The sequence below is a fragment of the Xenopus laevis genome, chromosome 5L, assembly GCF_017654675.1.
Source record: "Xenopus laevis strain J_2021 chromosome 5L, Xenopus_laevis_v10.1, whole genome shotgun sequence".
NCBI classification, from domain to species: Eukaryota; Metazoa; Chordata; class Amphibia; order Anura; family Pipidae; genus Xenopus; species Xenopus laevis.
Genome location: NC_054379.1, coordinates 133,730,816 through 133,791,763, shown reverse-complemented (window position 1 = coordinate 133,791,763; position 60,948 = coordinate 133,730,816). Strand labels below are relative to the sequence as shown.

General features: G+C 38.3%; 1 protein-coding gene across 5 annotated transcripts; it reads left to right on the top strand.

Moving 5' to 3' along the window:
- Positions 1 to 3,222: 3,222 nt before the first annotated feature.
- Positions 3,223 to 50,212, top strand: pax3.L (paired box 3 L homeolog). Of its 5 annotated transcripts, none has more exons than XM_018262074.2 (9): positions 3,223 to 3,852; positions 6,295 to 6,530; positions 8,089 to 8,143; positions 9,055 to 9,189; positions 40,340 to 40,548; positions 42,042 to 42,207; positions 42,490 to 42,701; positions 47,628 to 47,874; positions 48,661 to 50,212. In XM_018262074.2, exons 1-9 carry the CDS (start codon positions 3,765 to 3,767, stop codon positions 48,693 to 48,695), a joined length of 1,383 nt encoding a protein of 460 aa, XP_018117563.1. In that variant the 5' UTR covers positions 3,223 to 3,764; the 3' UTR covers positions 48,696 to 50,212.
- The last annotated feature ends 10,736 nt before the right edge of the window (positions 50,213 to 60,948 follow it).

Sequence of the window (60,948 nt, the reverse complement as noted above, 5' to 3'; positions counted from 1 at the left end):
CTAGATTGTAGGCTCTGCTGGGAAAGAACTGACAGTTCCTGAAATATGTTGGATACACACAGATAGAAAAAGCATAATTACATAATCAAGTCCTAGTTTTCCCCATTCTAGTTTGGGGAGTAGCTATGAGTAAGCTAAGTGGGAACAATTGTTCTCCTTTGAGTTATCTTTCAGTGTGATGCAGAGAGTGGTTTTCCTAAGAAAATGTACAGCTGATTTTCATTTTTTATTATTTGTGTGTTTTGAGTTATCCAGCAGCTCTCCAGTTTGCAATGTCAGCAAATGTTGTTAGGGTCAAGATTACTCTAGCAACCATGTATTGATTTGAATAAGAGACTAGTATATGAATAGGAGAGGCCTGAATAGAAAGATAAGCAATAAAAAGTAGCAATAACAATAAATGTGTAGATTTAAAGAGCATTTGTTTTTCAATGGTGTCTGAAGCCAGAGTGGAGTCAGAGGAAAATGGTAAATAAGTAAAAAAAAAAAACTCTAACAAATAAATAATGATTGAAAAGTTTTGAAAGTGAACCACCACTTTAATTTATATTAGGTTATTCGTTTTGTTTAAGGGGCAGAACATGACGGAAAATGTGGTGGTATCACTAGAAAAAAAGAGCAGAGGGGTTGTCTGTATTTCATTTGTATTAGATTATTAATTGTGTTAAAGGGGCAGAACATAACCGAAAATGTAGTGCTGGTATCACTAGAAAAAAAGAGCAGAGGGGTTGTCTGAATCCTCCTGGTGCCCCCACGTGCCCCCAACCCCTGCATTCCTTGTCCCCTCAGCCTTTCTCGAGTTACCTGCCGCTGTAATGAGATGAATGCAGGGGAAATGGGGCAATAAAGGCACTTAGGTTGGGAAACATTCCTCACAGCCCTGGGCTCATCACGTTACCTCCGAATTTCTACTATTAAGAACACAAATACAAGGTAATGGGATTCAGACTATGGAAAGTGAGCGCCATGCTGCTCAGTCATCCAAAAGAAACCAACTAGTTGTCCAACCTGAATAATACGCGTAATGCGCCCTTGTATTTCTCATTATTGTTAGTATTGTGAACCTCCAATGACAGTGGCAACTGGCAATTTAAAGGGACTAAAATGCTTATATAGTATCTGTCGGATTTTGTTGAATATATGTGTACTAAACAAAACCCACCCCCCAAAAATATTCTGATTTCTTTTTCAAAGGTAGTTTCCATGGGGGAAAAAATAATTTTCAAAATAACTAGAACATAACTTAATTCTTCCTTTTCAGTGTGATGTAATAGTTTATTATTCATAGTATATATCAATATATTAAACATAAATCGTGCAGGGGGTGAAGCAGGAGAGTGGGGGTTGCTGGAAGTTGTATTTTAGCCCCCCCTTTTGGGAGAACTGTCAGCTTGCTGGGACTCACAACGGGAGATGGGAAATATTGAGTCCGTGACTAAACTGATCTCATGGTTTATCTCATAAAAATCCCGTTGTACTCTAAAAACTGGAACTTGGCTGGAGAGGTTTGTATCCCCCTGGCTCTGCCATTGGAAGGAGAACTGAAACCAACTGGGCACCCATGGACTCAAGCACAAGAAACTTCATCCATAGGGCATTGCTCCCAGATTCCATGAAAATAACTAAGTACCTTAGTGGTGTAACTTGTGGCACAAGGAGAATACGTTGAAATCTTGAGATTTATGAGAGGAGGGAGAGACTGACTACTGGGCGACACGTCTCCATTCTGTAGGGAGCAGTTTTAAGCTTAGTCCCCAATTCTCCATGCCCTGTCACCACCCTCACACATCTATCATTTCCAGCTACTATTTGCTTTTCCGTAGCTTTTTAAACGAAACTTTCACACGAGGGGGCCGCTTGGCACTGGATACACTTACATGGGTGAGAATTATTTGCTGCAACTCAGTGCGCCTCAAACTAAAACACTGGGATCCTACAACAAAGTCCAGTAACTGGAGGCTGAAAACACCAATTGCAATAATATTGATATTAAAAACAACGACAGCAATACTACTAATCATTTAATCAACAGCAACAATGATATCAATAACAAGAAGAAGAATATCAGTAGCAGTAATATAATGAAGGACAATGTCAATTCTGTATTCTTATTCTCATTCCAGTGATGAGGTGAATATAAAATGAGTACAGGACAAGGCAGGGAAAACGGCTACACGTGGATTTACTGCAAAGTGACTTATTTGATCCAAATAATAGAGCAAAGAATGCAGCGCAAAGTGCGCAATCCCCGGGCGGGTAAAACTCCGCGCAAAATGAGCAGCGCGATCCTGGGTGATATTTAATTTGATATTCCCTGTACCCAGCAGTAAAAGTCAAAATCCAGAAGCACGCCAAAAAATAACTGCTCCGTGAAAATAGGTGATTTATTTATCCCATAAGCATTTCACAAACAAGGCAACGTTTCGGGCCCTTTATCAAGCCTGTAGCCAGCAGTAACACATAGGCTTCCCAAACTAGGATAATGAAGAAAACGGAGGGGGGATCCCTGACCCTAGTCGCTTTGTAGATGTGACAAGGGGAGGAAAAATTGTGATTCAAATGGTGGGGTTGTTTGTGTTTTTCCCCTCTCTTGATTTTGTAGAGGGAACAGCGGGATTTGACCCCTTGAGTGCCGGATAAGGCGCAGCTCTGCAAGTAGCGGGGGTCTCCGTGCCCTGCCTAAAGGGTTAAAGACAGAAGTCATTGTTTCTTTTATTTCAAAGGCCAAAGCTGCCTGTGTCCCATCCCTTTGATTGATGAAGGCAGAGAATGAGTTCAGTGGCAGGAGTGACAGTCACTTGAATGGCCCATTGCAAATAAAGGGATCTGCTCCAGTGTATCTGCTGCCTGGCATTAACCATGTTATAAATAAATGGGGTCGGACAATGGCACCTTATGGAAAGGAGAGACAGGCTTTATAGCCTTCCTGGCGTCATCTCCTGCTGGGGATCCTCCATCCACTGCTTCAACTGCTCTCCCTCTATTTATCCAGCTCTCTGGCCACTGCTATAAATTCCTTTCAACAAATGCTGCCCCCAGTCCGCCCACTCTAAGCTGGGAATCACACAAGTGCGCCTGGCTGCTACATTACTGTGTGTGTGTGTGTGTGTATGTGTGTGTATGTGTGTATGTATGTGTAGGGAGAGAATTGGGGTAGGGGAGGGGAGAATAAATAAAATATAAATAAAATATGGAGGCATATTTACAAAGTGTTCCCTGCTCTGTGGCAATCCTGTATTTGCAAGGATTTATGCAGAAAAAAAGTGTCAACGTCAACCCCAACAGGGATTGGAATCAATGGGTTAAAAAGACTGGCATCCCCCAAGTAAAACTGCACTTTAAATCCATGCCCTGTACTGCTATGCTGAGTGGAGACACTTGATGATGATGATGATGATGATGAAGGGGAGGAGTTAGCAAGTCCCCTCTCTGGGATGGCAGGGATTCTGACCAATTAGAATTGACTTCCCTAGACGGGACAGCAGTCCGATTGGCCAATAGCAGAGGAGAAGTCCTAGTGCAGCCTCAGCTGAAAGAACTAATAAATACTTCCAGGCAGACTCGCACCTCACTCTCAGCAAACAGTCAGGAACTCTCTGGGTCCACACGGGCCCCCGGCAATTCCCCCTCACACAGTGTCACTAGTTACCCTCCGAGGCAGGACGAGGCTCTGCTACCTTCTCTGGCATCTCAGCACAGGGTGCCACCGACTCTCACTCTCTCTTTACAGGGGGACTTGGATTTAGTTCTTTGTAAGGGAACTGATGATGACCAGCTTGGCTGGAGCTGTGCCAAGAATGATGAGACCATGCCCAGGACAGAACTATCCCCGGACTGGATTCCCCCTGGAAGGTGGGTCCTGTGTTGTCTGTCTAACTAGCACTACCCATATTGGCGATCTATCTGCCTTGTATGTAATCTATATAACTAGCCATCTATGGGTATTAAGTATCTATCTATCTATCTATCTATCTATCTATCTATCTATCTATCTATCTATCTATCTATCTATCTATCTATCTATCATCTATCTATCTATCTCATCTATCTATTTATAATATATCTATCTATCTATCATCTATCTATCTATCTATCTATCTATCTATCTATCTATCTATCTATCTATCTATCTATCCATCTATCTATCTAGCGATCTGTCAATCTATTTATTATCTATCTATCTATTTATGTATTTATTTATTTATCTATTATCTATCTATCTATTTATCTATTTATTATTTGTCTATCTATCTATCTGTTTATCTATCTATCTATCTATCTATCTATCTATCTATCTATCTATTTATCTATGTATTATTTGTCTGTCTATCTATTTATCTATTTATTATTTGTCTGTCTATCTATCTAGCTAGCTATCTGTCAATCTATTTATTATCTATCTATTTATTTATTTATTTATTTATTTATCTATTCTCTCTCTCTCTCTCTCTCTCTCTCTCTCTCTCTCTCTCTCTCTCTCTCTCTAATTAATCTGTCCGTGTAATTATGATTATCTTTAACTGTGTTGGACCAGGATATCTATAGGTATATACATCCGTATACCTTTTTCCATTTGTCTATTTATAAGTCTGATGAGCGATGTTTACCTTTTTTTTGTATCTATCGATCTGTCTGTCTGGCCTTATCACGTGAAACTATATCTGTCTGTCTATAGATTCTGTTTTATTTTGTCTGTATGTCATGTGAGATGATTCTGTCCACTAAAATATCTTATCGTGTATCTCTTTTCTGCCTTTGCCTAAACTATCTTTATTATATCACCAATATATATAATATAACCTTTCCCTGTACCTTATAACTGTGTGTCTGTCTCTAAGGCTGTCATGTATGCATTGGTGATAGAATATCTATCTATCTATCTATCTATCTATCTATCTATCTATCTATCTATCTATCTATCTATCTATCTATCTATCTATCTATTCTATCTATTCTATCTAATAATGTATATAATTATTCGAATCTATCTATCTATCTATCTATCTATCTATCTATCTATCTCTCTCTCTCTCTCTCTCTCTCTCTCTCTCTCTCTCTCTCTCTCTCTCTCTCTCTCTCTCTCTCTCTCTCTCTCTCTCTCTCTCTCTCTCTCTCTCTCTCTATCAGCTATCATCTATTTATCTAGTCCTTTTCTCGTTTTTAAATTAACGGGCGCATCTGACTAATGAATCAGCTGTTTCGAAGTACATACAGAAATAATGATAATACATATGCATCTATTATGTATTTATATATTGCTGGGGTGGACACTAAATAGTTTGTTTAAAATGCACAGTAGCAGAAAGTTCAGTTTAGTTACATATGTTAATGTAATACTGACAATGCTTAGAGCTCATTAATTACTTAATTTATTTTGCTGTTTAGCGCTGTACACATCTATATATATATATATATATATATATATATATATATATATATATATATATATATATATATATATATATATATATATATATATATATATATATATATACAATATACACACACATATATATATTCAGGTGTGTGCTACAGCTTTGTGAGTGTTTGTTTATATATATGATATTTATGCATTTATGTAAGCGCTTGGCTTTTTATTACACATAGGCAATGTGTGTGTACATGAGATATGAGATTGTTTGCCCAAGCCCGGGCAGATGGCTCTCAGTTCTCAGTGAATAACGGAGGGAGAGGAAAGTCTGTACACTCCACACTTAACTGGCAGACACGGTGCAGAAGGGCCTTTTAATAAATCCCTGGGGCTGTCCTATCCCTGTCCATTTTGGATGAGGTTATGATTATTTTATGAAATAGCAAAGACAGCGGCGGAACTCTGTCTCCTCCAACCCACCCAAAGTTTCTCCCTCTCAGCAACTTCTGCTACAGATACACACCCACATATAAAGCGTAATTACCAACATGTCTGGTACACAGGATGAAAATAAGGTGAGGAAGGAAATAATGCTCAATCATGTATGCAAATACATGCAATAGCTGGCAGGGCCCATACATGCAACACGGATCCTATGCCATGAATTGAGAGCTATTTCTAATTTTGGAAAAATGTAATGTGCTTTTGATCCCTTATCAGAAACACTGTGTGTAAGTAAAAACCAGTGCCAGGGATGCATGCATGAGCCATGTACATTCAACAACAGTGTGAAGCCTGTAGGAAGGGACAGAGGAGTTTGTGATCCCACAGTATAGCCGTTGGCATTGCAATTTTTGTGATTTAATCCAATATAAAATATATGAGATTAACTGTTCATTTGGTGTCTTTTTTTTAACATGCAGTGTCCACTCCTTTAGGACAAGGCAGGGTGAACCAGCTGGGTGGAGTATTTATCAATGGAAGGCCCCTGCCCAACCACATAAGGCACAAGATAGTTGAGATGGCACACCATGGCATCCGACCCTGCGTCATCTCGCGCCAGCTCAGAGTGTCGCACGGCTGCGTCTCCAAGATCCTGTGTCGCTACCAGGAGACTGGATCCATCAGACCTGGAGCCATCGGGGGCAGCAAACCCAAGGTGAGCGAGTGCAATGCCTGCAGGGGGCGATACTTTCACCTGCAAGTATCTTGCGAATCATACACATTCTCATACTCACCCACAGGTCGTATACACTTTTCTAAATGTCGCAAACAGTCGCCTCCAAGACATACTCACTCATTCTGACCTGCAAGTCATAAATTGCGGGTGTCACACTCATCTGCATGTCAGACACAATCTCTCACTCACCTGTATCAGCGACACACACCAAAACCAACATTCCATCAATGAGAAGTGCACAATAAAACCCATAGTCAGCTATAAACTCACCTGTACACTATACCCATGCACTCCTGCAACTAATAAACATGCAAGCCAATAATTTACCTGCAAAGGGCAAACTCCCACTTATTAAACTCAGTGGTATTTATATATTGACAAACACTGGCCTAAATACATGAGCAACCCCCTCCTTCCCTACAAACACGCACACAAAAACGCAAAAGCTGATACCTTGCATCAGAGGTGCCCAAAAAGTAGATCCGAATCTACCAATAGACCTTTGGTGATCAGTAGATCTCAAGACACTGTCAACAATCAGCTCAACTAAATTACCCTCCTGTTTCATGCTTTCCATTCAGATATTTAAATCAATATAATCATTCAGATATTTAATAAATCAGTTTAATACATTCAATAAATAATTCAGATATTTAAATCACTATAATATTTAAGTTATATTTTCAATAGAGCAGAATGCCAACAATGCTTTTATGGATGTAGATCATAATGGGCAACATCATAAAAAGTAGACCCCTCATTAGTAAAGTATGGGCTCTCCTGCCTTACACTAAAAGACAAACACACAACACACGTTGGTGGGAAGTGTTTCACAAATAAAGTGAAAGTGATAGTGCAGAGTCGAGTTGTGTGGATTTTTGGATGCAAAATTGTACAGTATATTTTTTGCATAATGAAGGTCACTCCAAGCAGCTTTCCAATGTAGTCATTCGTTTTAATCGTATTTGTATATTTAATTGTTGTTGAATGCGGTATCTGTATTCTCTGCACTGCTGGCTCTAACTCCTGGAACAATGTAGCAGAATTCAATTGTTTTATTACATTTAGAGGATAACTGCCTCATTGTTTCAAGCGGCAGACAAATACTGCTTTAAAAAATAACTATTGGAAAATATGATTTTTCATGTATATTGCCTAGATTTTAATTTCCTTTCAATGAGCAAATACATTTTCTTGAGGTCACCTTTAACACGAATTTCGTTTGATATATTTTAGTTAAGATTTCTCCTCTGTACAGACACAGAATTAAACTTCTGATAATGGCATTTCTAGTAACCCGATCTTTGGATTTTCTAAGCCTTAAAAGTCGCAGAGAAACACTGAACCAATGAAAGATGATATTTCCACCAGCCTAAGGACTTGAAGTTCATTCTAAAATAAAAAAAAAAATAGAAAAATCCAAGCTGACATCTGCAGGTTAAATAAAGTCGCAGAGAACTTGAGTGCTGTTGCTGCGAATTTTCTCTTGTGATCTCCAAGTGGACCCAAAACTAATTCTACTTTCCCTCTAAAGCAGGTGACTACTCCAGAAGTGGAAAAAAAGATCGAAGAATTTAAAAGAGACAACCCGGGTATGTTCAGCTGGGAAATTCGCGATAAATTACTTAAAGACGGAGTATGTGATCGCAATACTGTGCCTTCAGGTACTTCAAGATTAATATTAATACTGCAGATCATCCATCTCTATTAGAGTAGGCAGATCACTTAGGCAATAAAATCTATCGATCGCTTCTCTGCTGAGAGAGGCTTTTCCTATGGAGCCATCACGCTCCATTAAATATTAATTACTGGCTGCATTATTACATGGATCATTTCTAACGTTGGTTATTAACCTCATATTTCAATGTAGACACGACGAATGGGCGTGTATAACGATGGAGCCGTTGTCAAGTCAATTAATAAAAAGGGAACATTGGAATAGCAAATAAAATATATGTTTGCAGTTTATAATTACTGGTTACTGAGCACCAGTCCTGAAATGTTCCTTCCAAGTCTTATATTTAAATTGGAAAATAGTTGTACGTTTTAAGACAATCAAATAAATAAAATAGTCATGAAAAGTAAACGAAATTTCGTACAAGGCGAAACTCGGTTTGGTGTAATTTCATTACCAGCGGTTAACGCTGCAAAATTGGATTCAATCAGACAGAAAACATCGTTTCTTGCCTTGCCTTTCAACAACTGTAGAAATACGTTCATAGGTTTTTATAAACTAAAATATGAGATTTAAAACGAATTGTGATTAAATGAGGGCACATTGAAACACATGAAATAATGACCTTGTAGATTAGGGTAATTATAACACGGTACAGCAACTTTACCGGTAATTATAAGAAAATACTTTATGGAAGAGTAATGTACAACAAATAAAATTAGATTTAATTGTATCGGATAAAACAAGGGGAAAGTTTGATAATATGCATGGTATGAATGTGTTAATTGCAAAGGCGTTTAACCCTTCCCTGTCAACTCCTCATTGCAGTAAGCTCCATCAGCCGAATTCTGAGGAGCAAATTTGGGAAAGGGGATGAGGAGGACATGGAGCTGGATCGAAAGGAGCAAGAAGAGAGCGAGAAGAGAGCAAAGCATAGCATTGATGGGATCCTAAGGGAAAGAGGTAGGGCACTGAGCTTTTATTTTACCCCTGCTAGAAGGAGAAAGTTGTCGCTAGATCTGGCGATTTTTCGCGTACTTTATGTTCACTTATAATTCAATTATTCAGTATCAAGCTGATTCATGTGTTGTTTTCTAATTCAGTTTTCTTCGTTAGCTTTTCTTTTTTTTTTTCCCACTCGGGTGAAGTAATTGACCTTCATTAGTTTGCGGATATTTTGGAGTTGTTTAAATACAAGTCAATACATGGATCATTTTGGGCTATTAGGGTGTTATAAATCACTCATTCCTGAGCTGTTTTTATTGACATAACTGCTGGTAAATGAGTAACCGAGGTGTCAGAGCAATTGAACCATTTACACGTATTAGCAGAGATCAAAGCAATTGGAATTCCCAGTTTAGCTCTTCAGAGACCTGGGCATTGTCCTACCTGATGGCTGGGGAGATAGTGAGGAAGGTGCCTGGGGAAGGAGGGGGCCGCACCGCACTCTCATTGGAGACTTCAATAAGAATCCGTAGGAGTTTGTAATTCAATTCTACCCAGGCAACCATTTCTTTATACAAGTGATATTCAGCCTATCTGAAACGATCATCTCTCCCTCCTGCACTAACCTAGCCCATTCCTTGGCTATTTCCTTCAATTAAAAAAAAACGCACACATGTTATGATTTTTAATTTAACCCCTTCAAGGCGAGGGAAATTGGCAAGTCACCCCCCCCCCCACCCCAACTGAAATGACATACTTCCTTCAAAACATACAAACTTATTTCAGCTGTTTTAGGGCTTTGATAATAATTCGATTCCAACAGAAACATTTGTCCTGGGATAAATTGGAAACAGCAGTTCCACCATTTGAATGTGTTTCTGTAATTCACGATTTGCACAGTGAAATGAGCAATCGGCAGCAATTAGAAATATTTAGGAAGAGGGGATAGAATTGCTCAGACTTGATTGAGAGTTGGTCCCAGATTCCCTAGAAATTATCTCATAAATTAGTTTGTCTCAGATTTTCTAATTTAATGTTGATTTTATTATTATTACTAGTGAATGCTATGAGTTTGTAAATCTTTCTTCAACTCTGCACTCACTTTTTTTTACTGGCTCTGATAATTATTTTACGTTTCTATAATTATTATATTTAATGTTCGGGTGCTTTGAAGAGACTTTTAGTTTCCTAAATGTTCATTTTTTTTTGAACATGGTGAAAAGAGATTAAAGAATTGTGCAATGTTTATGCTTGTACTTATTTCTGTAAAGGAAGAATAAATGTACATGTGTGTGTACAAAAAAACCCCACATATATTTAAGAAAAGAGGGCACACAGTAAACAGTATTAGCTGCAGGAGATCTGGCTGCAAGTTATTCGTATGCTGTATCTCAGACAAACAGATAGAAAGCTTAGTAAAACATTTTTTTAAACTATTTATTGAGTTGTGTTGATGCCCCCAGTATGTTGTTTATGACGTCAATAGATATGATTCGCTGACATATACTGGGACACGTCATGAGATTGATGGAGGGGTGTTAATGTAATGGGTGGGGGCTTGGTGCTGTTGTCTCTGCGTCCCAGAAAGGACAAAACGCATGAGATGAGCTGCTCAAACATTTGTACAACTTTTCCATGTGAGACAATGGGGCCCCGCCATATCCAATCTACACTTGGAGATGAACTTGGGGACAAAAGCAGGAGAGTCCATTGAAAGTGGCCCTTTGGCTCAGACAAAGCTTCAGTTGGGAGCAGCTTGGAGGGGACTGGAGACTGGGGGGGAGCTGCCTTTCTTCTAATTCCAAGAGAAAGAAACGAGAAAGCAGCAGCACAAAAGGCCCAGAAAGGACATTATGGCCTTGCAATGAGGGATGAATAATTCAATAGGCGCTGCTACTGAGAGTTTTATGGACTCTTCACTGGGGAGAAGAATAGAAGGGGCCAATTCACCTACAAACTCTTCCCGGGTTCATTGGCCTGGATGGAAAGGAAGGGGGGGTTCAATTTAACTCCTCTGGTGCTGGGCGCTGCAGTTTGGGTGCAAGTAGCACTAGGACTTCAACCTACACTTTGTATTTCTACTTTCCTACTCTGGAATTTGGAATAACCATTCTGACATAAAATCATAGCATGAAGCGGGTTAAGGCGAGGGGACTCATGTTGGACCCCATGTGGGTAGCTTTTTAACGCTTTAAGTGCTACTTCTCCAGGTTGTACACTGCAGAGGCAGTTGGAGCTGTATAATGTCATTCAGCTGGAGATTTGGCGCTGTTAACTCATTGGAGTGAAATGCAGAGGAGCAGAGGCCAAATGGGGCAGCCTGTAGAAAATGAATTCCTTTGTACTGCTCATATTATTCTCTATAGAAATCCGAGTGGGGCCAGTGGCACAAGCTGCTGTACAAATGGATATCATTAGGGCCAATCCTGTGCAGTTTGGAAGGGAATTTTCTAGGTTTCTGTTTTTGATTTCAGGCTTAAATACAGAGAGGTCTCTCTAAAGTCTGAGAAAGAAATGCCACCAGCTTTGCTCCACATCTGTGACTATGTATATGAATCTGCATGGCAATGTGCCACAATTAACCCCACCAGGGCTCTAAATCCTCCCCCTCTGTGTCTTACAAGTGACTGGCCCGGGTCTCGAGGGCCCTGCCCATTTCAGTGGGTTACACTCCCTGCTGCATAGGGGCCTGAGGATGGTAAAGAATATACTGATTGACAGCCAACTCAGGTCGAGTAAATAGGTTGGGACTCTCCAACATTTTGTGAAGGCGAATTCTAGTAGTTTTCCTAACAGTCCCTTGGCCTTGTGTCCACTTATTATGGGTTAATAAAACGTATTAAAGGCTAGCAAGCGATGTATGTATTATATGGGAATTTAGTACATACTATATATTTGCTGCATTCATATTTAGCTTAGCAGGTTACAATAATTTAGCATAACAAGTGTTACTAAAGCCATAATGGTGATCATTATTGAAGAGGTGGTTTACTCACCTTACAGTTAACTTTTAGTATCTTATAGAATGGCGTATTGCAAGTAACTTTTCGCTTGGCCTTTATTATTTTTTAAACTATTATCATTCTTCTTCCGAATCTTTCCAGCTTTCAAAAGGGGGTCACTGACCCCATCTAAAAACAAATGCTCTGTACGGCTACAAATGTATTGTTATTGCTACTTTGTGTTACTCCAGTCTCAGTACATATTCCAGTCTCTTGTTCAAATCAGTACCTGATTGCTAGGGTAAATTGAACCGTAGCAACCAGAATGCTGACATTACCAACTGGCGAGCTGCTGAACGAAAAGCTAAATAACCCAAAAACCACAAATAATAAATGAAAACCAATTGCAAAATTGTCTGAGAATGTCACTCTCTGCGTCATACTACAAGTTAACTCAAAGGTGAACAACTCCTTTAAGAGAAGCATGACAGGGTTAATACCATACAGTGCTGACAGTATTATTAATATTACTACTACAGAAAAAACGCTTTTTTTTCGTGTGTAAAAGCCCTATAGCTCTAGCGAGGGCGTGTATAATTGACTGATTTCATGATATATTAACCCAAGTCCATATCTGGAATCACTAGGCCATTATTAGCATTGGGCAGACAATTCAGATGACATATAGTGATAGCACTTATTAGAGGCGGACTGTAGAGCCCCATTCTGTAAATGTCCCCATATTGCTTGTTAGCTCTTTGAACATGAATTGGGTCCTGTAAATATTTCTGTAGCTGCTCGGAGTGACATTTGCGCCCCCTGTGAGCGCATGAAAGGGCTCCAGCTGAATGGCTTTCTGTATTCCCCCCATGCAGAGTGGAAGTGGCCCCCAGGCGGCGTCACAATGCCCATGTCCTTGGTCAGGCGCTCTGCCCAATGGGCTCAGTGCGAAGTCTTCTAGAGCCGACATCTCTGCGGGCGGATTCAACTGGCTCCTTTATTCCTTGTTCACTTTCATCTCCCGCAGCCCCGCCTCCTCTGTGGCCTCGGGCGAACATTCGTGACATTTCTGCAACCTCCCCGAATTGCTGTGATTTTATTTAACCCACTGTGGCTCTCACTGGGGCAGCCCCTGCTTGTGGGAGTTTAAGATAAGGATATGTTACAGCAGGAGGGGGATTTTGTAGGGGGGGGGGAAATGTAATGCAAGTCAGATATGGAGAATGGGTGGGGTGGCAGTTAGTGGCAGAGCATTGGCACTTGGAAGAAGAAGGATATATATAAAGTGAATAAAGTACCCCTTATTGTAAAATATATAGTGAATAAAGTACCCCCTCTTGTAAATTATAAGGATATTATAAGTTACCGTTTCATGACCATATAATAACAAGAGGGCAAAGGCTGAGTTTTTAAACAGGTCATGGAATTCCGAGGTGACATAATATCCTTATATTTTCCAACAAGTGGTACTTTATTTATTATAATACACAAGTTGTAGTGAGTTGTGTGACAGAAATGACATCACTCCTCACCGTTTATAACTGATGAGATCCCTAGTCACTGTTTATATAGTGAATAAAGTACCCCCTCTTGTAAAATATAAGGATATTATAAGTTACAGAGGAGTTTCATGACCATACTGGTGTTTTTATACAGGTCATGGAACTCTAAGGTAACTTCCAATATCCTCATATTTTGCAACTGGGGGTACTTTATTTATTATAATACACAAGTTTCAGTCAGAGTCATGTGACAGAAATGACATCAGAACTCACCATTTATAACTGATGACATCAGAACTCACCGTTTAGAAGGATATAATTTACAAGATATTCATGGCTTTTGTGTATTATAATAATATAATGAAGGAAGGCTGGGGCGTATATGCATAAATAAGGGATATCTATGCTGCTGCATTTAGACAAATACAAGAGGTTCTCTTCAATTAACCCTATCAACATTGAGAGGTTGTGTGCATACAGCTACGAAAAAATGTCTTACCCTTTAAATCAGGGGGTTGTCCAACCTGCTGCCCAGGATGTATATGAATGTGGCCCAGCTTGAAGGAGAGAGAAAAGGGAAAAAAAGAAATAAATTAAGAAATAAATGTATGGAAATACAGAGTCTGCCCATTTCCCCAGTTAGTAATAATAATATAATAAGTCTGCTTAATATCCAAGTGTCCCAAATTCCAATGTATTGCTGCATCTGGTTATCCAACTGGTATTGTAGTTGTTTTCTCTGTATTTTATTTAATTTTACAAATTTTACAAAAGTGTTTGTGTATTTCATGCGTGGCCCCAGACAATTTTTCTTTTTCCAATGTGGCCCAGAGAAGCCAAAAGGTTGAACACCCTGCTTTAAATAAATCAGGGATTGTTTGTCCACATATTGCAATATATTTAAGCTGGCCAACTACGTCAAAGTCATCCCATATCTGGCCAGTCCTACGCTTAATTTTCATCTGATTCATTAAGAATTCTATTGCTTAAATATATTGCAATATATGGACAAACAATCCCTGTTTTGTTTAAAGGGTAAGGCATTTTCCAGTAGCAGTATGCACAAAATGTCTCTGTCTTAAATATATTGATAATGGGTTGAGTGCAGAGGAATCTTGTATTTGTCTACATGTATTTTGTGGTCACAGCCTCATTGCACCCCCGCCTAATGGTTTTAAAAATTAGTGGTGAGCACAACTTTCCCTTGTTTGTTATATTCTGCTGCATTTATTGCTGTCCTTCAACTACACATTTAGCATCCCCGCTGATGTACATCCAAAGGGGTTAAGAATATAAATATATGTCCTTTGCAATCATATCCACCCCATTCCCACAGATCTCTGTGCTGATGGACCCAATAATCGGAAACACATTATAATTTGTCATGTGTCACATTATTAATCTTTTCCCCTAAAAATGCCCATCTTGAAAAGGGTGAGATCAGATTTGCTAGTGATGTAGGAACTGTGACCTGGCAAATAAAAAATAAAAAAAGGACAAACAGTAGCAATAAAGAGCTGACAGACAGACAGACAGACGGGCACGGGGTTCCAGTGGAGAAAGCGAGTAGGAGCGACTGACAGAGTGAAAGGGCGACTGTCTGGAACTGAGCCCAGAGAGACACACACAAAGCACAGGGGCAAGCGCTACTAAATGGGGCGTTGTTCTGCCCATTTCCTGGGACATTTTTAGTCGCTGTGGTCACGGAATGAGGACAGACCCAGGGTTGTGTCCAAGACACGCGACTCGCAGCCCATCGCTTAATATTTACTGCAACCTGACAATCAGCGACTTGTTCCCTGACTTTGAAGTGATGCGCTTGGCCGAGTGGAGCTGGATGGTCACCCACATATTCCGCACCCTCCTCCTCCTCCTGCAACAGGTCTGTCCCAGAATCATTGTACTGACAGTTACTGGCCTCAGGGTGGCGCACTCCCAGTGCATTCTGCAAAAACCACCTGTAGGCTGTGGACTCGGGCAAGTATTTACAATATTCTATTCTAGCGATAGTAAGCAAATAAATTATGCCACGTCAATACCCTGCCAGCGCCAGATTTATAATAATAAAAAGGACTTGTTATATTTCACCTAGCAAGTTTATTGATACAATAATAGCAGCAGCAGTTGTAATCTTCTCAACGATACATTTTGGTTGTATTTTATCAAATAATCTAGTTCTTACAGAGTCAACACACAGTCAGGGCCAATTGGGTTTCCTGTCCTGTCAATAGCGTTACCAACTATTATAGACAAACAGCATTTGTGTATTTAATCCCTATCACTAGCATTGGCGTCGCCGACTCTTTGTATTATCACATCCCAATCTAGGGCTCTTGTCTTGAGTTGCTGTTGAAGTTCATCTCTCCAGGGTCCATCAATTGCAGCTGAAGGGCCGCAGGCTGGACAGTCTTAACTTTACACAAATAAAGGGTCCAATATTTTTGTCTTGACTGGAGCCCCAGCACTTTCCCCTCCACACTCCCCTGAGCTAAGCAATAATCCAGCCCTGATAAATGGAGCAGAACTACAATGTGAGCTGTGCTTCATTGAAGAAGAAATGGAGCGAGTCGCAGAACACTAAATCTTGGCCGAAGCGCACTCCCTCTAGTGACTGTCATATGTACTTCTGCGCTGCTGATGCTAAATGGGCAGATAAGGAAGCAGGTGGGGAAGACATTTGACTGGTCACTTGGGAGTAGTACTCTAGGCACCATGTCTGATTCATGTCTCCTGGATCCATCATGTCGCAGTCTTATCCCCAAACCTCAGCCTTTCACTTAACCCTTTGGGGGAGAAGCTACTCTTCTGGGTCTCTAGTTAGCTGCCTGTAACATAACTCTTGCCTGTAACTCTTTATTGTGTCTCTTGAGAGGAGATGCCTTTAACCTGCTTTATGGCCACCTAAGCTGGCACTCTATAGAGACTGCAGCAGAGAGAGCACTTAGGATTCCTGAATGAGGATGCTGCAAGCACTACTGGTTCTCAGCATTTGTGATTGTGTGTGTGTGTGTGGGGGTGTTAGGATCTTTACCAAAGTATAACCCCTCCAACCCCAGTTACCCCATCCCCATTGGTGAGAACCAAAGCCACCCCCTCTCAAAATCACATTGGTGTTTCTTTACTTGTACCCCAGTTTCTGTTCAAAGTGAGAATCTAGAGAGGTAGATCCACCTTTATTAAAGGGTAAATGACCCAGCATGCCCTCGAGATGGTCACAAATACACTCACTAGCTTCCCATGCAGGGTACTGGGTGTTGCAGTTTGACATCAGAAACGTATCAATGCATTGCCCTGTACTTGCGATTGGTGCCTGCGAGTCTTTCAAAGGGAAAGCTCAATTTCTTTCTCAGGCTCCATTCAGCAAGCAAGAGGTTAATTCAGGGCATGGACAGCTTACAAGACAGTAAAGTAATTACGTTGGTTTAATACCTCATCTTAGGGGTTGCTTTACAGTTGTTTTACAGCCTGGCATTAAAATGTGAAAAGGAAGGTTTAAATGTCCCTGGATAAATATTGATTAAGCAGTTGTTTGTGGTGCTTTTGTCACCTCTCAAAAGGCCAGTAGTGTCTTTGCCTCCTCTGTTTCACTGCCATTGTTATTGTTCTTAATGAGATCAAAGGCACATTATTCCACGATTTCTGCTTTGGAAAATCCCATTTTGGCTACTGAATCCTTATCAAACCAAATCAGACCAAATCTAATATTTGCTCTCAGCTTTGATAGCCATAGACATGGGCAAAATGGGGAGATTACAAGGGACCTGCCATTGCCTTTTCCTATCATAATTAAATGTTTACCTTTAAACGATCATGTGCAAATAGCTGGGTAAGATTTGCATTCTAATAGCCCCTTTTTCTGCTTTGCTTTTCCTTGTTTTTTTTTGCTGTTATAAATATACATGGGCTTTGCTTTAGAACAGTCCTGAACAATAGGCTCTGCCTGCAGAGAGGTGCAGAAAAAAATATTTAAGCAATAAGAATTTTTTTTTGTTGCAAGAAATAATGTAAAAAAATCTTAGTTAATTTCATGATTTTTTTTGTTAAATCGAAATGATTTATAATGCCTTATCAAAATGTGCCATATTAAAAAGAATTCTAATTAATAATCCAAAATGTGCAATTTCTCCTCTTTTCACATACGAACCAGTTATATGATGTACAAAGTAACTAAACATAAAAGCTAGAGAAATGATCCTGAATATGTAAAGACCCGAAATTAGATGAATTATTTCAGCAATCTCTTAGGAGCCCTGGTGTCACTTTCAATTAGCGCTAATCAACTGTTATTGGGTTCCCTCTGCTTTCTCTAATAGAAGCCCACAAGCATGTTAAACGCGGATAAAGATTGTTTTAGGCTACTGGAAGTGACATAGATTATACCAGAATTAATTATCGGTTCATTCTTAGTAGAAAGCGACTCCCAGGCAAACAGGATCTTTACAGGAGTATATCAATGGCTGTGTGTAGTATATTACATCAAATCCATTTTTTTGTATTCGGTATACATGGAACAGAGTAATTAAAGGGGAAGTTAACCTTCTGGACACTTAATTTTTCAGTTCAGGTATTTTCAGAACTAATTTTTTTCCTCATTTGCTTCAAGTTTTTTTTTACATTTTTTAATTTTTTTTTTCTAGAATTGAAGTTTAAATCTTCATGTTCATCTGTGATATTTCAATATGGCAGCTCAGCACCTGAACGGATGCAATTTGTTGCTACATGAGTTGATACATTTCTCAGCAGCATCTCTGGAATTCACTAGAAATAACAATTTTTTAAATCTGCTGAAGCTATTGAACCACCCAATCATTGAGTTGTCTCTAGCAGTTATAACTGATACTATTGCATCAATTAGAACTGCTACCTTGAATAAAATTCACAGATTAGGTGGTTCAGTAGCATTAGCAGATGAGAATAAATTATTTATAATGAACTATTAGAAGCCAGTGGAACTACCTATACCTAAATGTGTGTGTGTGTATAGATATATATATATATATATATATATATATATATATATATATATATATATATATATATATAGACAAATACAAGAGGTCCTCTGCACTCAACCCATTATCAATATATTTAAGACAGAGACATTTTGTGCATACTGCTACTGAAAAATGCCTTACCCTTTAAACAAAACAGGGATTGTTTGTCCATATATTGCAATATATTTAAGCTGGCCAACTGCGTCAAAGTCATCCCATATCTGGCCAGTCCTATGCTCAATTTTCATCTGATTCATTAAGAATTCTGTTGCTTCATTATACATTTTACAAAGGGACTAAGCACAACTTTCCCTTGTTTGTTATATATTTATATATATATATATAGAGAGAGAGAGAGAGAGAGAGAGAGAGAAAAATATAAGTCCTCTGCACTCAACCTATTATCAATATATTTAAGACACTGAGACATTTTATATATATATATATATATATATATATATATATATATATATATATATATATATATATATATATATATATATATATATATATATATATATACTATTTTGTAAAATATTTGCACCCAGACAGAATAAATACATAATACAAAGCAAAAAACTGGATGAAAAAATGGATATATTACATGCCACTGTCTTTACAATACTTTGAGCTTCATCCTGTGTTTCAGGCTCTAAGCAAAGAAGTGGTTACAGCGGAAAAATGTGCTGAATCCAGGCATACCATCTTCACAATTAAATCCCTACACCCTGATTAAAAGAAAGATGTTGCTATTAACTTGCTGCATTTGTACTGTATAAAGGAAATGCAGGGAAATCAGTCCTGACATAAACCATTCATAGCAGCTCAGCAGGCAAAAAGAAATCATGTAATTGGTTATTATGATATATTTAAACGAGTTTCCTTAAGGACATGAATTATGAAGTGGGTCTGCTTTAGGGAAAGGCAAAGTACAGTAACTCAAACACATTTCTATGAATGAGACAGGGGTATCAGGATATTTTAGGTTAGTGCAACTGGTACTGTTCATTGGAATCTACAGAGACAAGAGGGACAACACACTGCTGTTAGGGAATATTAATAGCATCAGTGTTTTTCAGTATATAGTCGTTTGTGAACTTTAACCTCCAGCTCTTGGATACAGAGACCCTGGAGTTCGGATTCAAAACTAAACCTATATAATATATGTACCATTAATAACTAATAGTATCAAGTAGTATTAAGAAATAATATACAATCAATAGAAAAAGTGCTGTTGAGAAGTTCTTTGTCTGTAAAGCTGTTTAGTTTGAGGGAGAGGCACAGGCTGAAGATCACTAATATAGCATGTATTGTAGGCAGAGTGGGCAGTAATAGTATAATAGGGTTGCAATGGGAAGGGGTGGAGTGAAGGGTTCTAGATGTTTTGGACAAGAAAAAGCCTTTTGACCTTGAGCTCTCTATTCTTTGTGTCTGAAATCTAGAGCTTCTGTGTCAATGTTTCTGTATCTTTGTCTGTAAAGTGGGTGTGAGAACAGACGCAGGACAGAAGTTGCTAAAAAGGTGTCCTCTTGTGTATTTGTGTGTTTGCCTTCTCTCATTTGTTCCCAGCATGTAGTGTGTTCTTACTGAATGGTGTGTAAACGGGTGGATTTAGGGATTTTGAGAAAAGAAGCAAATGGCAAATAATAATTTTGTAGACCATTTTGGACTGTGAAACTTGAGCATAGAAGAGCTGCTGTGTTCTTCATAATGAAATGAATGTGTCTGTTTACTTTTGTATTATGCAAGAAGTGGGTGCTGTTTTGAGATATTCCTGTAGTCTGCAATTGCCTGATAGTTTCCCTGTCCAGAATAACCAAGAAAGTAATATATATATAAATATATATATATATATATATATATATATATATATATATATATATATATATATATATATATAAAATTAATGTTAATCCGACGTTTCGGTCCCTCCTTGAGAAAGGTCGAATTAACATGTAAAATTATATGAAAATAAATCACTTTTTCACTTCAACTACAGTGTGTGCTGATCATCCATTTGTTCTGCAGCAGGTTGCTGATATCTAAACTAAATATTGCTACCACATACTTAACGCATGTCATCTTCTTTATATGAAAGGCTATGATGGAGGAGTTTCATAAGATCAGTTCCAATCACAGTGCATACATGCATAAATAGAGAAAAACTTGTGGCCTCCACAGTGAAAATGCTGAAGTAGCCTGGAAATGCTGACCTTCCAAGTATTAAATACCTGTAAACTCCTGATAGCTAGGAACTGGAAAAAAGAGGACATTCCAAATATCTACCAAGTACAAAAAGAAGTAACTAATAACTTAGAATATGAAAAAGCAGTGCCAAGATGTCTGAGAGAGGAATGAATAATAATGAAGCATATACTGTAAACTGCGGCTATCTAAGACCAAAACATAAAGCCTACATTGTCTAGGACTATCTTTAGTAGTAACTACCCTGGGAGATAAACATTTATTTTTTGGTGTGTTTTTTTAGATTTATAGATAATGCTAGATCTTACTTCTTAGAGAAGTATATGAAGATACAATGTATGTATTTGTTGGAAAAAACACAAACAATAAAGTGAAAAAACTGAAGTAGAATGAACGATAAAGTGACCGCATTCATACACATTGTAGTTTATATCCAATACTTGTAAATCTTTGTATCTCCTCTTTAAATGAAATTTGTGGATTAGTATTAGTGTGGACTTGCTGAGCCTGCAACAAGTTTGCACCTCCCGGTTGATGCTTTCATGAAATAAGGAGACCAAAGATAAAACAGCACATTTGCTGTACAAATCCATCATTTCAATAATAATATGAAATCAGTGAGATCAAGAATATAAAAATAAAGAAAGGGAGCAGGAGGGGGATGGCGAGGTAAGCATATGCTCACTCATTTGTCCATATTAAACAACAATACTCTGTTTCTTTATCATATTATCATTCAGCTAATAAAAATTAGCTAGAATAACAACCTTAGCTTGGAAACCTCTCCGAGTCTGGAGGATTTGCTTTCACAATGGACATGAATACTGTTCAGAAATACAAACAGTCAAAGGATAACTTTAAGTCTGAAAGGGAAACCTGGAGTGGCTAATTGAATAAGCCTGGGTCCCTTTAATATGTCATGGTGAGTGCAGTCAACGTATCATAATTAGGCTTACAGAGAGCCATTCCAACAATCTGCTTCCATTCTCCTGAGCCATTGTCCACAGCTCGGCAAATAGCCAAGGGACAAAGGGGATTCAAGTGCTGACAAAACATGAAAGAGGGGAAAGATTTAACTGCTTTTATCAAAGAAACTGAGAAGGACTTTGTTTGTGTAAATAACGCAGAGTAACTGGACGGCCTTGCATTTAAAGCAAATGCTGTTTTCATTACAATTAATTCTTGACATGCTGGAAGCGATCCAAAGGATGGAGTTCTACCACAACTTTCATTTGCAAATTAAAAACAGTTGGCCAAATGAAAAAAAAAAAACCCCTATCAAGAGGGCTTAACCCGTTCATCAGTGGGTTTACAGAAGGCTGGCACTCTGCTGGTGATGAGCAGCTACCCCAGCATATGCTGCTGGTAAGATTAGGGTAAATTCACATGATGAGCTGCCAGTCAAAAGACCATCTTCTTCTACAGGACACCCTTCCCTCCCTGAGCTTTATTGAAAGCATTTATAGAGCTGATGACAGTCATAGACTGCAAACAGAACACATATGGTATTGCTCTGCAGATCACTGGGAAGTCACAATAAATATTCTGATGTCACTGATAATCCTTTATTAAGTACCAAACAGAATTCAAGTTCTGTTTTGGAAGGAGAAAAGCCCAGTGAAACCCAACAGCTAGAACAGTATATCACCAATGGAGAAATGAGCTGACTTCAAACTGAATTTATACTGAAAGCCTGGGGGGAAATATTTATTGCCATGGAAAGAATTAACTGCCCTCTTGTGTAAAATTGAAAAAAAATCTATGGAAATCATTTACTGCGAGGCTCAAGTGGCTTCGACAGCCAAGGATTGTGTTATAGCTTAAATATTTATATTCACGTCGGTGCAGAGATTAATCCAGTGTGTCAAAATAAACTGGAGTTAACGTGGCTGGCCCTTGTGCTTCTGTGTGTAAAACAGTGGACTGAGTCAAATGATTGATTTTGTAAGAGACACAAATATTTACCAAAATCTAGCAGATGGTTAATAAATATGTTTCTGGTTATAATAATTATTCTGCAAGATGTTTAGTTTTATGAAGTAACAAGTTTCTCTAGGAACACATTCACTTTCACTATGTTACTGCTCTACACTGCATTACTGGTTGCTATGGGTTACTAGAATGGGGCAGATCATGCACTGGGTTAAGTTATCTGCTCCCTCAAGCTAAAATGTTTGCACTGGCGCACCCCAATAATTCTTGCTCCCTCAACTGAACTCCTTCCTCTAATTTATACTATTTTATTCTCTTATTTATTTATTCTATGCATTTAATTCTTTCCAAACAAAAAGTTTCCTTAAATTGCTACTAGTTATAGAACCAATCTTTCCTTATTGGGTGCTTGTAGGGGTGGTTCACTTTTAACAGTTAACTTTTAGCATCTTATAGAGTGGCTGATTTTAATACATTTTTTAATTGGCCTTCATTTTTTCTTTTTTGTAATCATTTTTCATTTATTCTTCTGACTCTTTTCAGCTTTCAGTTGGGGGTCACTGACCCCATCTAAAAAACAAATGCTCTGTAAGGCTACAAATGTTTTGGTGCTGCTACTTTTCATTACTCATCTTTCTAGTCAGACTCTCTCCTGTTCATATTCCGTTCTCTCATTCAAATTAATGCATGGTTGCTAGGGTAATGAGGGTCCTAGCAACCAGGTTGCTGAAATGGCAAACTGGAGAGCCTCTGAATAAAAAGCTAAATAACTCATAAACCACAAATAATAAAAAAAGAAAACTAATTGCAAATTGTCTTACAATATCCTTCTCTACAGCATACTAAAAGTTAATTTAAAGGGGTGGTTCACCATTAAGTAAACTTTCATTATGTAATAGAGTGGCCAATTCTAAGCAACTTTTCCATTGGTTTTCATTATTTTTTTTTTTAATCTTTTTATAATTATTTGCCTTTTTCAGCTTTCAGCGTTGCTGTCCCCATCTAAAAAGCAAATGCTCTGTAAGGCTACACACTTATTAGTACTGCTGCTTTTTATTGTTCATCTTTATATTCAGGCCCTCTCCTATTCATATTCCAGTCTCTTATTTAAATCAATGCATGATTGCTATGGTAATTTGGACCCTAGTAACCAAATGGCTGAAATTGCAAACTGGAGAGATGCTGAAAAAATACCTAAATAACTCAAAAGCCTTAAATAATAAAAAATGGAAACCAATGGCAACTTGTCTCAGAATATCACTCTCTACATCATACTAAAAGTTAACTCAAAGGTGAACAACCCCTTTAAGGAAGAACAACCCCTTTAAATACAAAATGCTTATACAGTTTACAGATAAAAACTCCTTTTGAGAAGCTGTAGCTTGGACTTCAAGAGATTTAGCAAGGCGAACAAAGGAGTGTTTTAAAGAGGAGGATACATTAAAAAGGTTATGGTCTAGACTTCTAGAGTTAAAGGGTGGACATTTTAAGGGCAGCAATATGAAGCACTAATTTATGAGAAGGAATATGGATGAATAGAACAGCCTCCTGGAAGGAGCTGATACAGAAGGGGGTTTAGCTAAAGATAGACATAAGGGTATTCTGAGAATGACAAGAGGTCAAACATTAATGAACTTTTCACTCTCACACAGTGCTCCAATTGTGAGGCGACAAGGTCCAGTGGGTTATCCTATTCGCCTTCACTTTAAAATAACAGCCATGGCAAATGTTTTTCCTCTGCTTTTTCATTTTTAAGGTTTCATTTCAATTGTACAGTTAAACGGAAGGTGGAAGCCGCCGGGTCATTGACATTCAAGGACCATTGATGGAGAAAGGTGCAAAATCAATCGCACAGACCAATCAGAGCCCAGCAATAGTATCTGAGCCAAGTTTTCATTATGTAGATGGAGAAACTAGGTCATATTTCAACTGAACTTTTTTTCATGACTTTTTTTTTGTTAAATAAGTGTTTGATTAATTTAGAGTAAAGTTGCGACTTAGATGGGATAAAATAGCGAGACTATAATAATAACAGGGGTAGCTTGTGTCTGAAGGGAGTTCAAGTTGCTGCTGCATAACTCTCCCAGCTTGCATACATTAAGCTTTTTTCCTCTTGAGTTACTTTTCCTTCCTAGTCTTATTACCCCACTCAGCTAAAAGTCTTTTCCTTTCTGTGATGTAGTCAATAAAATGCCTGGCTTGGCCGCGGAGATTTATTAAGAGTGACACGGTTAAGGCGCTATGGGGGGGAACGAGTTTATTTATACGGCATGACCGGGAGAGTGTTGTTTTGATCAGGGGCAAAAGCAGATGCGTGTCACATGATTATCTTCAATAACAGTATTTTAAGAAAGGCTTCCCTTTAAACAATCATATCAAATTAGCGTGAGGATGATGTACTTCCTTGCACGGAGCGCTAAAAACGAGTTGGCTTGGCCCTTCGGTAACTCAATCTGCTTTTTGTCAGTGCTGCTGGGAGTTTTGATATTGTTAGCTCTCAGGAGCACTGGCCTCCGACTGTTTGCTCTGCTTTGTTTCTGCTTGCTCCATTGTTTCTCTGTATTGTACACTAATAATTATGTTCCTTAGAAATCAGCTGTAAAACAACACCTGTAGGTGAGGTCTCTCCCATCTCACAGCATAGAGAAGCTGTCAACATGAATTCTTTGGAAAGTGAATCACAGCAGGGGCCCTGGACAAGGCAGAAAGCTGGGGCCACAACCTATAAAATATAAACGGTGTCATTCATGAATGTCCAAGTCCTAAAAGTTCATTAAAAAACCCAATTGTTCTATGTAGGATGGTAGGACCCCCCATTATGGGGGTACTGTAGTCAGGGGCCCAATGTGGGTCCTACAGTCAGGGGCCCAGTGGGAGGGTTCAGAGATGGAAAAGCCTGATTCATAAGTCTTGTGGAGGGATGTGGCTTTCATGGGACTTGCAGGGGTTTTGGGCAATTTGAAACATTTGGGAGTGGCTAGGATGGATCAGGGCCAAAGCTAGTAACGCAAGCAACATTTTATTTTAATTGAGTCCCCACTTTATTTATTAGCAGGCTCACCAACCAGGAGGCCCAGCTGACCAATGTGCTAATAACTGGGGTCCCTGGGGTGAGGGCCCTACTAGCTTAGTAATATGAGGCTATAATCAAGTTTTCTCTTTCCTTGCTCATTAAATTGCAGTATATTTTTATATAATAATTACAAAAGCCATGAATATCTTGTAAATGATATCCTTATAAATGGTGAGTAGTGATGTCATCTCTGTCACATAACTCACTGAAACTCGTGTATTATAATAAATAAAGTACTGTTGCAAAATATGAGAATATTAGAAGTCACCTCAGAGTTCCATGACCTGTATAAAAACACTCGGCCTCATGTTTTTATATGGTCATAAAACTCATATAACTTATTATATCCTTATAATTTACAAGAGGGGCTACTTTATTCACTATATAATGTTTCATGGTTTTCACTAATACCAGTGCATTTTTGATTTTTCCTTGTTATAAAATATATTGCATATTGCATTGATCATGTATATGGATCACATAGCAGGTCAGGATCCATAAATCACCCAGATTTATACTATGTGACCACCCCTTGGACTACTTCTTGCATTTTGCTCTATGGACAAAAACAATTTTTTATCCATTAATAATTAAAAATATAACGGGTTACCAATCCCTATGTTTTTCTGTGTAAATAATGGAAAGTAAGGACAAGATATTTTTGGAAAATGAATTGCTAATTTCTGCAAAACTATTTAAGAAACAGAATTATTTAAAAAAAAAAATATTATATATATATATATATGCAGAACTGAATGTACATATTGCATCTTCCTGTTAAAATATATATATATATATATATATTCAGTTTTTTACGTTGTTAATATTCAATATACCAGATAAAAGTAAATAACAAAAATGACATTGTGGCTCTATCCAGAATCACACACACTAAACAAAAACCTTCAAATGACAAAGGGACATTTTGAGGCTGAGCAGCCATTCATTGTATTCCAAACAAGCCATTGAGGCTAGAACACTGTGCATTTTTATGACTGTTTAATGTAGTTCCCAAGTCAAATAAGTATTATTGTGCTGAATAAAACATGTCTGTGTTTTTATAGCAGCATCTAAGGGAAACTTCAGGTTTGCGCGAATGCAGCTTTTCCCTCCTGCATCTCATTTTTGGGCAGTTTCTGCATTTGCCTGCACTAAAACTGTCTGCCAGGCTTTGACTGATTCCAGAGAAAACATTTATTTACTAGACTTTTAGGACAGATCAAAAAGACACAATGAAAAAGCACAACGTTTTAGTGTGACTAGAGTCTTTTGCATCTGATAAAGGCCTTTTCAGCCTGAAATGTTGTCCGTATTGTTCATTTCTGCTCTGAAGTTGAATGAATCAGTAGTTTCTGTGGCATTCTTTCAGCCGAGATGTGCACTTGTATATTTTTTTTTACATTTAAGCTTATAAAGAATATACATTTTTATTGTTACTAGTAAAATCACATAAAGTTTGCTTGATTTATTTTAACTCTATAATTTTATTTTTTGTACAATAATACTATTTAGTTAAATTTTCTTACAGTCTGACGCTGCGCTGTCCTAAATCTATCAGTGTTCAGTCAATATTACAAATTGGATGTTGTTTTTGGTCTCCATTCAACTTTCCATTTGCCACCATTCTAAAATGAAAACATAAACTGACTTTGGCAAGATTATCGCATCTAAACCCACGAGTAGGATAGCTTAGGTGGCATTACATGATTTACTGAAGTAACAGACACTTGGAAATTTAGGGACATGATTCAGTGGCTATCATTTCCATTTTCATGTGAGTTTTTGCTTGTATTATACAGAAATAGCTGGATGGCTCTACATTTAGTTGTTTTCATTTGTTGTTATTGGCTGGGGAAAGAAAATGTATGCGGGAGAATAGCTCATTTAACCCACCCAGTCCTGGAAGGTGATATTTACCTATCAACACCCAGTATCCTAGGTACAGGTTAAAATATTGTATTGCCTGTTTGCTCCTTATGTTACAGAAGATTATTTTATTGCACCTGGCTGGCATTTGTCTCATTCTAATGGCCATACCCAAAGTTGATGTCTATGTGGAAAGTTACTTTAGAAATGATAAAATAATACAAATACAGCACTGTAAATGGGGCATACAATGGGGTACAAACATAGGTAGCAAAAAAATACACCATTTCCCAGGGAGTCATACTGTAGGCAGCTCAACCTATAATATAGAAGGATCTTGCCTGCTTTTGTGCAGGGCTCTGCCTGGGGATATGATGGGATGAGTACTAGATTCCTTGGTGATTTCCTGTTGAGTGTCTGCCTGCAATAAATGTGGCTGCTTTTGCATTTGTTTGCCTCTTGCATGAGTTCTAAGTAATTTCCCACTGGCAAGTTCTTTTAGTGAGGGCACAGGAAGAAAACATGGCAGGATTTTGTCTGTCATCTGTCATGATTTATTTTGTTAGTCTAACGCATGCCTTTCAGAGACTATTCTGTACAGTGCTTTGTCCCACTCCATTTTCATATGTACAGAACGGTGGCATACTGACAGCCACACAGAATAGACCTGCAACTCACGGTGACTCCCTGCAGCTAAGGGGCATTTATTTTACTTATTCCTAGGGTGCCATGCAAACTACAGGGTCTAAATGAATCATTATTCACAATAGGAACATCAGGGATGTAGTGATTTTGCATGTGGCGCTATAAACCTTTCACAAAAATAATATTTACATTTTCAAGAGCCCAGATGCATTTCTATACTGATTCAGAATACAATATATTTTTCAGTCCATGTTTTGTGTAACAGACATGCTGAAAATATATTTTATTTACAGTGAAAGTGACCTTTGAGAGTGCCAACGTCTTGTGAATTTCATGCCAGCGAACACACTGTCGCAGTGTCTGAACAATTACTTTTTATAGTGACTGCCATGTATTCCAGCAATTTAGCTTAAACCAACCCAGGGCTGAAGTCATACATGGAAAAAGGAAACTGCACATCTGATGTTTTACCCACGCACTAATCTGAGCAACTTTCCAATTCCAAGTGGGGTGGGGGTGGGGTACCAGTTCCAAATATTACACAATGGGATCCTGGGAGCTACAACATTGCAGAGTACAGCAAGGGACTTTATTGGCCCATGTATGGCCATTTTAAGAGCCTTCACTGCTTTCTGTGAGAATAAAAAAACAATGGCATGCATTTAATCTTCAACACCATCTGCTGTAAGTACAATTCTGGTTTGTCCTTGTGTAAATTCTGGCCTTAGCTAAATCAGCAATATTTTTAGCTTGGCATATCATACCAATAAATAGAATTAAATAGTATTAGATGTGTTACACGTGCAAAAGGAATGTAGTTTCATTGGTAAAGAATCAGGAGACACTCAGGTTCGCAACTTTTTTTGTTCTTTTAGGTAACGCTACAAATTCATGGAAATTTTATGGAAATTTAAATGAAACACATTAAAAAAATTACTTAAAGTAACTCAAGCACAGGCCATGTATCCATGCCCAGCAAATGAATTCAAATGGCATCAGTAGCATTTAATCTATGGTGAAGAGAGTTGCTCAAGTGATGTTCATGTGCTTTATACATCCAGTAATTCCCATTTAGTACAATTAAAAACAATTGTCACCATGTCTTTCCCTGAGAGTAAAGAAAGGACCACATCTACCATTGTCCTAAATCCAAGTAAAACTCCTACATTAATGGCAGCTTGATGATATTCCTGCGACAATACAAAACACACCCACATTTATACTCAATATTTCTATAGTACTGACTTGATTACAGCCACAGCGAAAGAAGTGTTTAAGATGGTCCTTTTGTCACGGCTAGACTAAAATGTGTGTAGAATGTTCCATAAAAATGACTTTATTAGGTCTTTACATGCCTTCAACACATGGGAATAACATTAGGCCTGTGTGGTTACTCAGGATTCTACTGCAGTAAAAGGAATAGAAAGAAGAAAAGAAAAAAATGTTTGTGAAAACATGTTTGAAAATCAGTATTTTGCATAAGACATCACATATCTGCTGAGATCATTCCCATTCCCCTCTTTCCTTTTTTGTGCCAGTCTGCCTTGTCCAATATTATGGAAAGGCTTGTGCTGTTTTCTCGGTTATTTCCTTGTTTACTCTTGTTTGTTTGAACTAATCATCTTAAGCAAAAAGTTCTCTTTGGTTTGAGCAGGCCTAGCCTTCAATAAAGCCTTTAACTGTGGTGGCTGGTGAAGCATTAAAACGTGCTTATCTGCAAGTGAATGGGGTGTCTTTGTTTCAATAAGGCCTCTCTCTCTCTTTTGCCACTCGCATTGTGACCCTTTGGTATTAATTCAAAAGCCAATTAAAGAATGCACCCATCTTTGAAGTGAAGCATTGAGGGCGCAGAGAGGGATGAACCTGACTCTCTGATGGACTGCGCTCATTCAACGTGCCTTTTCAAGGCAGTTTTGAGAGGCTCAAAGAGAATGAGGCAGGGGAAGGTCAAGTAGAATAAAGGGCCACAGAAACAGCCCCTATTTGTTCACAGTATTAGCCAAGCAAACTGCAAATAGCAACAAAATGAAACTGTTAATGGAGTAGCCAGACACAGACTTGTCAATCATGTAATGTGAACAAAATTAGACGCACCAAGTCTCTGGGCTACACAGTTACCTAATTATCTTGGGAAAGCCACAAGCTGGAATTAATTGTATTGTACGTCCTTCGTTCTCTTGTTATAGAAAGCGATAAATACTCACCGCTTTATTATGGTGCAAGTGACGCAGAGGCAGAGAAGCAAAGTACATAGATTGTGAAAATTACATTTTACGGGTGCAACGTTTAACAATAACAACAAAAAAATATATATATATTTTATATATATCTAATGTTTTAGTCATAAACAGACACTGACAAGAATGCAAACTGATAATGATTCATAAGTGTTGCAAAGGGCGACCTTGCCCCATAGAGCAAATTACTGATTGAGCCAAACGATAGGAATAGTTCTTGATCAGGTTAGATAAGGGTTTTTATGCCTATTTCTAACATAACCAGATTTGTTGTGGTGCAACTAATGTGTCCCATTGGGTTAGAAGGGTTTGAGAAGAGTGTTACATCAATTAAGGGGCAAGTTGCAAGTAGTATGTTTTGTCATGTCCAGAATCTGCTTCACGCCCCAAAAATTCCCTCTTTCCTTCTCTTTGCACCATATTAATGTCTGCTTCCCAGGGCTGGTATCAGTCTCTGTTCCCCATGTACACTGTTTATGAACACAAAGAACGAACCAAAACAGACTTCTTTGCAGATGTAGCTAGCACCAGCAACACCTAGGGGACACGGAGGGAATCAGGCTAAATAAAGGGAAACAAACATTAAGGGCAAATAGTTAGATAATCTCAAGTCTAGCACCTGAAAACATTCATCTATTGGCATATTTGTTCCAACATGTATTTTCAAATATACAGTAAATTCAAAATAGCCATTAATTTGTTTACCATATCTAATAAATGACATAGATTTTAGGGTTGTTTTGTATAAAGTTGTATCTTCTCCATCATGGAAGTCCCGATTATGTTGACAAGTTGTGTGCAGGTCTGGTGTATGAATGTGCATACCATTCAGCATACTCAAAATACATCCCCTCTTTCAATAAGATGAGGGAAGAGGAGGAGACCAGCATTCCTTGCATGCCTCAAACATATCATAGTAAAGTACAGTGATTATATGGATAATCTGGCATATACTAAATAAAGAAAGGTTAGCTGGCAATGGCAAATATGTAATGCTGGATGCTTACTGGAGAATTATAACTGGAAAAATAGGTTTTAATTATCTTTGGGAACATTGTTAACCTGGTGTAAAAATTCCTATTGCATTAGACAGTTTTTCTGCTAGAAAATTCAATTCTTGCTAGATATTAAGATTATTGCTACATCTCATCTATATCTACAGAATTCTATGACAAAGAAAGCTTCTGGCTGGACATTTAGTGGACTGGAAATTTATACAAACAATTAAAATGAAAAATCCAGTTATTTGCCGATGATCACGAGTAAAACTTCTGGTGACTGATATGTGTGACCATAACAATATTGCCAGCTGCTTTGCTCTTTGGAATTTAAAATGATGTTTAAAAGTAGGGGACAGATTAATGACAGATCAAACTGGGGGTCCAGAATTGGAGAAATCCACTATCTTTTTTCTTTTTTCTCATATTTATCAAACCTATTTATCATGTTTATGTAATAACACATTTATCAAAGCTCATAAATGTGTCTGTTAATCTTAAGGTGTTCAACTTATTGAAGCAATCAAGCACATTCTTTTTATGGGGTATTAGTGCTCAGCAGGGTTCAGCAGCAGTGCAACTAATACCCATCCCAATCGTTCATCCCCAGGACAAATTACATGCGAATTGTTCCAGTGCAGAAAATGAACTCATAAAAAGAAATGCGTTGGTCTGTTTGTACTAGCTGCATGCAATGGTACTGCTCTTAAAATATAAATTTGACTAGTGGTACATCAACATTAAAGTAGCTACAATATTGTCAAATGGCAGACGTTTGTAACAGTATAATAAATAAGTAATAAATAAGTAGGTGCTACTTAATATTCTGGGAGGGAGCTACAGGTTGCAGATGTAGACAAATGCCCCAGAAATGCAGAAAGGGCCTCTTTACACGATTGACCGCAAAACCCTATTGTGCATTGTTCTGCAGTGCCAGTGGTAATATATTTCTATTGTGATTCTAAGATGTAAACTTTAATTCAGATTCAGGTATTTTCAGATTCAGGTATTTTTCAGGTATTAAAATGATTGTTATTTGACATTCAGGGACAGATTTATCAAGGGTCGAATCTTGAGGGTTAAAAAACCCTCGAATTCGACCCTTGAAGTAAAATCCTTCGAATTTGAATATCGAATTCGAAGGATTTTAGTGCAAAACATTTGATCGAACGATAAAATCTTTCGAATCGAACGATTCAAAAATTTTAAGCGATCGATCTAAGGATTTTTATTCAACCCAAAAAAACTTAGAAAAGCGCTGGGGAAGGTCCCCATAGGCTAACATTGGACTTCTGTAGGTTTAAAGTGGCGAAGTATGAAGTCGAAGTTTTTTTTAAAGAGACAGTACTTAGATTATCGAATGGTCGAACGATTTTTACTTCGTATCGTTCGAATCATTCGATTCGATCGAATATTTGGTCGAAGTACCCAAAAAAAAATCGAAATTCGAATATTTTTTTATTCAAATTATTCACACGAGCTTAGTAAATCTGCCCCTCAGTGTTTTATTTTATTTTGATTTGTCATGTGAAGCATTTCTGTGCTAGGGAAGGGTGCATCCAATGACTACAGTACTTTTAATTACTATTAATTTACTTATTATTAATTACTATTATATAATCACTATTTGATTAATATTACTATTTTCTGCACGCTGTGTTTTAAGTTAATCTCAGCCTTGAAATGAAGTATGCCTTTACATACGTTTCATAAAGATCCAGTCTGTTGTGGCAGGGAAGAATTCATGCATTATGTGGTATGTGACGGAGGAACAGAAAGGGTTAATGGGCTATTCAATAAAGGCAAAAGAGTCTTGCCAAGGAGAGGTCAGAGGTTCTTATAGCCAAGCCAAAGGGCACTGAGAGATGTATATTAAATACATGTCAGCTTCTGGATTGAGAAAGTAAAGCAGAAGTCTATTAAAAGGGACAAGGCACCTTAAGATGCCTGATCACTGAGCCCAGGGTCAAAGTTTATTTTTGGGTCAGCAGCAAATCCTTGGTTCAATTGTTGTGTCTCTTAAGATCTCTGAAAATAGACTCCTAGTGAATGATTTTCAAAACAAAATACTCCGTTAGAGTTTTAGTGGGAAGAAAAAGTGATTCAAGAAAAAAAAAAAAGAAAAGGGAGGGCACTCTATAGGGAACTAGCAAAGAAACGGACTCTGCAAGGAGGGGAGGCGATTCTTTTTATTCAGAATCTTCGGCAGCACGAGAACATTAACACTCTGCCATTATTACTAGAAAGGGGTTATGTACATTCATGCCCATAATTCAGTTATCATCTTGTGCCTAAGGAAGTCACAATTGCAGTCACTGTTCCTGCCATGGGGAGAAGAGTTAATAGATAATATCACTAAGTACAATCCACACTGCAGACGGCACTCTAATTATAATGGCACCAAGCAGAATTCATTTTCTTCTCCATCCCTCTGCTTAAAGGGAATGCTGCAACCTCTAATTGTTTGGAAACTCCAGCTCCCAATCTCCTTGGCCAGTCGGCAGTTGAACGGAAGATTCACAAGTGTGACTTGCACTACTTTTTTCTTTGTTTCTTATGCTAGTATGGCTGCCCTGGTCAAAAGATGTGACTTGCTACTTTGAGAAAAACGGTTTTATATTTATATCGCAGGCAAAACATATACAATAGTTATGCTGTATTATACCGAACATACATACAGTATATATTCTGGGAATTCACGTCAAGGCAGAAAGGTGGCCCTAAAATAAGACATGTGCCATTGTTTTCCCTTGCAGTTGGTCACAGGGATGATTTTTATTGAAGAATACAATAGCTGAACCCATTTGTTATCATCAGCACTTACCCGAATTCAATAGAGGTTATACTTTTTGTGATTGAATATTGTAGAGTATTTGTTTGATGCATGACCATGAACGTAGCTTCCTTCATATTAGATTTGACACTAGTAGATTTCTAAAAATATAAACCGGTATTGGGTATTCCAAAAAAATCGCTGTGCAATCCATTGCTTATTGCGTTTTCAATCATTTGGGTGCAGATACTGAAACTTTTTATGATGGTAAAAAGAATACAATTTCTTCAATAATAACAGAAGAAGATTGTAGGCAGTATTGCTGGTGAGTTCATTAAATAGTTTGGTGGGTGGAACCTGAACTTGTAAGACAGTGTTTGGGGGCAGATGTATTATTTGCCTTTTTTTTCTTCAAGTAATTTCTTTTAACAAAATGTTAAGCACAGATGGGACTTGGGCTGTCACATCCCCATTATTGTCTGTGCAGCTGTTGGCCCTCAATGCACTGTTTTATGTATTCAGACAGTTACTTAGCAGAGGCTCTCTGAAAGGCTTGGCCAGCCTCTAATCGCCAAATAAAATGCCCATTTGTCTCTTCTTCCTATTGTTTTGTTTTGGTAACACATGTCACAGGCTCAATTACCCAGTTCATTAACAGCTCCCACTGGACATGATGCTGGGGGAGTTCTGATAAGGCTGCTAGTTGTACCGTACAGTGAATGATGATATGTACTCTCTCTCTCTTCAACTGTAAACAAAGGTTAGGGCTGGACCTGACATTTAATGAGCTAAAAGTCTTACTTCATTGCTGCATTTTATCAGCCAGCCCTATGAACACTCAACAACCTGTTTAACCTCTTAAGTGCCCCAGGCAACAGCACATATAGACATGCAAATAGATTTGACAATTAATTAGAATAGGCATTAATAGAATACAATTTCCCCTAAAGCTTTTATTTCACATAATCACATAAATAAACATTTCATTAAGCCAGACTAGACCGGATACCTAAATAAAAAAAAAAAAAGAAAAAAGAATACAACATCAATGGCAATGGAGTGTAATTCAATAATTTCATTATTTCATATTAATAATGTTGATGATAAGGAATAACTTAAGGAATGTTACAAAGTACTGCATGAAAAGTGATAACAGTATGTTCTAAATAATAATAATTATTTAGAACCTTAGAAGTAAGTACTTTCTGTGTTTTTCCATGTGTTTTAATAGCGGAAAGAAGCTTGTAAGAAGCTTCACATTTTTTTTAGCCAAAAGTGTAACTTATTCTCACAACTCCCTTACTAGGCTTTGTATTAGAGCTCATAATATTGTAAAATTCAAACTATGTGCCTAAAACGGGCAATATTACAATTTACAAGTGTGCGTTATAGATAAATGATAAAAAGCTGGTTCTTATATAAAGTCAAAAGGTGCGATTAACATTACAAATAAACACAATGTTGTCGGAATCAGTAAAGATTTCCAATGTGCTTTTTTTTTATCTTCCTCAAACTTGACCCCCCAACAAACAGCAACAACATAACCACTAATAAGGAAACGGCTCATCTACCAAAAATTCAAACCATATAAATGGACCCAAATGTATTTTGTCTTTTTATTTTTTTCACTAGCAATATCTGAAAAATTAAAAAAAAACAAAAAAACATGGAGGTTACACATTTTTCCAAATCTGAATTGACTAAAAACCATCATCGTCGGGAGAGTTTACTTCTATCCCATTATATCCCATTTCAGTTTTTATTGATGCCAAATAAATATATTTGAATACAACCACCGAACTGTATTCTCTCCTAGGTTTTAATAAACCCCTTACTTATATCACTAGTTTACATTAAGGTATGGGTATTATTTGTCTTGTAAAACATTTGTGTTTGCAAGGGCTAACCTTTTGCACCTTTTTCAGAAGATGAAACTGTGGACTGCGTTATAATGATGTGAGCTCTGCATGCAGAAATATTTCCCTTTTTGTTCTTTCCTATGCATTAAGTTAATTAGGAATTAGCATGGAGGGTAAACTGGTGGGGAAGAAAATGACACTCACTAGGGAGCCTGGTTAGATTCCCCGTGTCAGTTCCTTTTGACCTTAGGCAAGTTTCTTTATCTCTTTCTCTCTCTCTGTTCCTCAGGCATCCAAGGTAGATTGTAAGCTTTACGAGGCAGTGATTCATTGTGCCTGGAAAAGGAGGTGTTTTTATTTATATTAACCAGCCTTGGAAGGCTAGTCCATGATTACCATTTCAAATGTGTGTGTAATGTTTATTTATGTGCCTGAAGTTAGAATAAGATTGCAGGAGGATTACTAGATTAGCACTGGTCCTTGTGTCCTGTGAAGTTTTGGTTTTAGTGGCTAAAGTGGGCACGAGCAATAACATGCCTATGTATAACCCCATGGTTCACAGGGTTTACGCATGACAGTTTCAGAATTCTAAATTGTCTGTAATAATACAGTACCGTATCTTGCAGTTGTTCACAGACCACAAGAACCCTTTTTCAGGATTTAAAGAAGAAATGTGTTACTGTTGAATTATGGCTTTCTAGAACTGTTATTCGTGTTATCGTCTTTGTGCGTTGGGTAAAGGCAAAGAAAGTTGTGCTTTGCTGCTTCCTACCGGCTGTGCTATATTGGGTATATCAGTTGACGCATTATAAAGGGGCAAGAGGGCACTTGTAACATTGAAGAATTGGGGTTAAATCTCCAGGTGCTAAATGCTGTGGAGTTGAGGGTCTTGGATTAACCCCTACTGTGAAATCATTTCACACCCTCCTCCTTAACTTCTTCCCCAAAAAGAAACCGTCAGTTTCACCCCCCTTCTTTTTCCACTTTAGCTTTCTTTGTGTATCCTACTCCCTGCCAGGCAGGTGTCAGAGGCCTGAATGCTGGTATAGTCTCTGTTAATGGATACCACAGATGGAGCGTGGAAATTGGTAGAAAATGTCCCAGCCACAGGCCATTTCTCGAGGGCCCCAACAAAGACAACCAAATAAGTCAGCAAAATATCCTAAAGGACCACAAAGCCAGGGTGTCATTTACTCAAGGCCAATGAGAAGAGCAGTGTCTTATGAAATGTAACTTGTATCAGTTTGCCTTTTTTTGTTGACTTAACGGTGCATTACAGAAAAGATATGCAGCTTTTTTGTATTCCGGCTTTACTTGTGCAGTGTCTGATTCTTATTATTCCTATATCCTATTTTAATTGCTTTAAGTGTGGCAGTGATAAAGAAGCATTATGGATAATGTTTTCAGTACGGATAATATTCGTTGAAGTGTGAATTTAGTTTTTTACAACCCGATGTAGCATCTGAAACATACACCGTACAACTGCCAGTTCTTCATTTAGCACCCAGTAAAGTGGTGGCATAAAATCTATTTATAACTTGATGAAGAGTAAGTAGGATACAATTAGTCCTTGAAGCTATTACTCTTAAATTAGCTAAAAGTACAGCTTGTTTATACGAGCTCATTGCTCCTTGCTGCCCAGGTCATTGAGTTCTAAATATTTGACTAAGTGAGTATTCTAGTGGCATCTTATCAAGCAAGCTGCAAATGCAAAATGCCTTTTATATGTCAGAAATAGAGACAACTTAATTTGTGGTGTTTTTATGTTTATATCAGTTGAAGTTCCATTTACCTGCTGACAGCTAGATTTGAAGAACAGCCCATGAATGCTTCATGCTGTCCAATCAATGCAACATTTCTGTTCTTTAATATAAAACATACATTAAGGCAGAAATAAATAATCTATCTTGCTTCAGTTGGACATGAAGTAGCCAGTGAATCACAGACCGTAACAGATTGTCCACATAGAGGAAAGATCATTAATATGCTACCATAAAATGGCATATTCTAATGTTTTATTAAACAATTGTACTGACCAAGACCTGCGTCACATTAGACCAGCAAAGGGGTTAAACTGTGGTCACAAAAAAATTTTCAGAATGGGATTTTGTTAACAATGAGATCAAGAGCAGTGAAGCTATCTGAAGTTGGCCCTGCCGGATTACAAATTCCTCCCTTTAAAGAATAAGTGGCTGCACCAGGCTGGCTGTGAAGTTTAATTAAAAGAAGTTCCCGAATTAGAGGCCTCTTCCAATGTCTTATAACCCCTTGTGACCTGGACTGTTGCCTCAGGACATATTTCTTTTTAGAAACTGCTTTCCACAGGATCACAGATCAGTGTCATCGAGAATTGGTCACATGAAGTTCTGTAATTGAATGCACCCCCCCCCACCCCGGTGATAAAAATAGATCTGGCTGGTGTTTAAACAAGACAAAAACAACAAACAGTAAATTATATCTATTAAATGCATGTGTTTGAGATCATTTAAATATAATTTAAGTATTTTTGATCATTTAAATAAGTAAGATCAGTAATGTGATACTTTTGCGGACTGTTAAACCAGCTACAATAAAATTATTAGAATTATTTTAAAATTCCAAATTGTAAAACAATGGACAAGGCATACTCCAAACTAGATAGAAATCGAATGCACTGCAGAATCGCTGACACTTGAAAGGTTACAATACCCTGCTGAAGGAGTTTTCCTTTTTTTTTAAGCCCAACTATGGCCTCATAGGCCCTTAGGCAACAATAGGCTTGATAATAAAGCTTTAAATAGGCACAAACATTGAGGTTATTTATGCACAGGATTAATAAGCAGCCATGATGCAGAATTCAATAGGATTCATTGTTCCAGAAAATCTGAGGGCTACAGTTTTTGTCATCATTCCCAGCGAGGAGGGTTTTCATCCATCATCCCCCCCCCCAAGATAATGGAACAGTTAGACTTGTGAGATCCTGGTCAGTGTTATAATAATAATAATGTTAGAGTGATAGTTCTCCAATTAGAAAATTATGGTTGTGTGATTTTATGCATTCAGCAGAGAAAAGAGCAGATAATTGATCTTTATTTTTTCAATTATTATTAATAGTAGTATAAATGAAACATACAGGTTACATACAATTGCTGACTGATACAGAAAGTAGAGAGGGCCCTGCTCAATGGGGCTTGCAATCTAAAAACCTGCTTTATCTCATGAGCAGTTATATATGACCATGGCCTTATGCACAATGTTCTCTGCCTTTAATACGGGCACCATATAATATAATTAGGATTTCTGCAGCAAATTTATAGAAAGGCTAGGGCAAAGGGACTGGCTTATAATAAAGAAGGCAAAAGCCCAGAGTAAATTCCCTTTTGCTGAAGGCTACAAAAAGGACCAAAGATAACCAGACATTTAAAATTAGAATTCATGGGTTAAGATGGTTTCTGCTTTCCCATAAGGATATTTACAGGGATGTATCTAGTCAAGGCTCATGTATTTATATTTACAGCACAATGCACCTTACAGCCCATCATTCACACATGATCATTTGCATTTAAATATTAAAGTCAATGTTAGTGTTTCTATTACTCTCTCTGGAGTCCATTAAAACCCTTTAAAAAACAAAACAAAAAATAAAATACCCAAATGCACTGTATCCCCTTGCCACAAGCAGGCTGATGTAATGCATACTGGAAGCATTTGGGATATTAAAGTGATAAATAGTATCTGTGTGACTTGGGGAGGCAAACACCGCTTGGCCAGATCTGTCCCCAGTGCCTACTTTATAGCACAAAGATGCGCGTCTGTTTTTTCTTTGTCCGCTGGGCTTAACTACAAAAGTTTCTGTTTGTTTTGAGAAGCTGTGCATATGGACATCCAAGTGTAAAATAAAAGTTGGTCTGTTTTCCCATGGTCTGGAATGAGCAGACTTGCTAGACTATAATCCAGGATTCTTTTAACACTTTCATCTCAGTCTCAAAAGCAGAGGCAACATTTGTTATGGTGGAAAGATGGTGAAAACATTGTACACGTGCATCATTTGCAGAAAGAAGCCCACAGAGTTGCCATTTACTATTACTACTGCTATTTTAACATTTCTTTGATGGCCATGCAGAATTTTGTTACCTAAACTGTTTCCTTTTTTAATCTTTTAGCTCCAGCATCCCCTGAGTCTGAGGAAGGCTCTGATATTGACTCTGAACCAGACCTGCCTCTGAAGAGGAAGCAGCGCAGGAGCAGAACCACATTCACTGCAGAGCAACTGGAAGAGTTAGAGAGAGCATTCGAGAGAACCCACTACCCGGATATTTATACACGAGAAGAACTGGCCCAGAGAGCCAAGCTCACAGAGGCGCGAGTTCAGGTAGCGAGGGCCTAGCTTCTCTCATACTTCACATGACTGCACGTCCATGCTGCAGTTTGTTTCCTTGACACATATATCATTTTTGTCCAGATTATGATGTGTTTCTGCAGCAATGCAGTCATAAAAATCCATATGTATAAAGAAGAATGTACATTTGTATCACATGTGTACAATATCCCTTTGTCTTGTCTCTCTTGATCATCCTCTAGCTTATCCAACTTACATTAATTCTAAGTACCAGGGTTCACTCGGAGAGCCACAGAGTGCACGTAACACATATCAGTATCAGACTTTAAAATAGCTGCCAAAAAATTGTTTGCCCTTTTCTCTAACAACTCAAATTCCAAGCTTGTTAGCTCTTCGGCTGTAATTTATTTGAGAGAGATGCCACTATGAAGGGGGTTAAACAGAGTATAACATGCGGTAATGGGGATGTAGCCTAATAGATGTTGTGTTTCCAAGCGCATATATTTCTATAAGGCAACGACCCATACCAGGCAAACTCAGGAGCCTTTCTCCAGCTGTTGTAATGTGTCTTTAACCCTCTGACTTCACAACATTCCTTATGGCTTCTTCAGATCCCCAGGGACTCATAACCTGTCACACTATTACGATGATCTACAGCCTAACAAATTCCCCTGAACATCTAACATATGGGTCTTTTACTGAGCACAGCATGGAGCGGCATATCACTTGTCAGTCATGACTGAACCCCCTTTGCTGCTGGAGGGGTGAGCTCTGTGTGCCTCATGCTGCAATGTACCAAGTACTAGAGGCCACACTCTCAGCTCTGAATTGCAAAAGTGTGTTATTGTACCAATAATGAAGGCACAAACATTGTAATCACCACTGTACCATGTTATTAAAGCAATAAAGAGTTACTGACCACGTGAGACAAGAGACTTTTTTAAGTTGCCGTTTATTATTACAGAGGATGTGGTTCTCTTGAGCTTTGTCTATCCTGCAAGCTTTTGGCAGCTTGAAAACAGTCAGCCCTGGTCCAAACGTCCAAATGTTGGCCCTGCTGGGACCTCCCTGCAAAGCAAATATTAACACAAATCACAGGGGTTTCTCCCAAAAATATCACTGCCTTTACTCTTGTTGTACAACCTGAAGCAAAAGGACATTGTAGTCCACATAGCTGCCCCACTCCTCATTATCACCTGTATAAAGCAATGTATAATGCACAACACATTGGACTAGTAAACAATTCCTCAATAGTTGTCCAGGCTACCACTCGCTGTGTAAAATAACAAGTTTGCTCTGCATTTTTTCACCATTGAGTTTCACAGCATGTCCTGTTGCCTTTGTGGTGGGAAAAAGTCAACCCTGGTAATTTTAACACCAAATGTGTCTCTTCTTGTGTATAGGTGCAGTGCTGAATGTCATTAAACAGGATAAACGTTGGCTTTTCATTTTAGAGCCATCGCTGTATGTCCCATAGACAGCATTAGCCATGGAGATTCATTGATTTTTATATGTTTTATCCGTAGGTGTGGTTTAGTAACCGACGCGCTAGATGGAGAAAGCAAGCAGGAGCCAACCAGCTCATGGCATTCAACCACTTGATCCCAGGGGCTTTTCCTCCTACAGCTATGCCAGCTCTGCCAACCTACCAGTTATCTGAGACCTCTTACCAGCCCACTTCTATACCACAAGGTAACATCTTCACCTGTACCAAATTATTAGGCACTAAACTGAAACAAGCAACCTTCTGTCTCAGTAATGTCAACTTTCCATCCCAGTCGGCACCACTAACCTAGGCTACTGGGAATGCTGTGAGTTGTAGTTTTCGTAAGCTAGATACATTTGAACTTATCTACTCCTATTCTACCAGTTTTTAAACAAGTTATGGCATGTATTACTAAGGGAATACTACTTTCATTCAAGCTGGAAGATATTGAAATGGTTAAAAATATTCCATGTTTGCTTTCTTTTCAGCTGTGTCTGATCCAAGCAACACAGTTCACAGGCCCCAGCCGCTCCCTCCAAGCAGTGTGCACCAAAGTCTTCCTTCCAACCCCGACAGCAGTTCGGCCTATTGCCTGCCCAGCAGCCGACATGGATTTTCCAGCTACACAGACAGCTTTGTGCCCCCATCTGGGCCTTCCAACCCTATGAACCCAGCCATTGGCAACGGCCTTTCACCTCAGGTCAGTAAAGTATTTTCATTCCTTTAGCAGAGAGCCAGAACCGAAAAGGCTCAGCACCTGAGGCAAGAAGGGAAGAAATTGCCAAATTCGAACCATAAAGCGTTCTTTATATGAGCCACATGATTTCATTTTGCAAATTTCCTTCCCTTCTCTCCTCTTCCACCCCCGCACTGGTTACTTCAAAAGCCAGAGCTGTTATGCCCTTTCACAATTTCCCCCTGAAATGTGCAGTAGAACTCAGAAATCTTTCTAAATGACAGTTGCCACGAGGCATAGTATCTTATGGAACTGCAGTGTGAAGATCACATATTATATATCTCTCCATTTTCTTTATGCTCTTTACTTACCCCCTACAGTTTCTAAATACTCCACCTGTAGTGCATATGCTATATCTGAATAAAAATAGCCATCCCAGAATATGAATATGACTGGCTCTGTTTAGCCTTCTGTAGCTCAGGGGAATCCAACCTGTTTCTGCCATTGGGACCTTGAACTACATTCTACATACATACAATCTGCAAGGCCACAAGGTACTGCTGTAGCTTTTCTGAAATTGCCAAAATACAATCCCCAGCATGCTCAGCTTTTCAAAACATTTGCATTGTTGATTTTAGTTGTCCATATTTGTTGGAAGTAATGATAGTGCCACTAATATAAAAAATATTGCATAATGTATACCATGCTTGGGCCATTCTCTGGGGTGGTTCACCTTTAAGTTAAATGTTAGTATTTAATTCAAGTGCCAATTCTAAGCACCTTTTCAATTTGCCTTCATTTTTATTCTTTATAGATTTTTGCCTTCTTCTTCTGACTCTTTCCAGCTTTCAAATCACTTACCCAATCAAAAAACAAATTATCTGTGAGGCTACAAATGTTTTGTTATTGCTACTCATTTTTCTAATCAGTCCCTCTCCTATTCATATTCCAGTTTTTATTCAAATCAATGTATGGTTGCTAGAGTAATTTGGACCCCAGTAACCAGACTGCTGAAATTGCTAACTTGAGAGCTGCTGAATAAAAAGCTAAATAACTCAAAAACCACAAATAATAATAAACGAAAAGCAATTGCAAATTGACTCACAATATGCTTCTCTGCATAATACTAAAAGTTAATTTAGAGGTGAACAACCCCTTTAAAGATCTTTCTGTGGGGCCAGCAACTTCTTTTTATACCTTTTCTTTGACAACTGCATCTGGCCCTATTAGCCTTCCTTTGCACAGCCCAGCTATCAATGAAATCACCTACCTCCCAATGGTTTATGTAAATGAACAAAGTTAATATGCCTCATAATTATTTATAAGAACATTGGCGTAAAAAAATAGCCTCAATAAATTAAGACAACTCTGACGCCTTGGGAACACAGGATTTCTTGAAGCCATAATTACACTGTTAATTTCCATTAAACGGACGGGGGTTGAATTTGGGAGTTCCGGTAAAATAAATTGACTTGGTAATTGAGTGTCAAAAGGGTGGCTACATTTTGCACGGTGCATATGTGCCCGAGGTTCACTTGACATTGTTAATGTGTGCCTAAACAGCCGCTTGTTATTGTATCAGAGGGGCCAATTTTCAGGTGCCTAATAGTTTCACTGGACTGCGTGCAATCTATAATTAAAATCAAATTTCTTTGTAGGGCTAAGTGGGGGCATCTTCATAACGATGCATCCTCCACAAACGCATCTTCCTCTTGGCAGTGAGAGGAAACAGAAGGATATTGAGAATGACATAAATGAAAAGTGAAAAGACAATTATTCCCAATTACACACTCATCATCCCGGCTCTAGCAGTGTGAGGGCATCTTAACAGGCAGAAAATGAGATTTTAATGGCACAAAGGGGAGCAAAAAATGACGGCTTGCATCTCCTGCCTTGCCTCACTCTTAAGGCTTGCATCATGGGATGGCTGCAGCTACTCTCTGCTAGACAGTGATAAATCTGTGAAAATATTCAGAGTTCAAAGGCTTGCAAGTTAAAAAGGGTGCACAGTAAAACGCAGAGAAATAAACATAACTGCCTATGGGCAAAAAACCCATAAAACCTTCTATTTCTAACAGAAAGTGTAATTAAGTTTACGGTGTATTAGCAGGAAGCCGAGACTTCAGCTTTTAATCCACAGTGGTCTAAGTAGCTTTAAAATGGAACAACTGTGTCTTAATGTAACAGCTCCACATAAAAGTCTCCTTTGGAAAACCTTGTTCCATTTGTCATTTAGGTTAGACATAGCTTTCTAACTAATCTATTCCAGAATTTATTTTTTTATAAAGAAACACACACAAACTTACACATACATAAATGAACATACACAAATACACACACACTCAAAAAGGTCTAGTAAATGCAAAGCTTCTGTTTTTAACTCCCATCTCCATACTTGTTCTCTAGAAATCTAATTCTAATATCAAATACGTGTGGGAAAATATAGGAGGCCTGCTTTATGACGTCTTTTTCCATTGGCATTTTCCTCCATCAATCGGGGGAGCTTCGAGGTGACATTGGTCCTCCTTTCAGATCTAAGGACATTGTATGGATGATGGATTTTGAGAACAGAAATGGCGCAGATTTTACTGCATACATTTTGAAGACTTCAATGTTCAAAACAGGGTTTATGTTCCTAATTATTCAGATTGTGTTCCCAACCATGCATAGCAGGAGTTTGTGTATTAGCCTCTAATATTTAACACTGAAATTGAACAAGAAAAAGCATGTGAGACGCACCTGCAGAGGTCAACAAAGCGGCTGTGAGCTTTCTCTCTGTTTTTGCCATCAGCATCTGGGGACATTTAAAAAGAACTCCCAGGTCTGAGACATTAGAGGGATGTCCTGGCCAAAGCTTTAGTTTCCCATAGTGTTTGGAACAATAAAAATCTGCCCGTGAAATCTGATCTGAATAAATCTGACACGGGAGACCTTTGATATTATTAATTGCGTGTCTATATAAACACTGTGGGCTTTGCTGGAATCGTCTAAAAGTCACTTGTGCTAAGTCAGCCTTAGCAATGTTTACTATAATGCTTAATAGCTTTAACAACTCGTAACTGAAATCTAAACGAGCAAAATGGGCTAAATGTTATATATTTAGAGATGCAGTGAGTGGTTTTGGACTTGGTTAGTAGAACCTAATCCCTAAAGTGAACGAATCATATTTCAATGCTAGTGAAGAGCTCAAACACTAACCCATCCAATTCATCATTAGAATGAATAGCATGTAACCACCCATCAAATTTTAGACAGCATGGTTGGACTTATCAGAGTGTAAAGGTTCAAAACATGGTGCTTAATTCTTTATTCCATCACTTGTCTTGCAGTGCTGAATATTAGGGGTTCATTTCACATTTCATTTTTATTTTTGGTAATTACATTGGAATGTTATGTTGCTAAGCATGCCATGTCATAAGCACAGGGTACATAGATGCCATATTTGTTTGTATAGAAATGTCTTTGTAGTTATTTTGTGCCTTAGGTTTTAACATTTTTTGCAATTGCTCAGTTAGTCTTTGGAGTTTATATATGAAAGTAACAAGGCCCTGGACTCGTGTTCCAGTAAAGCACCATATGGAAACGCTTAGGTATGAGAGGCAGCTCTCCTTGTTCATTTTTATCCACTGGTAATTCAACATGTCTTTTACAACCTTCTGCTTCTTGGGGTGCGGAAGTGACTTGTGTGCATGTCATACAGAGTTTGCGGGCCCGCCAAATAAGCAAACACAAATTCTTAATATAAATGTTCATGTAGTCTCCTTAATGTAATGGAAACATCCAGATGCAACTGTCGTTTTGTCTGGAATTCCCTTTAAACGCACAGTCTCCATGGACTGATTTTACAAAATACGATTATTAGTAGAAATCCCACTGAGTTGTAAGTTAGATTAAATACACATGATGGAGATATTCAGCTTACAGGTATGAGGGATAGAAACTGCCATCGGTTGATTCATGCTCGTGTGAACATTGTTGAGGAATTTTGAAAGGCATTGTACTCAGTGGGAATAGTAAAGGGCAGGTGGCACCATTTTTCTTAGAACTGGGGATCTGGGCTGCATCTGGTTCCCATCACAATTGAGCAAAGCTCTGGACATCTTCAGGACAACGTGTCCAGCTTCCTGTGGAGAGAGCTTCCGTAAATTACACGCTGCACATGTGTTAGGGTCAAATATGAACAGAAAACATTAACGGCTAACAGTCATTGAATATTAACCCTTCTGTCCATAACACAAACCAAAAACAGACCAAGGGCAACACTTGATTTCAAAGCTGTTAGATGATTGCCTACACAATCTCAGCACACTTCCAACAAGCAAGGGATGCTCCTTTCTTCATTTCTGCAAACGGATCTAATACAGGAATAAAAAAAGAGAACATTTAAAGTAGGAAACAAAGCTTTACAGATACTGTCCAACATTGTAAAGTGATTAGGCCAAGGTGACTGTGCCCTTTGCTCAACTCTCCATTCAGGCGAATAGGTCAAGGATCAAAAAAACAGGACCCTGAAGCCTGAGGCGCTTTCCCTTTTTAGATAGTCGCCAGCATAGAAATCGAATTATAGGAGCTGTTAATTAAGTGCAGGTAGATTCTCACAGCCTTGGAATCTTAACAGTAGATTGAGAAAGAGGCAGACTCTGTGGGGCTGGTATATAAACAACTTGTTAACAACCAGACCCGATGACAATAAAGGCGTTAATTTATTAGTGAGCAACAAAGGTTAAAGAAACTAAAGGGATGTCTAAAACTATTTCATTCTATAACTCTGGTTTGTTAATTTATTATAAGTCCCCTGTTTTTTTTAAATAATATTCTGAAGTGTTGAAATGAATTGTCTCAAGTCAAAATTGAAAAACAAAAGCTAAAGTATAAAAACTATACTATATGATGTTTCATTAATCCAAATGATTTAAAAAAACTAAAATGCCATCTGTTTATTTGCCATAGGTTATGGGTCTCCTGACTAACCATGGTGGGGTTCCTCATCAGCCTCAGACGGATTATGCCTTATCTCCTTTAACTGGAGGCCTTGAGCCTCCCACAGCTGTATCAGCAAGTTGCAGCCAGAGACTGGAACATATGAAGAGCTTGGACAGTCTATCAACATCACAGTCTTATTGCCCACCAACGTACAGCACCTCAGGTTACAGCATGGAGCCTATGACAGGATACCAATACCCACAGTATGGACAGAGTAAGTAGTACCTTGATGCATAAACATTTTTAGTAGGGACACTTCCCAAATAAATTCTTAAATATTAGGAATATTAAACATGTCCTTCTCCTGAAGCAGCAGTGTACTTGCTCAGGTTTCTGGACTTTGCAGTTTACAAGAGCCATGTTTCAGACACCTCCCGCCATTGCACAGTACTGGAAACTGAAAGTTCACTGGGATGTTTGGCATTTACTTCTGTATGCATATGAGGATTAATATTTCCTCCTCAATTTGAAGGACAGTTAAACCATTTCCATTGAAGTATCCCTCTCTTTTCACGGGTAATGAGTTCAATTTTTATCTGATGAAACAGAAAACAAGAAACAATGCGGCTTCCAACAGGAGGCTGATGACTCTCTCGTTCTCGCTGAGTCTCTTTTGTCTCCGGTGCTCGTTGATTGTTCTCTAGAAAACATCTGTTGCATAATTATTTTCTTAAGTGATGTCAAGTACATCTTGAGGTGATTATGTGCCGAGACATGAGACCTGACCGCCATTAGGTAAAACAGAAGGGTTTACCCGACATGCAATAACCACGGGCATGCCCTGGATTAAAAGCACATGTCTTCAATCAAGTCAACTCAAGAGTCATTACAGTATATTATCCCAGATTCTGAGTGGTTTGTCAAACTTGTCCCAGGAATAAAAATATTAGACCTATTCTTTGATATCCCAATATTACATTTGACAGTGTAAACCTATGGTTCTGCTTGGTCTTTTCATTGTCTTAACTACTCTAACAAATGTTTTTTTTCTTACTTGCAGGTGCCTTTCATTATCTGAAGCCAGATATTGCATAAAGGAATGGTCCCTCTTGTGCTATAACACTCAGAATGGATACTCATCATTGTACGAGGGGCTCCAACTGAAAGACAGAAACACAGCAAACCTTTATCCGTTACTCATGGAGAGTGTGGAATTCTACCATGTTGATGGATGGTTAGAATCAGTCATGGACCTGGTGTTTTGGCTAATGACTACATGATTCCACATATGGCATTCCAAGGGCAGAAGCCACAAACTGTTTACAATGAACTAGAAGCCTAAATTAGACTTCAAAACTGCATTTGCCATGTCCCGACAACCAACGTCCTTTTTGGAGAATTATTTGACATTGCATCTTATTATAGAGTGCACAGTAAACACAACTATGTTTTATAGAGTGGATAAAGCGCTATATCTCTCGATATTTCACATAAGTTGATTACCCAGTGACTCAATAAATTCCGGCAATGTCTCAAAGTGATGAAAGACGAGAAACTTTTCACGTTTGCTAAAAAAGGTCTAACATTGGGAAGATGAACGTTTAAACGTCCAGAAGTAATCATTTTAGTGTTTGCCGGTGGGTAATGGCTTGTTTGATCTCAGGACAGTTTCTGAGCTCGAGGCAAAGTACTTTCATTCATTATTTAGGATCCGCTAAAGGAAATGGAATTAACAAGAAGAAACAGTGAGGAACACACAACACCACCTTTTGACTCCAAAATATTGATCCCACGGCTGTCAATGTGCAATACCATACCTCACTTCTACTTTGTAAGAAACCTCTGTATCATGCTTTGCAAATATAGTGGTTTTGTATTTTAGACTATTTTATTGTTAAAAAAAAAAAAGTTTGAGTTTGGATAGACATTTTTCTACATTTGAGAACTTTCTACTCTCTAAGGGAAGACACATTCCACAATATTGTTTGTTGAGGGATCTCCTCCAGACTCTCAGAGTTGGATTTGGCTATGGTTTGGTTCAGATCTTTAAAAAAAGATATTTCAGATCGGTATAGTAGGCAGTGGGTTAGGGATCTAAATGTCGAGTACTTAAGTTATATAACTAAAATGTTAAATCTTTCTTAATTGGCTAGGTGGAGCTCAACCTATATTGCGGTTATGTTTTATTGCTATCTGTAAAAATTCTAATGCAAACACTATTTGCATTGATAGGAAGGATTTAGCTTTTTCAACAGTTAAAGCGAAGTAACAAGAAAGTCACTGCCATGAAAGTGCTAAAATGGAGATTCAGATTTGGTAAAGGGGTGAAAATTACAGGTGGTTTTATTTATTTGTCTGTTTTACCCAATCAAGAAAACGAGGTAGAGAGCATACATTCCTTCAAGAATTATGGGTAATAAATTAGGGGGTTTAGATAGGAAAAAAGGTAGTGTTGAAATCAGGCTTTCGTCTTAGAGGTGATGGAAGAAGTTACATTCTATCTGTGCTTTGCCGGATTTACTGGCAACAAATGCTGCAATATGTTTCGTGTACAAAAAAATGCAGTATATATTTACTATTTATAATAAATAAACAAGTATAAAGACTTGCAATGCAACATTGTCTTCTTTTCCTTTATTATTCTTTAGAGATTACCTGTTATATTTTTGCTAATTTTCATGACGCTTAAATTTGATACCGGCCTTCCACCACGACATACAGTAGCTGTGTGTGTTGGGGTTACACAGCTGTAATTGGGAATTCCTACTTTGTAAATGCTGCAACATAATGGCAAAATAAAGCAAATCCTACTTACACTACTACACATGCATTAGTTGACAGAAATAGTAGTTTTCTTTTAATACTTCTGCTCATTGGAACTGATAATTCAAACCTTAAATAGAAATAGAAAGGCTGGTGGAGAGGGTAATAGCTACTATTACTTTATTTTTAAAACTTAAAGTAATTATGTACTTATGCTTATCTCAGTATTTCTAATATCAAACTTCGAGCAACTCTGAATTCCCGAATGGACCTTATTTATGAAGAAAAAAGCCCAAAAAAATAGGGTCGGGCAAACTTCTAAGCTTTCCCCGAAAACTCGAATTGTTCAGAGTTTTCGGCAAAAACTAAGATTTTTTCAGTTTTCTGAGTTTTTTGCGCCAAAACCCCAAAATCATTGGATATCGGTACAGACATCAGCGCAGACACTGGGACCTTCCCCATTGACTTATACAGGACCTCAAGAGCTTTTAGATGCCGGGATTTGAAGTTTTTAGACCATCAGACTTTAATAAATCTCGAAAAATTCTACGAATTATTTGTGGTTTGGATATTCTGAGCTTAATAAATAACCCCCTCAGTGATATACATTTTTTTAAAGGATGGGCTCTTCTTTCAGGGCTTTAGCTGGGTTCTCAAAGGTCTCACATGTTACTGTTATGCTTCATTTACATAGTACCGACCAATTATTCTACATGCCCTCAGGTGCCTGTATTTTTTAATTCAGTTTTTTTCTTTTTCTTTTTTTTCTGTTGTTTCTTCAATTTTTTTCTTCCCTTTTCTTTCTCAATCCCATTGACCCTGTGAGACCTGGTCTGATAGTCTTCTCAGAAAGAATGCACCCCAAATTTAGTACCTTTATAATTTAAGGGTTTAGGAAGTGATATGTCCCATGTTTCTACATAAACTGTCCTCCGAGAGAAAATTTAATTCAACAATCCGAGAGATCCTCTCATTATTCTTCTACTCATTGCTCTACCTCACTAAGTATCTTCAGTATACAGTAAATGCTTGCAGCTTAAATCACATGATTTTTCCCATAAAGAAAGGAACATGACAGGTGTATCAGTGGATTATATCATTATAAAGGTGGCAAGGGACCTCTTTATCTCCACAGAGCAGGTGTCTTGCCATTAAGTCAGCTCAGAGCAGCTGGACTGGAGCCTGAGTCATTCCCATGCTGGGCCTTGGCTGCTCTCCCAGTGATTCTTATTATAATCCAGAGTGGAATGTAAGAATAGGTTTAAGATGGCTCAGAGATAGACACAAGACTGGGGAAGGCTGATGAGAATTTAGAGTGGTAGAAAAGAAGTTAAGTGTTATTTTGGCTACCATCACATGACATCAAGTAGTACAGAGTAAGGATTTTCTAGCATGCATTCCAAAGCCAGCAAGACATTTTGCTTCTATTTTATTCATCTGCACGTGAGCCAGAGCCTTAATTAAAAACATCTATTACTCTCTTTTTCTATAATGTAGAAAAAGGTTTCAAAGTCTGTTGTAGAAACATGCCAAAAGCTACAACTCATTTGCCAGACTGTTCTATAAAAGAAAACCTTTTTTTTCACCTGTAACCGATTTTTGCTTCAATTGGTCTTTATATTTTTTCATGTTTTTTAATGACTTCAGTTGACTAGTCACCTCTGGAGTCAAAAAGCAGATCTTCTTTTTAAAGGAAAACTATACCCCCAAAATGAACACTTAAGCAACAGATAGTTCATATCATATTAAGTGGCATATTAAAGAATCTTACCAATCTGGAATATATATTAAGTAAATATTGCCCTTTTACATCTCTTGCCTTGAGCCACCATTTCGTGATGGTCTGTGTGTTGTCTCAGAGATCACCTGACCAGAAATACTACAACTCTAACTGTAACAGGAAGAAGTGAGGAAGCAAAAGACACAACTCTGTCTGTTAATTGGCTCATGTGACCTAACAAGTATGGTTTGTTGGTATGTTTGTGAGTACAGTGAATCCTACGATCCCAGGGGGCGGCCCTTATTTTTTAAAATGGCAATTTTCTATTTATGATTACCCAATGGCACATACTACTAGAAAAGTATATTATTATGAAAATCGTTTATTTACATGAAGCAGGATTTTACATATGAGCTGTTTTATGCAATATCTTTTTATGGAGACCTACATTGTTTGGGGGGTATAGTTTTCCTTTAATTTGTCTTTTTAACGTTTGCCTTGTATCACAAACTTTAGGAACCGTAGAGGTTCACTACAAAGGTGCAGAGCAAGTCATTGAGTAATTGTCCTCGAAATTGTACTTTGCTCATTGCACTTGTGGACGTAAATAAGACTTTAGGGGTTATGTAATAAAAGGCACGGGGGTCATTTATAAACTTTGCGCAGGGCTGATTGGTTCGCACGGTGAATATATTTACCCTGCGCATGGTTACATTTATTAAGCTGAATAAGTATGTGCAAACAGAATTGCGAATTGTTTTTTGAGCATTGCGAATGTCTATAAGAGCTTTTTAAATATGTCAAAAATCACAAATGGCGTTTATATTTCGCCATTTTAATATTTGCAAAACAATTTCGCAAATTGCGAATCTAAGTTAGTCAACACCATTTTCACCCACAACAACCTCGCACAGTGGGCGCACTCACGCAAACACCCGTCTCATTTGCGAGCCATTGGTGAAAATGTATTCACAATGCGAATTCGCAAAAAGACGGACAGAGCAGTGCATTATGTTAGCATTCAGGAAAAAGCATGTGCAGTACAACCATTTGCGAATAAATATGCGCTGCACAAACATTATAAATGACCCCCACTAAGTTTGCCATGGGGCAGTAACCCAATCAGCAGGTAGCATTTACTAGTCACCTGTTTAAATGCAATAATCTTATTGATTGTCATGGGTTACTGCTCCTGGGCAAACCTATATTACATAAGGGGGTTTGAGTCTAGAAGAGGATTCAATTGCATTTAAAACCCATTTGCAGGCAAGGGATTAGATATTTTTACCATACGATTTGGCACTGTCATTCCCTCACCAGTCAGGCATTGGCTAATATCTCTGATGTAGAAGCAGAAACACAAGGGAAAGGTTCTCTTTTATCCATTCTATTTTCTATTATCGGGGGGGTTCGCTTCAGTTGATAACACTGGAAAAACATTAACAGATAAACAGATAAAAAAAAACATTTTCTTATTTTAATGTGTTTGAAATTAATATTAATTATATTAGCTGACTAATTCCAGCTGCCTTAATTAAATTCAGATATTTTATTTATTCATTTTATTAGCTGACTAATTCCATCTGCCTCAATACAAGTCAGATATTTTATTTGCTGTATTGCATTTCTTACAGTAAACACATATACTGTATTATTGTGATGATGGTTAATAATAACAATAATTATAATGCTTTATTTATATCGCATGATAGTACACACACAACAAACAGGCATTGCAAAAATGTGATAATAAAGGTTTTTTTTTCTGTATGTGTAAACCATAAGGATAAGGTTACCATATGAAAAACTGAGACTGGTCTAAAACATTCTGTGCAGCATTGTTGCTCTGTCTATACCAATAGCATCAGTTCAAGGTCGGACTGGGCCGACGGGACACCGGGAAAAAACCCTCATGGGCCCCGGTCCTCTGGACCAGACCCGCTCCCAGTTCAGCTGGCCTCATTAAAGAAATCGAAATACGATCCGGCGCACTGGCTTCACACGTGTGCCGGAGTTCTCGCAAGCGGGGGGCCTGGAACTTTGGAACCCGGTGGGCCCCCAATGGTCAAATCCAATCCGGCATCAGTTAATGTACCGTAGATATTGTAATTTGCTGTACATTTGCACTGAGTTATAAAACCAGTGTATATAAAGCTATTAAATTTGTGCAGGCATGGAAGCTGTTATCCGGAAACCACTTATCATAACACAACTTATCCAGAAAGCTTTGAATTACGGGAAGGCTGTCTCCCATAGACTCGGTGTAAAAACGGAATCAATTTTAATGCGCTTTTTCTTTGAGCAACTTCTGCCTGAACTTACTTAAAAAGTTCTGAAGCAGTGTAAATAACATAAACAAAATCTGGCATTAGCATGGTGTAAAATACACATCTTGATAAATTTGCCATTTATTTTACAGATTTGTACACCGTTTTTCTGGCCAGTTTTGTTTTACACAGCATAACAAATAGGCCCCTTAAACCTGGAGATCCAAATTATGGAAAGATCCCTTATCTGGAAAACCCCAGGCCCTAAGCATTTTGCATAACAGGTCTCATACCTGTAGCGCAATTTAAGACCCTTGGTCTTGACAAGGGTCTTAGGAAAAGACAGAAACGTTGACCTGCTTTTAAACATGTATTAAATACATTTTTATTTAATGTTTTTATTTAAATGTTCCCAGTTTGCACCTCATTTTTTGGATTTTTGTATGCAGCATTTGCAATAAGGATGGTAGCACCTGGGTCAAATGTTTATTGTTTATTGGTTTGCTGAACATATTGGAATATATATATATATATATATATATATATATATATATATATATTATATATATATATATATATATATATATATAATCAAACAGAATGGAATGCACAACCATTAGTATGCAGAAACCTGGGTGCTAGTCTGAGAAGTATGTAGACAAAATGCAGGGATTGACAGCACTCCAAGGAAATACATCAAGTCAATAATTCAAATGAAAGTGGAGATTTGGATCACCAATAAATCTCCACTTTCATTTGAATTATTGACTTGATGTATTTCCTTGGAGTGCTGTCAATCCCTGCATTTTGTGTATATATATATATATATATATCTTCGCCAATGGAGTAAATCACCAAATTACTTGGGCGGCCCAAGTGCACCTGCCCCAGGCCCTCAGCCCAAGGGAGCGGACAATCCGTAAACAGTGACACAAAACGCGTTAGGCATGAGATGTTTATATATATATAAAGTTTTCATATTTTTACTCATTGGTCTGATCTGTGCGTGACCTATCTGAGTGCCTTGCTCCAACTTTGTTTACCTCGCCATTATCTGGAAACCCGTTTACCAGAAAGCTCTGAAAAAGCTAAATAACTCAAAAACCACAAATAATAAAAAAATAAAACTAATTGCAAATTGACAGTCTGAAGATGAACTACTGTTACATATGCAGTGTACAAGATAATCCCATTCTACAGTCAGAGAACTAAGAGCTTCTGCATATACATGGAGTACGCCGTATAGTGCTTCTGAAATAGACAGAGAGACAGACCAAAAGCCAGATGATATAAATGGATTCATGGATCCAGTGGAGTTTTTTTTTTCAGCGCTGATTCTCTACACACACACAAAATCTGGATGTCAATAAATAGGTGTAACTATTTTAGTCCCCAGGAAACAACTACGCTTGTCCCGACACAGAATTTCATGCAGCATATTTTATTTGCTAATAGTAGAAATACTTTCTATTGTTTTTTACCTCTCAAACATGGAAACATGCTTTTCCTTTCTAAATGTCCCTACCTATACTTTTTTCATTTTTGTGCTATCATTTAATAGACTGATACATTCGTACAGAGGTATTGGAAGTACATCCATGGGCATTTTGCAAAAAGCTTCTAAAAAACAACACTCACAGCGTTATAAACCAGAATCACAGATGTTTTAGGGGTAAATTTATCCAAGAGTGAAGTTCCGCCACTAGAGTGAAATTCCGCAGCTCTCAAATAATTTCTATGGGATTAAATACGCCTATAAAAAACCCATAGAAATGAATGGAGAGTGGCGGAATTTCACTCTAGTGGCGGAACTTCACTATTAACTTCACTCTTTGATAAATATGCCCCTTAGTGTCTCTTAGTCAGTATTCAGTTGCTGGACCCTTTGCAGATGATTCTTCTACAAATGTGTTGAAACTGGGCATCGCTCAAGGACTCGCAGGGCCTTCTACGATCCTGGACCTCAAACAGCCAATGGGGTGGGTAAGCCTATTGTCAGTAGCTATCTGGTTTGCTTTGGAGAGATTACAGTGATCCCCAACCAGTAGCTCGTGAGTAACATGTTGCTCTCCAACCTCTTGGATGTTGCTCCCAGTGGCCTCAAAGCAGGTGCTTATTTTTGAATTTTGGTTGCATAAAAATCAGGTACACTGCCAAACAGAGCCTCAATGTAGGTTGACAATCCACATAGGGGCTACTAAATGGCCAATCACAGCCCCTATTTGGCACCCCAGGAACATTTTTCATACTTGTGTTGCTCCCCAACTCCTTTTTCTTCTGAATGTTGCTCACGAGTTCAAAAGGTTGGGGATCCCTGGATTAGTACCTGCTTGTGTTGCAAACTGATAAATACTGTATATTTGAACAAACAAGTCTTCTTCTTGCTCATTTTTCTGCATCAATATTCCCAAAGTCAGATCTCCCCTTCTTCTAAATAAGGTATTTCTCCAGTGACTTAAAAGGGGGCTACAGATGGAATGAGTTTTTACTTTGCCCATCCTCATGGAGCTGTCAAAATGAAGGTATCAAAATGAAGTATTCATGGAATGCTTTCCTCTTCAAAATCAAATTTTTCAACTGGCCTCGTAGGTCTCCATTTCTTGGCCTTATTTTTTCCTTCTATGAAGTCTTCATAGGGATCTTTTTTCTGAACTTCCTTCTTAGAGTGCCTGTAGCCGAAGAAGACAGTGAGAGCCAGGAAAGAGCAGAAGAGCATGACAAACAGAATGAAGAAGTAAACATTGTCATAGGGCTGAGGCTCCTCTTCTGTAGCATTTTCTGCTTTCTCTGGAGGTTTTTCCAGTGTTTGCAGGATACATTTGGATACAATGGAAGTGAGCACACTTGCATTCATGTTGATGCCTGCCTGAAGCGTTTCAAGATAACCAAGCTACATGAAGGAAGAAGAATAAGCATTGCCTGTTTTGGAAAGGAATTCTGCCCAGTGGCTGCATTACTTAACTCAAATGATAAGCAAGTATTTTGAAGAGCTAGACGTTCACTTAAAGTTAACCACTTTAACACCATGCAGAATTTCTTACACTTTTCCAATATATATTTAAAATTTTTACTTATTGGACAACATCAAAAGAATATTGCCAGAATTAAAAAAAAAACACAATAATCATGCTGCGCATTCTACACATTATGGGCAGTATTTATGAAGTCGTGTAATGTATTTGCTGTAAAATAGTTGACATCTTTATAAATATTTGTTCTTATATTGTATCACATAATCCAATACAAAGAGCTAGTTAGCATATTTCTAATGGTGTGTGGTTTATATTATTTCATCCTAATGCCATAAATGACACTATTAATTTACACTTCAGATATGGTGTAAACCAATGAAGAATGTGCCAAATTCTTCCTGTAAAATGCTTTGTTAAAAATCCACCTTAAAGGAGAAGGAAAGGTTAAAACTAAGTAAGCCTTATCAGAAAGGTCCATCTAAATATACCAGTAAACCCCCAAAGTAATGCTGCTCTGAGTCCCCTGTGAAAAGAAACACTGCATTTCTTTCCTTCTATTGTGTACTCGTGGGCTTCTGTATCAGACTTCCTGCCTTCAGCTTAAACCTCATTGCCCTGGGCAAGAGCATGCTCAGTTTGCTCCTCTCCCCCCACCCCTCCCTTCTCTACTGTAATCTGTGCCCAGAGCAGGGAGAGACTCAGGCAGGAAGTGATGTCACACCATGTTAATACTGCTGCTCCTATCCTAAACAAACAGAGAGTTTCTAGAGCTTTTTAATCAGGTATGGTAAAACATTCTACAGAATAAATATAGCATTCTAGCTTGCACTATTGCAGCTAATCTATTGGCAATAAAATGCCTCCGTAGCTTTCCTTCTCCTTTAATGTGGGTAATCTTTGGTTTATTACAAGTTTTTTATACAGCTTGTAAATATGACCCTAAGGGGCAAATTCATCAAGGGTCGAATATCGAGGGTTAATTAACCCTCGATATCCGACTGGGAATGAAAATCCTTCGACTTTGAATATCGAAGTCGAAAGGATTTTGCGCAAATACTGCGATCGTACGATCGAAGAAATAATCGTTCGAACGATTAAATCCTTTGAATCGAACAATTCGAAGGATTTCAATCCAACGATCGAAGGAATATCCTTCATCCAAAAAAATTTAGCCAAGCCTATGGGGACCTTCCCCATAGGCTAACATTGAGTTTGGTAGCTTTTAGGTGGCGAACTAGGGGGTCAAATTTTTTTCTTAAAGAGACAGTACTTCGACTATCGAATGGTAGAATAGTCGAACGATTTTTAGTTCGAATCGTTCGATTCGAAGTCGTAGTCGAAGGTCGAAGTAGCCCATTCGATGGTCGAAGTAGCCAAAAGACACTTCGAAATTCGAAGTTTTTTTACTTCGAATCCTTCACTCGAAGTTAAAGGAAAACTATACCCCCAAAATGAACACTTAAGCAACAGATAGTTCATATCATATTAAGTGGCATATAAAAGAATCTTACCAAACTGGAATATATATTTAAGTAAAAACTGCCTTTTTACATCTCTTGCCTTGAACCACTATTTCGTGATGGTCTGTGTGCTGCCTCAGAGATCACCTGACCAGAAATACTACAACTGTAACTGTAACAGGAAGAAGTGTGGAAGCAAAATACACAACTCTGTCTGTTAATTGGCTCATGTGACCTAACATGTATGGTTTGTTGGTATGTTTGTGAGTACAGTGAATCCTACGATCCCAGGGGGCGGCCCTTATTTTTTAAAATGGCAATTTTCTATTTATGATTACCCAATGGCACATACTACTAGAAAAGTATATTATTATGAAAATCGTTTATTTACATGAAGCAGGATTTTACATATGAGCTGTTTTATGCAATATCTTTTTATAGAGACCTACATTGTTTCGGGGGTATAGTTTTCCTTTAATGAATTGGCCCCTAAATGTGCAAAGTAAATAAAATGACACAGTCTTTAAATTTATCTCTAACACCCTTACCTTGTTTACCTTTGAGATAACTTTTAGTATGATGTAGAGAGTGATATTCTGAAATGATTTGCAATTTGTTTTAATTTTTTATTATTGAAGGTTTTTGAGCTTTTTATTCAGCTGCTCTCCAGTTTGCATTTTCAGCAATCTGGTAACTAGGGCCCAAATTACCCTACAACCATGCATTGATTTGAATAAGAGACTGGAATATGAATAGGAGAGAGTCTGCATAGAAGGCTCAGCAATAAAAAGTAGCAATAACAATACATTCATAGCTTTACAGAGTATTCGTTTTTTTTAGAAGGGGACAGCGACACCCATTTGAAAGGTGCAAAGAATCAGAAGAAAAAGACAAATAACTATAAAACAATAAAAAATAAATGATGAAAACCAATAGAAAAGTTGCTTAGAATTGGTTGTTCTATAACATAATAAAAGTTACTTTAAAGGTGAACCACCCTTAATTGTCCTATATGGGAAAATCAATGATCTGTTTACAAATACATTGTTTACAGCTAGAGCAGTGATGGGTAACTAAGGGCATCTACAAAATGAGACCCTTAATTGATTTAATAGATTTTTAATTACAAGGATAACCAGGGCCGGCCTTAGGCCAATTGGACCAATTGGGCCCAATTGGGCCCCGCACCTCTGGGGGGCCCCGCACCACAGGGCAGCACAGATAATATTTCCCTCAGCACATGATGCTGCCTGGCCTGCCCCCAACTTTGAGAGTCCAGCCCATCCCCAAATCCATAGGTCTAGCCTGCCCCCAACTCTCATAGGCCCAGCTTTCCTCCAACCTTGATAGGCCCTGCCTGCCCCCAATCCAACCAAGCCTGCTCCCAAGCTGAATCGGCCCAGCCCCAAACTAATTGGCCCAGCCCACTCTATTTCCTCCCTCTCTCTCTTACCCTGTGTGCCCCTATTATGTTACCTTGTCTGCCCCTTTCCTTTCTATTTTGTGCCTGTATGCCCTTATTTTCCTAAATACTTGGTGTGTCAGTAGCCAGCAACACTTTGTCTAGGGGCCCCGCCAACATGGTCCCAATTGGGCCCCACATGTGATAGGACCAGCCCTGAGGATAACTGGACTGTAGCCAGTTTTGAAGACTCCAGCTAGAGGTAAGAGCAAGTGTATTTCCAGTTTGTATAAGGTCTTAGGGCAGAGACACAAGGGCAGATATTGGGGAGATTAGTTGCCAGCGACTAATTTCCCAGAAATGCTTTCTCTTGCCTTTCCGCCGGCTAGAATGTAAATCGAGATGGGACTCGGAGCTCTTCCTTTTCTGAAGTCGCCCAAAGTTTCCTTGAGAGGCAACTTCGGGCGACTTCAGAAAACAAAGTGCTCCAAGTGCCAATGTCAGGGTTGGACTGGCCCGGCGGGACAACCGGGAAAAAACCCGACCCTTAATCAGCCGGGCCAGACCACTCTCCCAATCGGATTATACAAAAATAATTTTTTTTAGGTGCCGCGCAGCACCATCTGCGCATGCACGTAGTGCCATTCATGCAGGCACCTTTATGCACAGTAGGGGGGCGGGGGGGTCAGATGGGGGCTCTGGACAGCAGTCCGGGAGGGACCCGACCCCCCAGTTCAACCCTGCCGCTGGTGATTTACATTCTA

Bases quoted from the DNA above. Each gene is read 5' to 3' on its own strand.
- pax3.L (XM_018262070.2), top strand. From the start codon at position 3,765: ATGATGACCAGCTTGGCTGGAGCTGTGCCAAGAATGATGAGACCATGC. The intron at 8,216-9,054 runs GTACTTCAAGAT...TCCTCATTGCAG, and splicing joins TCGCAATACTGTGCCTTCAG to TAAGCTCCATCAGCCGAATT. The intron at 42,208-42,489 runs GTAACATCTTCA...CTTTCTTTTCAG, and splicing joins GCCCACTTCTATACCACAAG to CTGTGTCTGATCCAAGCAAC.